The 72089-nt window shown below is 40.0% G+C and overlaps 1 protein-coding gene and 1 pseudogene across 6 annotated transcripts; one reads left to right on the forward strand and one right to left on the reverse strand.

The window, feature by feature from the left end:
• The first annotated feature begins 16370 nt into the window (after positions 1-16370).
• LOC311619677 (sal-like protein 4) lies at positions 16371-20695 on the forward strand (annotated as a pseudogene). The gene is made up of 3 exons: positions 16371-16424; positions 16533-19004; positions 20684-20695. The product of its transcript is annotated as a sal-like protein 4 (transcript).
• Positions 20696-24289: 3594 nt separating this feature from the next.
• Positions 24290-54033, reverse strand: USPL1 (ubiquitin specific peptidase like 1). Of its 5 annotated transcripts, XM_084878550.1 has the most exons (10): positions 53855-54033; positions 51039-51166; positions 50204-50369; positions 49550-49678; positions 42689-43334; positions 41910-42020; positions 37235-37364; positions 32487-32612; positions 28120-28277; positions 24290-26332 (listed from the first exon to the last, which is right to left on the reverse strand). In XM_084878550.1, the coding sequence occupies exons 3-10, from the start codon at positions 50300-50302 to the stop codon at positions 24465-24467; spliced, it is 3267 nt and encodes a 1088-aa protein (XP_084734676.1). In that variant the 5' UTR covers positions 50303-50369; positions 51039-51166; positions 53855-54033; the 3' UTR covers positions 24290-24464. The 5 variants fall into 5 exon arrangements, with proteins under 5 accessions (XP_084734676.1, XP_084734675.1, XP_084734679.1 ...); XM_084878549.1 differs by having other exon boundaries at positions 50204-51166; XM_084878553.1 differs by lacking the exon at positions 50204-50369 and having other exon boundaries at positions 53855-54024.
• Between the last annotated feature and the right edge of the window lie 18056 nt (positions 54034-72089).

Consider the following 72089-nt stretch of genomic DNA (forward strand, 5'->3'; position numbering starts at 1 on the left):
CCCAGGGCGGCCGGAGAGGTGTGGCCGCGGAAATCTGTATGCGCCAGCAGCTGAGCAGGGGTGAGCCGGTCTCTGTGGCGCAATCGGTTAGCGCGTTCGGCTGTTAACCGAAAGGTTGGTGGTTCGAGCCCACCCAGGGACGGAGCCCGTTGGGTTTTCCTGAAATAATCTGGATATGCAACAGTATTTTTAACTCTGCCTCTGGGAGATGGGAGGGTTTTTTTTTTTGTTTGTTTGTTTTTTGTCTTTTTATCCAATCTGAGTACCACGCTGTCAGGTGACTAAGGCAGAGGAAGGGGAGCCAAAGCCACCCTGATCTGCAAGTCGGCCCAAGCCGCGTTACCTCTATTCCTGCAATGCATCCAGGGGAAATCTGCACTCTGGCTCAGAAGTCTGCCCAGGGCTGTTTGCCAACAGCAGTTTCTGTAAAGGAAACAAAACAATTTATCCATGGACAGGTGAGTGATTAAATGCCACTGGTTTCTCTCAGAAAACCTGACACTATGATAGCTATTCAGTATCACCTCATCTGACAAAAGGATTCGGGGAACTGTGCAAGAGGAAGTACCGAGAAGCATGTGGAAATACCGGCACACTTAGAAACTATTTGCTCAATTAAGCTCTGCTTAATTGTGCAACGGACTTGAACCCAGGCAAAAGACTCAACGTTTACTGTAGATCGCGATCAAATTCTACAGGAGACTACACTCCGGCAAAAATAGGTTCCTGTTGAAAAGTGTGCAGAGTTCATTTCAACTCTGGTCTCTCAGAAGACACATTTTTCAAGCAGATGATCACATAGACTTTTGCTATACAGATGGAGAACCTCATGTTACTATGATAATGTGATAATAGAATTCATTTCTGGGGAAACTGCAGTCACGTGGAATGGACTGTCTCTGAAATGGACTCATAATGGGTAGAATTTAGAGGCCTAGGAGAAGGAACAGCTATCTCACTGGGCTTGAGGAAATGCCTTGGCAAAGGCTGGCTGATAATTATCCACCGTTGTCTAGTTAGGAGCCTTGGTCGGTGGGGAGGGGGGAAAGGGTGGGAAGGGGCGGAGGGGGGGGGGGCGGGGGGGAGATACCATTGGCACTTATCGTGGAATTCCAGGCAGAGTAGCAGGTAGCTCCCAAAATGTTCTGAGGTAGGGCCTTTCTGATGCTCCTCAAAATCCCAAATTTTCCACTAACATTTAAGGACTGCTTATAGTGGAAACAAGAAAATGGGAAATCAGGTCATAAAATAATTTACACACTGTTTCAATCAAGTCTAACATTTCAAGATGAAAAAAGTGTAATATTTGCTCCTAAAGAAACTATGGGGACTTGGAAAAGCATGCCCTTTCACTTTGAAGGTGAGTAAATGTACACTGGGTTCTAAGTCCCTTGAGAGAAGAAACCATTTTCAGTTATTAATGAAAATTTTAGGTTCCAAAGGACTTCCTTTAAATACAGTTCAAATTCTTGAGTTTAGCACACAAAGGGTTACCTAATCCTGTTAAAGAGAACAGTTAAGAGGCTATTTTATATATACTAGAGGCCTGGTGCACAAATTCATGCATAAATGGGGTCCCTTGGAATGGCTGGTGATTGAGGCCTATTGAGGGGCAATGGGGGGAAGGACCACAGGAGATTGGCCGGCCAGGCCCCTGATTGGAGGCCTATTGGGAGAGCTGGCCGGCAGAGAGGAGGGGCTGTAGGAGATTGGCAGGCGGTGTGAGGTGCCATGGGGAGGTTGGCTCTGGGAGTGCTCTGACCACCAGGGGGTAGCTCCTGCATTGAGCATCTGACCCCTGGTGGTCAATGCACGTAGTGACCCAGTAGACTAGTCATTCCAGTTGTTCGGTCATCCTGTCACTTAGGTATATATATATATATATATATATATATATATATATATATATATATATATAGAGAGAGAGAGAGAGAGAGAGAGAGAGAGAGAGAGAGAGGAAGAGGGGGGGGCCTTTATATAGAGAGATTTTTTTTATTATTATTGAATTCAGAGAGGAAGGGAGAAGGAGAGAGATGGAAGCATCAATGATGAGAAAGAATCACTGATCAGCTGCCTCCTGCATGCCAGCCCTCACCAGAGATTGAGCTGGCAACCTGATCATGTGCCCCTGACCCTAGTCTGAAGTTCAATGCTCTATCCACAGAGCAAAACCAGCTAGAGCGAGGCCATTATATTTTAAAGGAGCAAAGGAGACTGGGCTATGGTGGGTATAGGAAAGAAGACATGGCTGTAATTGGAGGGAATTGGACAGGACCTGGGACTGAAACGGGATGGACTGTGAGGATGATACCTACATTTAGAGTCTTGGTGACTCATAAACTGGTGGTATCATTGCTTGATATTGGGAATTTGCAGGGGGTCTTTTTAAAAAAATATATTTTATTGATTTTTTTACAGAGAGGAAGGGAATGGAGAGAAACATTGATCAGCTGCCTCATGCACACCTCCCACTAGGGATGTGCCTACAACCAAGGTACATGCCCTTGACTGGAATCAAACCTGGGACCCTTCAGTCTGCAGGCTGACACTCTATCCACTGAGCCAAACCAGGTAGGGCATGCAAGGATCTTAAATAAATCTTGAAAGAGTATCCTACATGTGGCTGATTCTACACCATGGAATTCATGTAGAAATAACCTTTATTTTATTTTTTAAAAAGTTTCTAGTCCCAGAAACAACCTTCATTTAAAAATGAAAGTTTAGCTCCATTTTAAGGTAAACTTCATTTATTTAAGACTAGAGTCCTAGTGCACAGATTTGTGCACAATGAAAGGAAATTAATTAGAAGTTGGCTGGTGGCATGGGATAGGGCTAGACCGACCAGACACACCCTGGAGCTAACCTCTTCCTCCCCAGCAGTCTCTCCCAGGCTGACTGCACCTGGGCTGGCACTGGGACTTGAAGGGCATCTGCAGAGTGACCAGGGTCCCTCCAGCAGGTGGGGCCCCTTGGCCTGGCCTGCGGGGCTTGGGCCAAACTTGCAGTCTGACATCCCCCAAGGGGTCCTGGAGTGTGAGAGGACACTCTGCAAAGTTGCTGTCACTTGGCAGCTCCTGCCTTGAGCATCTGCCCCCTGGTGGTCATTGCATGTCATAGCTACCAGCCAAGTGGCCAGTTGGCAGGTCACTTAGGCATACACACACACACACACACACACACTAGGCCCCAGTGCACAAAATTCATGCACGGGGTAGGCCTCAGCCCAGTTTGCCCCCTCTCACATACTGGGAGCCCTCAGTGGATGTTCTACTGATGGCTTAGGCCCATAGGGAATGGGCCTAAGTCACAGTCTGGCCTCTCTTTGTGGTAGACGACCAGGCTGATCAGGGGAAGGCACCAGCCCCATCACCCCACTGCTGCAGCCACTGCCAGCCACCACAGCCACCAAAGCTTTTTCATCAACACAGACTCCAGTCCCTTCACCATGAAAAAATTACAACTTTCTTTAGGCATTTTCAAGATGGGTCTTTCAAAGGATATCACATTTCTTAATTTTATTTTTTTATCCTCACCTGAGGATATGATTTTTAGAGAATGTGGAAGAGAAAGGGAAAGACAGAGAGAAACATCAAAGTGAGAGAAACACTTTGATTGGTTGCCTCCTGCATGAGCCCTGACCTGGGCCCCAGCCAGGGAGGAGCCTATAACCTTGGTACATGCCCTTGATCAGAATCGAACTCAGACCCTGCGGTCAGCAGGCCAAGGCATTATCCACTGAGCCAAACCAGCTAGGGCAGGATATGACATTCTTAGCATCCAGCAGCAGACCTTCATGTTTTTTTTTTTCTCCAGGAGTGTGGTGGGAAAACCCTAGAGCATCTTTTTGTATTCTTATTACCCAAGTTACTAAGACTATTACCAGTGGCATACAGGGAGTTTAGCCAATGAGCAGTCAGAAAAGGTGTTTCCTCTGTAGTTCACATTAATCGCCCATTGGCTCAGCCCCTGCCTCCTCCAATCGCCGGCTCTGACCCTGCCCAGGCCTAAAGCCTCTGGTTGAGCTTTAGACCTGAGCGGGAACCCCCAACTCCCTCCGATCACTGGGGGTCCGTGGAACCCTATGAAAACCTGAATGGGAAGCTAAGGATCACTTCCCCAGGATGTACAAATTCACAGATGATACTTTCTTTGCAATGTCCGAAGGACTCACAGACCATCCAGAGTAGTGTTCTTGGCCCCCAGATTCTGAAGGCCCAGCTTTGTATTTTACTTATTCAATTTGTATCCTAGTTACTGATAAAGGTTATAAAGTGTGTCAAATTCAAAGTGTTTAGATGTGGAAAAATTACTAAACTATAAATTTTAAGGTAGCACAAACAACTACCATGTTTCCCCGAAAATAAGACATCCTCCGAAAATAAGACCTACTTAAAATAAAGGTTTCCTTCTGAGTGAAATATAAGGCATCCCCTCCGAAAATAAGCCCCCCCCCCCCCCAGGCTAAACATGAGAGATTTGGTCCACTGATTCTGAAAGAAATGGAGTCACAAGAAATTCACCAGGAAATTCAAGAATTGGATTGTTATGATGATGTTCCAGAAGATGATGACATGATTATCATTGAATAAATGAGTAAATTCTTGATACTGTAGGATTCACAGTTTGTCTGGTTTGTGTTGACAACTACTGTACTACCATACCGTATACAGGTAATAAATTTCCTTTATTTTCATTTAACAATAAATGTGTACCGTGTTCTTCTTCATGGAAAAATAAGACACCCCCTGAAAATAAGACCTAGCGCATCTTTGGGAGCAAAAATTAATATAAGACACTGTCTTATTTTCAGGGAAACAGGGTAGAAATGTCTAATACTACTGACAAAGAGAAACAAAACTGATTTATTTTCTCTATTTTCTTTTTTGCTGAGAAATTAAGTAGAAATATAAAATTAATAGTTAAGAACTTGAGACAAAATATCTTCTTGAGATTTTAACTCATAATTCTTGTCACAATCTGGAATGACAGGGTGTAAAGGGCTTTAATACCTTGATCCTTTCAGGGTCACTGCCATAGGATCTGCACCACTGACAGATATCAATTTGTATTTCATTCCTTGTGAGTTATATAATGACACCCAGAAAACTGTCATGTTTCAGTTAGCTCCTTATAGTATTGTAGGCAGTAGGAGCAGCACCAGGTGTCTGACCCTTGGGGTCAGACTAAACCTGGGTTTATTAATCTTGGTACTTGGGTTCTGGCTAGGAAAGAAGTCAAAGCAAGACCCAAACTATAAAAGAACATTTATTGGGTAAATTACAGAGGTAGAAAAAGTAAATTTTAGAAGAAATGGTCTTAGGAAACAAGTTATAGAGGTAAAGGAAAGGCCTTTGTAGTTTGAGAGTGAGGAAGTTGATGGTAACTTGCCTGGGAAAAGGGGAGAAGGGTAGGGAAGGGAAAGGCACAGGCTAGCTCCTGGGAAGGAGGGAGAGAGCACACTGAGTCCTCTTTCCTAAGGGTTTTAAGGGAGGAGATTTTAGGATAGATTTTAGGGAACGATTTTAATGGAATACTTAGTAATTTTCCAGGTCTATCCACTTAGGATTGTGGTCTCCATTGATTGACTGGACTCACCAGGGCACTTGCAGGATGCAACCAATCAATGTGTCTCTCTCACATTGATATTTTCCTCTCGCTCTTCCTTCCACTATCTCTAAAAATCAATGGAAAAATATCTTCAGGTGAAGAATTAAAAAGAAAAAAAAGAGCCAAATTAAGACTAACTTATTTATTGTATTAAGTCTAGTTTTAATTTAGCCTGTTCTTTGCATGACACAATAAGAATGGAAATTGACATGAAGAATGAGGCACCAAGAGAACCAAGATGGCGGCCTAGGTAAGCACCTAAGATGCTGTCTCGCACAACAATTTCAAAAACAAACAACAACTAAAACCAGAATGGACTTCATTCAGAAACACAGGAAAGCTGGTGGAGTGGGAAATCTACAACTAGAAAGAAGGAGAGAGACTCACGGATCTGATTGGGACCCGCAAAGTGCTGAGGTAGGGAGAGCTCACGTGCAGAGAGGAAGTGCGGCTGGCAGGAGGGGAGGAATTCCTGATTGCACTGAACCCTTTCTGACTGTACTGAACCCCAACCCCGGCCAAAACCCTGTGGACCCAGGCTCACACAGGTGGAGTCTGGACTGTAGAAAAAGGCACTCAGAGACTCAGAGACTGGGAGACTGGGGCAACCGGGAGACGCAGCAGGCAGGGTCTACAGTCGCACACGAGTGAGTACGTGCAGAGGTCTGACCACGGAGGTTGCCAAGGCCTCTCCATAGTGGAAGGAGTCAGAAGCTTCAAACTACAGAGACCCAACCCAATTCCAGGCGAGCCCCTGGGGCACCCATGCTCTTGCATGGGGAATCTGGGATGGTCAGGCGGAAACTCAGGGGAGCCATGGAAGTCAGAGGTCAGGCAGAAACTCAGGCAAGCGAACAAGGGCAGGACTGACAGGAAGCCAAGACTGTCAGTTCAGATTCCACCCCATCTAAGCTGAGCACAGAGGCTTTTTGCAAGTCTGATCCTATAAGACTGTCTCAAATACAGATCAGGCTTTTTGCAAGTCTGGTCCTATAAGACTGTCTCCAATACAGAAGGAATCCCAGAGTAGACACAGCTGATACTCACATCCAATGGGCCTGAAGGTCAATTCCTCCCAGGGATACCAACAACAATAAAGACTTAGCTACAAGGCTGTGCACACAATCCACAAAGGGGAGCACCAAGAGTGTCTAGCTCAGGTAACTGAGGAGGCTGACCCACTGGGCCATTTAGGACACCAAACACACAAAGCCATCCTACCAACTCTGGGAAGCAGCAAAAATGCGGAGACAAGGAAATAGATCTCAAACGAAAGAGATGTAGGAGAACAAAAGATTGGATATAGAGTTCAAAACCATGGTTATAAGGTTTTTCAAGAATTTTCTAGAAAAGGCCAATAAATTTATTGAGACCCAACTAGAAATTAAACATAAACTGACTGAAATAAAAAATATTATACACAGACACAACAGCAGACTAGAAGAACACAAGAAACAAGTCAAAGAGCTGGAATACAAAGAGGAAAAGGGCACTCCTCTGCAAAAGCAAGAAGAGAAGAGATCCAGAAAGTTGAAAGTTGATAGTGTAAAGAGCCTCTGGGATAACTTCAAGTATACCAACATCAGAATTATGGGGGTGCCAGAAGAAGAGAGAGTGCAAGATACTGAAAACATATTTGAAGAAATAATATCAGAAAACTTCCCCCACCTGGTGAAAGAAATAGACTTACAAGTACAGGAAGCGTACAGAACCCCAAACAAGAGGAATCCAAAGAGGAACACACGAAGACACATCATAATTAAAATGCCAAAGGCAAAAGACAAAAAGAGGATCTTACAAACAGCAAGAGGAAAGCAGTTGGTTACCTATAAGGGAGCACCCATACGATTCTTCAACAGAAACTATGCAGAAGGGAGTGGCAAGAAATATTCAAAGTGATGAATAGCGAGAACCTACAACCAAGATTACTATATCCAGCAAAGTTATCATTCAGAATTAAAGGACAGATAAAGAGCTTCACAGATAAGAAAATATTAAAGGAGTTTATCACCACCAAACCAGTATTATATGAAATGCTGAAAGGTATTATTTAAGAAGAGGAAGAAGATCAAGTGAATTAAAAATCTGAGGAACAGAATAAACTGGTGAATATAATAGAATCAGGGGCAAAGAAAGAGAGTGGATTGATAATTATTAGGGGGAAAGGGGTGGGGGGGTGCCGAAAGAGACTGGATTAAAATTGTACACCTATGGATGAGGACAATGGCGGGAGGTGGAGAGGGGAGGTAAGAGCAGAGGGTGGGGTGGGAACCGGGTGGAAGGGAGCTATGAGGGGAAAAGAGAGAAATAATTGTAATAATCTGAGCAATAAAGATTTATGAAAAAAAGAATGGTAATTGATTATATAGGCGCCTTAAAATCTGTTTTGTTGGAATCTCATGATTGAGCTTTAATTAGCCTCTCAGGGCAAAGAAACTGAGCTACCTTGTTGCCATCAGATTTTCCTGCAATACCTTTAGACGTGGGTGAATTCCACAAGTTCTTGTGTTGTGGCAGAATGCACAGGAGAATGATTAGCCAGCACTCTGAGGAAGGAAAGTTTAACCGTTATTTCATAGATCTGCTAGCCCAGGAGAATTCCAGATCCAAAGCCTGACCTGAACTCATGGGGAGGCTCTGATCTATATATCTCCCCCTTTGGTGGGCCCCTGAGGGTCCCAGCAGCTCTGCCAGAGTCAGCTGTGGCGGGGCCCTGGGATTAGGCTCTGCAGCTCCACCCTGGTCAGAGTGGGGAAGTAAGACTACAGGTTTTACCACTTAGCTAGGTTGAAAGCCGCCCCCCCTCCCCATTTTCATTTTCATTCCCGCTCTTGTTCCATGAGCTATTCTTAGCCTTGGGAATTACAAAAGACTCAGGAATTGAGGATAAGGTCGACAACCACTCTAGGTACTTCCTGCTGAAGGGGGGCAACGAAAAAGGGGGTTCAGTATCCCTAGTCTTCGCCATCTTCCCCAAGGAGGTCATCAGAGTAGCAAGGGCAAAGAAGTTCTTTTCCTGGAGACACTTGTATAAAGACAGAATAAAACTGTTAGAGGAAAAAAAAAATGGTAATTATCCAGATAGGAGAGGATAAGGAGATTCAGGTCAGTCGGCCGAATCCGCTATCTTCTTGAAGATGATCCACCGGGGATGGCTCATGTCAGAGGTCCCCTTCCACTCTGGTGCTGATTGCCCAGCTGTGGGCTGCTTTTACCTGGGAGTGGTGGATCCAGGTGTTCAGTCCTGCAACTTTGAGAGCTGAGAGGGTAGTTAGTGCAACTGGATAAGGTCTCTTCCAGGTTGGTTTAAGGGTGTGTGTTTTTTTCCAATCTTTTACCAAAACCTGGTCCCCAGGCTTGTGAGAGTGCACAGCTGTTCCTAGAGAGATGGGCAATCAATTAGTAACCCATCTGTGGACTTAAAGGACAGTTTTCCAAAGTCCTTGTAGCTGTTTCTGAATTTCTAAGTTCTCTATTTCCTCCAAATCTCCCTTTGGTGGAATTAAGGGAGGGGAACTGCCATATAGAATTTCAAATGGAGAGAACCCTACCCTAGCTCTCAGGGCACTGTGCACCCACAGGAGCACAAGTAAGTGGTAACATATCTGTCCAGAGTAAGTTCGTTTCCTGGCATACCTTAGCCATAGCCTGTTTGAAAACCAACTTCATGCATTCTACTTTCCCTGAATTCTGGGGCCTGTAAGCTGCATATAAGTTCCACTTAATTCCTAAGCCTTAGCTACCTACTGTACTACTTCAGCTGCAAAGGTTGGCCCATTATCTGACCCTATGGTTAATGGCATCCCATACCACAGAACTATGTCCTTCAGTAATGCCTTAGTGACTAATCTCGCCTTCCTCATTCAGGTAGGATATGCCTCAACCCAGCCTGAAAAGATGCAGACAAAAACTAAAAGATGTTTATTTCCTCTACTAGGACCTATTTCTGTAAAGCTTACTTCTAGGTCCTCAAAGGGAGCCTGCCCACAGTATTGAATTCCTATCAGTCCTACTGAACCCTGCCTTGCATTGTTCTGTGCACTGAGGAGGCAGCACTGAGACAGAGGTGCATAAGAAAGGGAGATGGGAAATTAGAAATTAGACAGTATTTGCTTAAAAAGGCTCCTAGAGCTGTCTTCCCTGAAGGGATAAGTGCATGGTGCTGGAGGAGTACTCTATGAGTTAACTGGTCTGGAGCACAGAACCTAAGGTCTGGGAATATACCAACCTTCCTTCATCCTTTCACCCCTTTCTCGTTGGGCCCCTTCTTTTTCTTGAGGGGTGTATTTCAGAGGTTCAGGTAATCCAGGAGCCGGCATGATCTGTGATGACGCCACCTTAAGAGCTAGCCTTGCCGCTGTGACTGCGGGACAGTTCCCTTCTGACACTGAGTTTTTTCCTTTTAGGTGTTCTCTACAATGGATGACTGCTACTTTCTTGGGCTCCTAGACTGCTTTTAGTAACTTCAAGATCTCATTCTGATTTTTTATTCCTTTTCCTCCGGCCGTGAGGAGCCCCCTTTCCCTGTATACGGCCACATGGAAATGCAGGCATAGCTCGTCAGTGTAGATGTTGGCGCGCTTATCCTTACTGAGATTTAAGGCTTTGACTAGGCCCAAAGTTCTGCTCTCTGTGCTGACCGTCCTTCAGGCAGAGCCTGTGCCTCTATTATCTCAAAATTTGATACCCCTGCATACCCAACTCGTCTTTTTCCTTCATCTAGGAAGCTATTGCTGTTCATGCACAATACTATGTTCGAATTCTATAGAGGCCTATCTGTTAGATTTGGCCGGCTGGAGTAAACTTCCTCTAGGACTTCTCTAGACCAGCAGTCGCTAACTGGTATTCCATAGATCATTGTTGATCCATGAGGTCCGAAAGGTTGGCAACCACTGGTTTAAGGAAATCTTTGGAGCAATGGTTGCCAATCCGTGGTCTGCAGGCCATTGGTGGTCCCTGAGGTCTGAAAGGTTGGCAACTGCCGTTCTACGCAATCATGCTCAGGGGTTCCCTCTGCAATGGTTAGGAAAGTGTCAGGATTAGGGGTTCTTACTGCCTCTAAACTTATTCATGGATTTTCACATAGGAGCCCTCAGTATTGAGTCATCCGAGCATGAGTCAGCCAATGTTGCCTCTTAGCTTTCATTAGGGTGACAACAGCATGAGGCACTTTAACATTTAAGTTCTGTCCCTAAGTGAGCTTGTTTGCCTCTTTGACTAATAAGGCTGTGGCTGCCAGGGCCCTGAGACAAGAGGGCCACCTGGAGGCAACTGGGTCAATCTGTTTGGAGAGTTGGCTACTGGTCTCTGCCAGGGTCTTAATTCCTGGTTGTAGTGATGGCTAGGCACTGGAACGATGGACTTACTCTGCTCAGATAGATCGACTCTACTCTATGAAACCAATCCCAAGAGAGGTGTAACTCCTTGTCTGCCTCTGGACTTAGCCAGCCTTATCTCCATAGCCTTGGAGGGAAAACTCTTCCTACAACTTTAGTTTCTAATTGTTGGGCTAGTGACCTGTAGCCTTGCCTTTCATGTTCCCCAAGGCATTGATCCCTTGGGAGACCTAGGAGAGCAGCCATCCCTCAAAGAGAGTCCCTGTAAAGTTATTCCTGAGGCTCTCATAGAAGTTGGAAATAAATAAATGATGGTTAGAAGAGTATAGAAGAAGTTGAGGGTGGTCACCCTCTCAGTTTCAGGGACCTTAGGGAGCATACAGAAAAGGTGTTTTAAAAGACAGGAGCCCTAAAGAGATCAGAAGATTCCTGGTGACTTACGTCTGGACCAGCCAGACATAGGCAGCACCTTGAGCCCTGAGGGAAAATCTTGTTGGCCTTGTTTAGGAAGATTAGAAACTGCCAGGTATCCCTCATCTTCCAAGCCGCATGAATTTAGGATCTCATTTATCTAGCAAAAGGTCTTGTTCACACCCTCAGAAAGCAATCCTAATAGAAAAGCCAAAGTTAAAAAGCAGTCATTCTTTTTTCCCTGTCCTTGGTTATTTTGATCATTATCTGTAGCCTAGGGTGGTCTCTCAACCCTTAGCTCTACCTGGAGGATAAAAAAAAAAAAAAAAAAAAAAAAAAAAAGCAAGCTCAAAGAAAGTCTTCCTGAACTTAACTCCACACACAGAAAGGAAGATAAAGGAAAGAACATATTTCCAGTCAAAGGACAAGGATCTCTCTCTCCATTTGAACTAGTAACTTGACAGGAAAAAGCCATGCACGGGGAAGGGCCTTGTGTGATTTTACAGTGTTCCTGGGTGGATGGATGTGGTCTTCCATTTGGTGGGGTGCCTAGTACAAACTTCGCCAGTCCATACCTTCCACTTTTCATACACTTTCTCTGACTTGCAGAGGGCATTATTGCAATAATGTTAACTGAAAGAAAAATAAGTTAAAATTTAATAGACTTTCCTCCTCATTCTTTTTTTCCTTCTAGAAAATTGGTATTGACACTGTTTAATTGGTATTCTATAATTGGTCACTAAATTTTTTGTTTATAACCTCAACCTACAATAGGAATTGAACATTTGTTAATAAATTTAACATAAAAAATATGTGAATGGCATATTTTGAATGGTTAATAACAGTGAGGTAGTTCAATAAATGTTTTTAGTACAAATTTACTAATGGGGGGAAAAGAAACCTCAATGCAACACATCTAAACATATTCTAAAAGATTTATGACAAGAGAGAAAGAGAGACAGAGAGAGAAGGGAAAGAAAAGAAATCTAGTTTCATTAGAAGATACAAACACACACACACACACACACACACACACACACACACACACACATTTGGGGGATAAAAATAACCTTGCTAAAACATAATACCAAAGGGAAAAACAAAATAATGTAAAACTTAAGTCAAATCATAAAAATGGTCAACTGGAAACCCAAATTGCCACATGACAAAGAAAGATTTAATACCTTTATACTTAAAGAGCAGATATAAATTGGTAAGACTCCAATTCAACCACTGTAGATCTGAAGGATGGCCCACAGAGCTCCTCATGCTCCCTGTTCAGACACCTTGTTCAGACACCATCCTGAGTGGGAAGCTATAATTAGAACTGGTGAACCTCCAAATCTCCTTTTCCAAGATTCCATTATAATCTGCACTCTTGTCACCCTATGAACTCTAAGCCTCCTGGGATGTTAAACCTTAAATCTAATCTCTCCCATTCCTATTCAACACGTGCCCTATGGAATGTGAAAGGATCTCCAGTGTCCTCGCTTCTGTGAAAACAGTGTCTTCCGTGCCCCTTGAGCTGTGTGAAATCTGAACAGCCCCTGAAGAAACAGCTTCCCATACAGTCCTGTCTTCCTGATTCCCTGTTACTATTTCAATCAGCCCCCCATCTTCCTTATAACATTCCAGAGTCTTTGAAACACAAGCCATTAGACTGAACTGCCCATTTTTGCTGTCATCTGGCATTTTCATGGTATTCTGCCTTTCCTTGAAGACTTTAGCTCCTGAATTACTGTGCATTTCTTTTCACCAGGACTCCTGCCATTTAGAGGGTGTTTCTTTTCCTAAAGTCTATCCATACATCATCCTAGTCTCTTGGTTCTTTGATCTCCTTACTTTTCATAGACTTCTTCCCCAATCTTGGCCATATACTTTCCTTGTCATACTTCATATCTTGTTAACAACAATAACTTCACTGCCTCCAAAAGCCCAATTTCAAATATACCTCTTTCAAACCAACTTGCTTCATCCACTAGGTCCCACTCCAGCAGTCTTTGAACCCACCTCCAATCCACTGAGATCTGCCACCACTTTTTAAATGACCACCACCTGTCCTATGTTCCTACCTTCCTCCTTAGCCATCACTATAATCATCTTGCTTGCAGAATACCTTAATTCCTTTTCTCTTTCTGTCCCATTCATCTGACAATACCTTGAACTTTGGCTGAATCCAACTTCCCTCTTTTTCCATTTGTCCTGCACATGAGCAGCAAACATGATTGGAGAAAAATAAACAGTTATCTTAGTTGGTCTTCACTAAACGTATGACCATAAACCTCTGGTGGTAAGAACTAACTAGCAAGCCTACTGCATGTCCCATAGTTAGCTCTTGAAATTAATACTTCAAACCTCTCTTCCCCAATCTTCAACTCCTCCTCCCCTCACACTCTCAGCTGATAATTTCACTATGTCTCTGAGAAAATAATCACCAGATTATTTTCTTTCTCATACTCTATCATCAAATCTCCTCATACTTGTACCTAGTATTAAAATGAGTAAATTCTTCTAGTTTCTTAAGGTCATACCTCCTCCTCTTTTATAGTGGATCCCATCCCTGAAAAAAATTTGCTCCTGCAACTGTCCCTTCTCTCATTCACAACATCCCTTTGTCTCTGCATGGAACATTCAGTTTTAGACATAAACATATTGTGACATCTCTCATCTTAAAAACAAATAAACAGTGATCCTCATAGCCAATTGGCTTGGAGATCAACGCTTCCCAGTGATACCAACAACAAGCAAGGCTTAACAACAAGACTGCACACATCCCACAAAGGGCTACACCAAGACTGCCCACCTCAGGTAACTGGGAGGCTGACTCACTGAACCATATAGGACACCTTAGCACACAAAGCCACCCTACCAACTCAGGGAAGCTGTGAAAATGCCGAGACAAGGAAATAGATCACAAACAAAAGAAATGGAAGAAAAGAAGAGACTGGATATAGAGTTCAAAACCATGCTTATAAGATTTTTCAAGAATTTCCTAGAAAAGGTTGATAAGACCTATGAGGAGATGAAAGTGGATCAACAAGAACTAATAAGGGATCAACAAGAATTAATAAGGGATCAACAAGAAATAAAGAATACATTGTCTCACCGAAACCAGTTTGGCTCAGTGGTAGAGCGTCAGTCTGCGGACTGAAAGGTCCCAGGTTCGATTCCAGTCAGGGGCATGTACATTGGTTGCGGGCATATCCCTGGTGGGGGGTGTGCAGGAGGCAGCTGGTCAATGTTTCTCTCTCATCAACATTTCTAGCTCTCTAGCTCTCTCCCTTCCTCTCTGTAAAAAAATCAATAATATATATATATTTTTTAAAAAGAATACATTGTCTGAAATAAAAAATATTATAGAGAGTCCTAAAAACAGAATGGAAGATTGCAAGAATCAAGTCAAAGATTTAGAACATAAAGAGCCAGAAGACACTCCTCCGCAGAAGCAAGAAGAGAAGAGAATCCAGAAAGTTGAAGATAATGTAAGAAACCTCTGGGATATCTTCAAGCAAACCAACATCAGAATTATGGGGGTCCCAGAAGATGAGAGAGAGCAAGATATCAAAAACATACTGAAAGAAATAGTGACAGAAAACTTCCCCCACCTGGTGAAAGAATTAGACTTACAAGTTCAGGAAGCGCACAGAACTCCAAACAAAAGGAATCCAAAGAAGACCACACCAAGACACATCATAATTAAAATTCCAAGAGCAAAAAACAAAGAGAGAATATTAAAAGCAGCAAGAGAAAAGCAGGTAGTTACCTATAAAGGAGCAACCATACGATTGTCAGCTGATTTCTCAACAGAAACCGTGAAGGCCAGACAGGAATGGCAAGAAATATTCAAGGTGATGAATAGCAAGAACCTACAGCCAAAAATAATTTACCTAGCAAAGCTATCAGAATCAAAGGCCAGACAAAGAGCTTCACTAATTTAAAAAAAAAAAAAAAAAAAAAAAGCTAAAGGAGTTCATCACCGCCAAACCAGAATTATATGAATTGCTGAAGGGGGTTCTTTCAGAAGAGAAAGTAAATAAAGATAAAAACTATGAACAACAAATATGTAACTATCAACAAGTGAATCTAAAAATCAAGGGAATTAAAAAAAATCTGATGAACAATATTAACTGGTGAATATAATAGAATCAGAAGTATGGAAGGGGAGTGAACTGACAATGCTCGGGGAAAAGGGGAGAGGGGGGTGTGGGAAGAGACTGAACATAAACTGTGCACCTATGGATGAGGACAATGGGAGGTGGGAAAAGGGCAGAGGGTGGGGTGGGAACCTGGTGGAGGGGAGCAGTGGAGGGGGGCGGGAATGAGGAACATTTGTAATAATATGAACAATAAAGATTTATTTAAAAAAAACAAACACCTTGATCTTCCATTCCCTCACCATGCATAAAATAAATGTTTCAAAAGAATGTGTCCACTAATATCTGCACTTTCTCACCATCCCTTTGCTCTTGAACGCACTCACTTATCCTTACAGCATCTCTGAACTGTCCTTGCTAAGACATCGAAGTCTTCCCTGTAACCAAAGCCAATGATCACTTTCCACTCCCCACGTCACTTTACCTCTCAGCAGCATCTGACAGATTAGCATCAGTCCCTCCTTTAAAAAAAAAAACTTCCTGGGCTTGATTTTCAGGACACTCCACTTACCCAGGTTTCTTCCTACTGCCCCTCTTGTTCCCCAGAGTTATCTTAACATTCTAAATGACCCAATCCTATATCATGGCATTAAATGTGACCCATGCATTCCTAATTCCTGAAAGAAGTGTCCACTTTTCTCCTGGGCTCATGTTGCAGCTCCATCTTCCTATGAAATTATCTCCATTTGGAAGACTAATAAGAATCGTACACTTAACATATCCAAAGTCAAATTCTTTTCTTTAAATTTTTCCCTTCCAAAGTCTGTTTTATTTCAATAAATAGGACAACCCATTTGGTCAGGCAGCAAAACCTGAGATTGGAAAATAACGTTGGCTCTCCCGGCGCCCCTATGTTCGCACCATGTTGAGGCACAAACAGGCGAAAACCAACACATCAACTTGGAGGAGGACCAGGGTGAACAGCAGCTGCAGAAGAGGCTCCAGAGTTTGCAGATGCAGCCCCAGCCCACCAGTGGCTGGGGAGCAATGGACCACCTGAGCGGAGTCTGTCCTATACTTAAAGACAGAGACTGCTCTGCCACCCACACCTCAGGACTTAAGCTATTTACCCAAAAGCAAAGTGGTCACTCTTCAAGCACTACCACGCAACAAAGTGGCAGTGAATCAATGAGTGCAGACGTGCTGCTGCCCCCTGCCCGGTGCACAGCATCCTATGGGGCCTGGAATAGAGCCTATGTCTGCAGCAGCAGCAGCAGCAGCTACAGCAGATCCACATCCAGGTGAACATGTGGGCCTAGCCAGAGCTGACACCCTGAAGACCTTAGGCAGCCAAGTGTCCCAGCAGGTTTCTGCGGTCTTGGCTTTGCTCAGCCAGAAAGCTAGAAGCCGAGGTCTCTCTCGGGACACCTTGAAACAAGCCAAGCTACCTCACACAAACATCTCTTCCACCTCAGGGCTGCTGTCCTTTGCCCTGAAGCCGGGTGGGCCGAAGGTGCTCCCAAACCGCATCCCAGGTGCTTTGATACCTCAGCCCCAAACTCTGTGCTCTTCTAGAGCCGTTTCTTCACCGTGGTGTTAGACCCCTCCAAGAAAGGGAAAGGAAAGCCACCAGTGTCTCCAGTGGATGTCAAACTCAAAGACGAGGCCACCCTCTACAGGCACAAGTATAAGTAGCAAGGTTTTGGGGACTGATAGCTCCTTGCAGATCCACCTCTGTTCCCATGCTGGAGAGAGACCATTCATGTGCTCTGTCTGTGGCCACTGGTTCACCACCAAGGGCAACCTCAAGGTACACTTTCATCGACTCCCCCAGGGGAAGGCAAACGCCAGCTTTTTGCCAAGTTCCACGATGTAATGGTGTTCACTATGCACTTTCTGTACCTCTCTCCATAGATGAACCGAGTCTCTCTCTAGACAGCAAACCTGTCCTGGTCACAGGGACACCCAATACAGGTCTTTCTCAGAATCTCTCTTTAGGGACTAACACCAAGGACCTAATGGGTGTCCCACTGGTCACCTACCTGTAGCCTGGGCCTTCTCCAGAAAGTAAGGATGGACCCCTACTCTCCAGGGTGGGCCAAACCATAATTCCCCAAGGGTTGGTGGTTTCTAAGGGAAAGTGGCACCTGAGCTAGAGTGAGAAACCCTTAAGTTGCAGCAGCTGGTAGAGAACATTGGCAAGGCCACCATCAACCCCAACCCCAACAAATGAATCATTTCTCACTGTGTCTTAAGCTGCCAAAACTCCCTCAAAATGCATTACCACACCCACACTGGGAGGCCATTCTGCTGTAAAATCTGTGACCAAGCCTTCTCCACCAAAGGCAATCTGAAGACACATTGAACCAACACCTCCATGAAGACCAGCATTCGTGCACCATCTGCCAGAAGTCATGTTGCAGTAACATATTCAGATGCACATGGATGGTCAGATTCCCAACACACCCTGCTGAAGAGTCCCTGTGACTTTATGGATCCTGAGCTAATGTCAGTTAGAATGGCAGCATTGGTGCCATCTGTCACAATGACATTATTGAACGCATCAATGTAGAAGAAGTTGCCTCCCAGGATGCTCCCAGAAATTCCTCAAAAGCCCCCATGCCTCTTCCCAAAATACAATCCACATCACCCACACCACGGTTCACCATAATGCGCCCCCTCCCACCCCAATGCCTTGGGGAAGGTGGATCTTGCTCCTGTGGTTCTGCAGCGGCAGAGTAGCAGATAAAATGACTCAGTGGAGAGCGATGGCTTGACCAATGACTCTTCCTCCTCAGTGATGGGACACCAGGAGTATCAGAGCCCAAGTCCAGTCATCCTGGACACCAAATGCTTTCAGGCCCTCTCCCCAGCCAATGACTAAGCAGAAAGCATCAAATCCAAGTCTCCTGATGCTGGCGGCAAGCTTGAACAATAGCTGCACTGTGGAAGGTCAGAACAGTCTTCAGTCAACATCTGTCTGAGCCCAGCCAACCGATGTCAAAGTTCCTGGTGCAGTTGGACCTGTGATCATGTTGCCAGGCATGGCATCTTTGCTAGTGGTCCAGTCACATAGACAGGGCAAGTAGCATGCCTGCACGTGGTGTGGGAAGAACTTCTTGTTGGTCAGTGACCTCCAAACTCATGAGCTGACTCACACTGGGGAGAAATCTTTTGTGTGTAACATATGTGGGCAAGCTTTCACCACCAAAGGCAACTTGAAGGTCCACTATATGACACATGGCACCAAAAACAGGAAGAAGCTGGCCATTGAAAACACTGTATCTCTTCTGGGAACAAAGAGGGTCCCAGAGGTGTTCCCCAAGGAAATCATGGCCCCTTCAGTGAACATGAACCCTGTTGTGTGGAAGCAGTACACCATCATGCTCAACTGTGTGATCTGGCCATGAAGACCAACCAGATCTCGGTGATCCCGAGCAGAGGCATTTCTACTCTCCCAGTTTCCCTGGAGACCAGCTCCATAGTCAATACTACCCGCTCCAATGGCTTCACTGGAACTGGATCTGTTGTTGTTTTTAAGAACCCTTCTCCTCATGTTTGTTTTTTTACTTATGTGCAAATGTTTACAATTGTGACCACAACCTCAGACTTAATCACCATGCTGCTATGCTGCTTTGTAAAACAAAAAAATGCCACACATACAAAATATAGACTATTTTTTATTTTAATTTTTGAACGAAGTGTATGTAATAGGCAAATGCCGAAACGTTGCCCTAATGGTTTAAGGAGAAAGAAGGAAAAGACCCTAATTTCTGGGTGGAGGAGTCTTTTCCCCTCAGTGTGTAAATGTAGAACCCTAACTGGTTTGGCTCAGTGGGTAGAATGTTGGCCTGCAAACTGAAGGGTCCCTAGTTTGATCCTGATCAAGGGCACAGACCTCTAGCACATACTGCAGCTACAAGCTCCTCCCTATCCCTGGCCCTGGTCAGAGCTTATGCAGGAGGCAACTAATGGATGTGCTTCTCTCACATCGATATTTTTCTGTCTCTCCCTCTCTCTAAAAATCAGTGAAAAAATATCTTGATTTAAAAAAACAAAACATATCAAAAGTTGGTCTCTGAGTTATTATACCTGACTTTAGGATAAAAAATACGTATTTTCCAAGTTGTGCCTTTCCTTCTGGAATTGTAAGTGAACACAATACTAGTACCTGTTTACATTGTGAAGTAGATATAGTTAGAGGTCACACTGGATACTTTCTCACTGTTATACCTTGTGAATGTATGATCCATGGAGAAAACCTGTTGATGCTGACTGTTGGAAAATACATTTTGGATACCCCCTTCCAAAAAAAAATCCCCCCCAAACCTGATATTGATCTTTTAGCTTTTCCAGTTGTTTTTTGCTTCTTTGTATTTCAAATCTTTGACTTGATTCTTGTGTTCCTCTAGTTTGCTGTTAGGTGTCTGTATAATATTTTTTATTTCAGTCAGTGCACGTTTAATTTCTGGTTGGTCCTTTTCCATATCCTGAGGGTCTCTCTCATATACTCGAGGGTCTCGCTAAATTTATCGGCCTTTTCTAGGAAATTCTTGAAAAACCTTATAACCTTTTGTTTTGAACTCTCTCTCTAGTTGTTTGTTTTCCTCCATTTATTTCATTTGTGACCTGTTTGTCTCTGCATTTTCACTCCTTCCCTGAGTTGGTAAAGTAGCTTTGTGTGGTAGGTGTCTTATATGGGCCAGTGGCTGGGCCTCCCGTTACTCTTGGTGCACCCCTTTGTGGATTGTGTGTATAGCCTTGTTGTAGTTAAGTCTTGATTGTTTTTATTATCACTTGGAGGAGTTGACCTCCAGGCAAATTGGCTGGGAGGATCAGCTGTGTCTATGCTGGGAGACAGCCTTATTCAACTAGACTTGGAAAATTGCAAAAGCCTCTGTACTCAGCTTGGATGGGGCGGAGTTTCAGGGTGGAGCCTACAGCCTTGGCTTCCCGTCAGCCCCGCCCTATTGCTGCAAGCACCTCTAAGAGAAAGGCGCCCTTGAGTTTCGCCTGCTGCCAGATAGTGTAGTCTCTCCCCCAGTGAATCTGAATTCCCAGATTTTCACCTGGAGCTGGGGTTCAAAACTGGGGTTCAGCACAGTCCAGAACTTTTTTCCTTCCCGCTAAAGCAATCCAGCAGCAGTCAACAGTCCGTCCTCTGTGCACATTCACATGCGTATCTCCGGAGATCTGCCTTTCGCCACTCCCCTGAGTTTTCGCCTTACAGCCCAGATTCCCCAGTAGGAGCGTGGGTCCCCAGGGTCTCGCCCAGAACTGGGGTTCAGTGCAGTTGGAGCTGGGGTTCAGTGCAGTCCAGAGCTTTTATCTCCTTCCTGCTAGGGAATGCCAGCCAGGCACTCAGCCGCCCTGTCCTCTCTGGCTCCATCCTTTCCGCATGCGCATGCCCATCTCCGTACCTTAGGCTTTCACAGCTCCTCCCATTTTCCTTGTGGTTTTCTCTTTCCTTCTAGTTGTAGAATTTCCAGTCAGTCAGCTTTCCTGTAGTTCTGGATAATGTCCGTTTTGTCTTTTAGTTGAATTTTTGAAATTTTTGTGCTATGCTGCAGTTTAGGTGTTTACCTATGCCGCCATCTTGGTTCCTCTCTCAGTGACCCTTTTAAAATTCAGACTAGATCATGTTACTCCCTTGCCTGAAACCACCAGTGGCTTCCCATTATTCTCATGTGCAGAGAGGGACCTCAATATAGCCCATAGAGCCATACAAGATCTAGCTTCCATCAACCTCCTTAACTTCATTTTCTAACTTCCTTGCTCACTCTGCTCAACTACACTGGCCTTTTCTCTGTCCTCATTCATGCCAGTATCCTTACTCTCAGGACTTTTGTTCTCTTCATCCCAGTCACAAAGTAACTCCTTAACTTCATTGAAGTCCCTGCTCAAAGTCCCCACCTCCAAGAATCCTTCCAAGTCCACTGGATATAAAATAGTCCTCCCAATTCACCACCCACTTTTCTTCTCATTATTATTCACAGACTTTATATTTGTGAGTTTGCCTTTCTAAAATTTAGAAAAATGTTGAGTTGCCCAACACTTATGTTCCTAGCTGAGGTCTAACAAGTCAACACTGCCTTTTAGTTCTTATACTTTCCTTTTTACAGTATATTTTTCACTTTTTTTGTTGGTGATTCCACTGTTTAAAATGGCTTCCAAGTGTAGTGCTAAAGTGCTGTTCAGTGTTTCTAAGTGCGAGGTATGATGTGCCTGAGAGAAAATACAGAAAAAAGGTTAGACAAGCTTTGTTCACATCAGTTAGTTCTACAGAACACAAATCTTCCCTTTGTCCAGTGTCTCCATGCTGCAGATGTTCCCCATCCAAATGTCACTTAGTAGTCATTCCAGTTATCAGATCAACTGTTTTGGTATCAGTGTTTTGTTAGAGGAAACTTTTAATAGAGGTCCGGTGCACAAATTTCATGAATGGGGTGTGTGTGTGGGGGGGTGTCCCTCAGCCTGGTCTGCACCCCCTCCAATCTAGGACACCCTTCTCATAATTCAGAACCTCTGGCTCCTGTTCACCTGCCTGCCTGATTACCCCTAACAACTCACCTGCCTGCCTGATCACCCCTAACTGCCTCTGCTTGCCAACCTGATAGCACCCCAACTGCCCCTCTCCTCTTCCTCCCACTCCCCCGTCGCCTCCTAACTATCTTGAAGGACATTGGACGTCCAGAAGATTTCTGGTTGAACTGGTCAATTAGCATATTACCCTTTATTAGTATAGATGGCCCCAAAGTGCAAGAGCAATGATGCTGCAATTCAGATGTGCTGGAGAAGCCATAAACTTTATCAAAGATTTGTATGTATAGGGAAAAAGTCCATATAGGAGTTGGTACTATCTGCAGCTTGGGAAGGAACCACAATATTAAATAAGATCTCTTTAAACAGAAACACACAAATAACAAGCTTATTTGTTGACCAATTGACAAAGATGTTGACTAGAGGCTCACAAAAACCTAACCTTCTATTTCCCCTAGGAGCAATGGCTCAGCATTAATGGTGAATTTAACAGAATTACAAAAAAAAAAAAACAACAACAAAAAAAAAAAAAAAAAAAAAAAAAGGAAAAAACCTGACTGTACTCATCTCCTATTACCACCTAATATTATAAAAGTATCTCCTCGTTTAGAAGGTAAAACTCCAAAAGGGCAAAAATTTTTCATTTACTTTTTTTTTCCTTTCCTAATTTATCTCCAAGGTTTACAACAGTACATTAACACTGAGCAGAGGTAAAGGATGGATAGGCAATTCCTCAAAGAAACTCAACTGGCCAATAAAGTTATATAAAATATCCAATCTTGCTAGTAATCATGGAAGTGTAGACAAAAACAGCTAAGAGTTTTCCTCCATCAATGCTACTACCTTGTGTTGGTAAGAGTTCAAGAACATTTTGTTCTTGACAAGGCTAGTGTATTATAAACACTATCTAAAACATAGTAAGTTTTTCTAAGACAAATATAAATATTAAACTAATAAGAGTTAACAAGCATTTAACAACTCTCAAGGAAAACCAAAGGTAAAACCTTCAGTAGCTTAGGTTTTTAAAAAAAAGTTTTAAAGTCAACTGTACAATTATTAAGACTTTTTAAAAGTACATATCCTTTGACCGAGCAATTCCACACCCAGGAAATAAGACCTAAATATGTGCAAAAATTTATCAACAAGGATAATCCTTATAGCACAATTAACAATAAAACATTACAAATGACCTCAATATCTAAAGATTGGTGAAAAAATAAATAAAAAGGTAATATTACATGGCTATCCAAAAATTGTCAAAAACTGTAAGATGGAAAAAAAGGCTCACTAAACATTAATTAAAAATAGATCAAATAGCCGAAACCGGTTTGGCTCAGCGGTCTACCCCAAGAATGCCATCCTTAAACCTTAGTAATTAGTTACCAAGTCAATATGGCAGTGATGCTTGTGGGCATCCCAACTTCCAATGAGGTTCAAAAGAGGGAACTATATTGGCAAGGTTAGCACCTTCAACTGCTGTAGTAACCACACTTCCCAGTTCTAGCTCTACAACTTTCTGTGCTGTGTCCTTACCTGTCAAATGTGATAAAAATATCAAGGTTTAAATGAATTGTTTCATAAATAACAGAACCTGACACATAGCAAGCTTTGTAAGCACTATTTTCTCCCAAAACAAAACTGTTGGATGATGGTGCCCTATTTTGGTTACAGAAAAAATCTCTTTCAAAGACATAAACTTATAACATAAATTCTTTGCCCATCAATGCAAAAATAGATTACTTTTTCCTATTATAGGTTATTATTACCATTACTTAAATTTCTAGTAACAGGTTTCCTGCCACCCTTTGTAAGGAGAGAAAAAAGGAGACTAGTTGTATGGGGGAAGTTTACATTCCACTCTTATACAAGACCATAGAACCATTAGCAAAAAAGTCACACAATCGGCCGAGACCGGTTTGGCTCAATGGATAGAGCGTCAGCTTGGGGACTGAAAGGTCCCGGGTTCGATTCCGGTTAAGGGCATGTACGTTGGTTGCGGGCACATCCCCAGTAGGGAGTGTGCAAGAGGCAGCTGGTCAATGTTTCTCTCTCATCAACGTTTCTAGCTCTCTATCTCTCTCCCTTCCTCTCTGTAAAAAATCAATAAAATATATTAAAAAAAAAAAAAAGTCACACAATCATATACATATACAGTGACTTAAGTTTATATAGTTTTTCCTGAGCAATGTAGAAACTTAATGTACCCAAACTACACAAATTGCCAAAACTAGACACCACTATTCATATTTAACATTTTGAAATCCTCATTGTCTTATAAATACAAAATGAAATTGACGAGAACAGATTTCTGGTCATTTTAATTTGTAAAACAAATTACAAGCTTTATGGGCAGAAATGAAGGCAAAACCTTCAGCTGCTTACATTTTGATCATGACAAGGCCAATGTATAAACACTACTCAAGCACATAGTAAGTTTTTCCAAGACAATAATAAATATTAAAGCGTTAATAAACATTCAACAACTCTCAAACAGATAGTCATCAAAAAAAGGCAAGTCTAATGTGTCATTTGCTAAAGAATTTAATGCTGAAGTGGAAAAAAACTCATCAAAAACATCAGTCTTCAGAGAACTTTCCAAGTTCAATGTTCTATCACACTCATTATTTGTTACTGGGTTTGGCTGAACTTGACAAAGATTTTTCTTGGTAGGGCTGCAATAATTATGGTCCTGTCTCAGGTGTGTGTTTGGGAGAATACCATTTAATTCAGTAGGTACTGGTGCTGGGATATGGTTATTTTCCATTTCTAAATATCTAAAGTCAGCCTCCCTATTTTCTGAGAGTTCTGTACAAACAGTTGGAGACAATAATTCTGCTAAAATTTCTTCATGAGTTTGACCACTATATGAAGAAACAGTAGCAGCAGTGGTTCTTCCATATTTATTATCAGTAATACCAATTTGATATTGCAGTTCTTTTAACACATCTTCTATTGACTGGCCATCATTTGGAGACCCACAATGAGAAACGTGCTCTAAATTTTCACTTGGGAGTTTTCCATTTTGGGGGGAAGACATAAGAGCAGCTAATTTCTTCTTTTTTGCCTTAAGTTTTTTAAGAAGTTTTAGACGAAGTTTATGAATCTGATCCTCACTGGAGTCTTCATGGTTTGCTAAAGAAACACCATTTTCGTTTCCACCAGATCTGTGGTTGAGGTGAACGCCATATGAGGCATTTTCATGTTTCTTCAAAACTTCCAGGTCAGCATTAACATCAGCATGTGAAGCCACGCTACCTGATGATGGAAGACTTGGTGGAGGGTTACTGGCTGGAGAAGGCTTACTTGCACGAGGTTTCCTGGATGCCCGGTGAGCCTTCTGGTTCACACCTTTAGTTTTATAGCCACCAAAATTACTTGCCCCCTTAACTGAATGCTGCAAATCAGTTATAGCATTTCTATTATGAGCTGAAACACAAGGTGGCAAAAAAGAAGCACCCTTGCTTAATAAGCCTTTAACCCAACTTCCCATAAATGGTTTCTTCAGATTTTCTTTCTGAGATGGGTTCTGTGATGACTCAGCAATGGTTTGAGAAAATTTTCTCTTCAAATTAGATATCTGAGATGTAACGTGTTGTTCTGTTTTTAATTTCTCAGTTTTTGGTGAAAGAAAATGATTGACAGGAACATCCTTCTCTAGGGCAACTGTACCTTCAATTTCTACTGACTTTACTCCCTGTATAGGACCAGTAGCATGGACATTAGTCATAGAGTTAGTAATTATAGTATTTTCTGAATTTGGCTGTATTGATTGCATGCTTATACTTATAATCGGAGAAGGAAACCTTAAGTCTACAAATTGGTCTTGGGTAAACTTTTCCTTACATGGAACTGATACTAAAGAAGCCATTAGTGACTCTTGCGGTTGCAAAGTATTTGTTTTGATGACTACTCCATTTTCTGCCACAGGTGTATTTTCTAATAGGAAACCTTCAGAGTTAGCCTGTACTTTTTCAAGTGTTGAAGGCATAATATCATTGCCAATCAAACCTTTTGGAACTGAAAGTAAATGAGGCTGATGAGCTACAGCTTTATCCTGGCAAAGAGTATTAGTAGTAACTGATGTATTTTGGGAGTACGTTCCTGAAGGTTTTTCAGCTGAGGAAGCATCACCCATAAAACGCACTGCTGGAGGTGGCTGTGTCTCATCACTGAAAGCATGCTGATCATTAGTCTTTTGAAGTGAAGGACAGGCAGATTTTTTATCTGTCATTTGGGCTATTTTTCTTTCCCAAATAACAATATGTATCTCTGAAGCAGGACATTCAAATTCCTTATACCTTTTACAACATGGGCCTTTTAGGTCATCACATTCCAGCCAACTTCCTGGGGAATGAGGGAGAAAATGAAAGGTCAGACATTTAAAACCACCACCCTAGATTAACTTTCTTCTGGCCACTAAAACTGCTATATCATTGAACATCTACCAAAGAGCATAATAGAAATCATGACCATATCCTTCTGTCACCATTTTTCCCTGCCAAGTGTCTAAGTCCTTACTGGATAATGAAAGTTATGAACTAACATCGAGAAATTTGAAAAAGAATTTTTACTCTTTCTTGAAATGCAAAATTCAAGACAGACAAATATTTAACTTTTGAGACTTAGAATACAGTATCACCTAATTTATCCAACAAAATCAGAAAACAGATTTTTCCCATATATATGAGTCCTCAAGATAAATGAAGCTGTTTCCTCAAGTACTGACATTTGTTCCAATTCTTATTTTCTTTTATTTTTTTGATTTTTTTTTTAAAAAAAAGCTTAGGAAGGGAGGTGTCTACTTTTTATTTCTGACCCTAAGTTTTCTCATTTGTCAAGAGGGAATGGGATGATGAATACAAGAGAAGAGGTGAACCCCCTCTACACACAAATCCACCCCAAACAAAACCATTCACTAAGTTTATGTGAATACTAGTACACCCTCATAAACTACCTGAACACATTACTTTACAATCTATACCCATAAAAACTTTGAGAATCTTTTGTCTGTCTTAGTAATGTGCACATAAGAAACACCTGATTAATATTTGGGCCCAATCCCCAGAGGTCTAGAGGAGAACCAAGACATTTTTAATAAGCTAACCATGATTTTTATATGCTGTCAAGGCTGGAAACCATTTAACCTCTTTTACCTAAAGAGGATTTTTTTCTCCCCTGGAATATCGATACAATAAAACTTTGAAGTAAATGGTTTTTTTAGTTTTTGTTTGCTATTGAAAACAACTTCCTCCAAATTCCGAAGTAGGGTAAAACTTTAAGGTAATTAATTACATTGATAATGCAAGCCTTAGTTGGCAAAGTACTTTTATAACACATTATAGTGTCACCCATCCAAACCATCCCAGAAGGAAAATACCAAATATAGACAACAGAAAAATAAAAAAATATCAACGGCCCAATAGAATATTTTAAGGGGACTGAGTTGTCTTGTCTAAGACAAAGTGAATATTGTGAAGGAAATATCAGATAAATGAAAGGGGAAAATTAGCAAAATCCATGAGTTGTGTTATTTATCCTTCTATTAAAAAGTTTATTTCAGTGAAGGCTTTACCTTGACTGAAGCTGTTCAGCGAACTATTTCACAGAGAGAGAAGACTAAATAGTTTATAATGTCTAATAGTTTCAGAAATAGATGTTTACTTTTATTTATATAAAAGTAAATTATATACAAATTACAAAGTAAGTAACAATTACAAAGTAAGTAAAACCCGTTCCTTTGGTTCATTCTCAATTAAAAACCTTTAGTTGTACTTTCTTTACAAATACAAGGTTATATATCTAAAAAACCAAATTACCACCATCCATTTTTCTATACTGAACATATATTACTCATATAATAAAAAAAATAATAAAAACAAAGATATTAAGTGGAAAATAGCAAACTGTAAACCATTGGTATTATCTGATCTCATTTTTTGTCTAAAAAAGAAACATGCTTATGCCTATGTGTGCACATAAATATGCTGACTGGCCCCTCCCCTGGCTGGCCCAGTCCCTAATCGGCCCCCAACAACCCAAATGAGGGCGGGGCAGCCCACCAACCACCCATGCACGAATTTGTGCACTGGACCTCTAGTATTATCATAAAAGAAAAAAAAAATAACACTTACCATCAACACATAAAATCCACGTTATAAAATGATTATTTGCATGGTACTGAATTACAGAAGTTATTTGATAAAAACAGCCTTCAAAAAGAAAGGAGTAGTGTTGAAAGTTGGTATGTGGTAAGCCTTGTACGAAGTGCAACATGAATATGGGAGACATTCTGTGGGAGAAAAAGGCAATAGGGATCAAACAATGTACCTGGTAATACAAAAGATGGTCTGGAGATAGTAAGTCACACAGTGCTTTCAAGGCAAACCACACTAATTCTTCTTGAGCCTTTATTAAAAATGGAGAACTCTTAAGACATGGGTAATGTTTAAACCCTTCTCAGAATGGGATCACTGACAGTTGGAAGCTACTACGCAATAAGGCCACAGACCATTAAACAAAAATTGCTCTGTAAACCGTGGCACTGCTTCAGCTTAAAGATCTCTTGGGCCCTGGCCAGTGTGGCTTAGTTGAATGGGTATATATTGTCCTGTGCATCAAAAAGTTGCTGGCTCAATTCCCAGTCAGGGCATATGTTCAGGCTATAGTCTCGATCCTGGTAGAAAACGATGATTCTGGGGGAAGAGGAGGAGGAGTGAAGCCAGGGAGGGAAGAGGAGGAAGAAGAAAAAGAGGGGAAAGAGGAAGAAGAGGAGGCAGAAGAGGAAGAAGAAGGGAGAAGGAGAAGATCTCTTGGTAACTATTTTGTAGAATCAAAGGAAAACTCCAGACCTATTGGAATTTTCTTGGCATCAAGTACCCAAATAACTGCCTTTGTTAGAGGGGCTAGGTAATATGTAAAACAAAGTAACAAGCCCAAGATGTTCAAATAAACATTTAAAAACCCCAACATGCTAACATCTTCATTATCTCAGGAAGTACAGAGGCCCATGAAATTAAAATCTCCATTTAGGAAAAGTTTAATTTGTAACTAAGTAGAAGAAAATACAAGATACTGGTTAATCTACTGTAACCGTCAAGATATGCATATCAAAAATACATCATTACAAAAACATGGCTAGCCAGAAAACAGAACTCAAGATAACACTCAAGTAACTAAATTTAATAAAGCTCTCAGGATTTAAGAAAAATTTAAGGAATATTTAAACGGCTTAGTTTATAAATTTTTTTCAGTTGAAAAGTACTTGAATCAATGTCTAAAATACCAATTATTCAGACTGACAAGGACAATTTGTAAATTATATGTTGTCAATCATGGTTAGAAAATAATGAAATCTCCAAAATTTAAGTACCTACAAGTAAAAAGTGCTGCAAAACTATCCATAACGCTCAACTCCCATTGACCTATTTCATCAATCTAAGATGCCACTAATTGTAAAACTGTACTACTATAAAATAATACTGCAATTAAATAACAATTTAGATGTATTCCATTTCAAGTATGTTAAAATATAAGAGTGTATCTTTGAATCAACCATCCACAGTAAAACTAGAGATATAGTCTCACAGCTGGAAAGACAGGCTATAGGCACCTGCCTGACTCTGTAAGTACTACCCTGTTTCCCCGAAAATAAGATAGTGTCTTATATTAATTTTTGCTCCCAAAGATGCGCTAGGTCTTATTTTCAGGGGATGTCTTATTTTTCCTTGAAGAAGAATACAGTACACATTTATTGTTAAATGAAAATAAAGGAAATTTATTACCTGTATACGGTACAGAAGTACGGTAGTTGTCAACACAAGGCAGACAGACTGGGAATCCTACAGTATCAAGAATTTACTCATTTATTCAATGACAATCATGTCATCATCTTCTGGAACATCATCATAACAATCCAATTCCTGAATTTCCTGGTGAATTTCTTGTGACTCCATTTCTTTCAGAATCAGTGGACCAAATCTCTCATGTTTAGCCTAGGGGGGCCTTATTTTCGGTGGATGCTTTATATTTCACTCAGAAGGAAACTTTTAAGTAGGTCTTATTTTTGGAGGATGTCTTATTTTCGGGGAAACACGGTAATATTTAGTTCTCTCTTGGTCTTATGATACTTGTTCAAGTTATCTTCTAAGGCTAGTTACTATTGTTGATCCTTAGACTTCAAAATCTCAGTAGTGTGAGTTTACACATGGAAAATGTTAACTAGGCAGCATTTCTTTCTTAATGGCATATTTAAAAAACAGTACAACTTATAAATGATGGCATGCTGGAATAAATAAAATAAAGTATATGCCTCCTCCCCTTTTTTCAGTTTATTTTCCTTGTAGTTCCACCAGACTCTAGTGTCCCTACAAGAGTATTTTCCTCCCCATGATTTAAGCTTGTCTCATTTCCAGTCTTTCATGTGAGGGTAAAGTTTACCCGTAGGCAGCAACAGATTTTGTTCTCAGGCTCCTTCCTATCCACATGCTTGGAGTATCAAGATGATGCTCAGAGTTGAAAATAGCAAGTCAGATTCTGAGTCAAGCATAAGAAAATTGGATGGGGAGAGTTAACGGAACTGGAACCAGGAGAATTCAAGCTACTTGCATTCACCTCCCTAAACTCCTCCTAGAATAAGGACCAACCCTCAAAAAGAGAAGAGAAAACAGAAAAAGAGAGAAAGGAAGCACACAGGGAGTGTTCTATCTGCCCTGCTCTGCTACCAAAGACAGCAGAGGACACTGAGTCTCTGATCCACACAGAACAGCCATGGTCTTATGCAAATGTCCTGGAGTACAAGTTTTTAACTTTCACCCCAACTAACATAATAATTCATATTTTAGAAAATGTAAATTTATTACTTCTGAACTATAATAATGTAGATTTTAGGCAGGAAAAAAAGTCTGCAAATGTAATTTTAAAACAACATTACATTTTAGATATATTACATCATTGAATTATTTCAGATTAACAAAAATAAAAAATCTGAATAAAATCAGATGTAATTCAAATATTTAGAATTGGTTCATGTTAATGGTAAACAAGAAAATATATCTTTAGAAAATTTCAACAGTTCAACATGGGTTTTCAAATATGTTCTTTGAGGTAGTTCAAGGGGATCTCATAAAAATAATAAAGCATTTTCTACCAAACAATGAAAAGTTAAATTAAGAAACATAATTTTATCTATTTAATATATCAGTGTTCCATCCAAAGTTTTGTAGGAAAAAAAGAGATTTTCATCTATCTTTTATAAACAGTTAAAAAAAAAATGTTAAAACTGAAACTTAAGTAAATATGCTTTTCAGATGACAATCCAGGATCGTGTATGACCAGACTACTAAAGATCATGGCAGTAATGAAAATGAGATGGTCATTTCAAGAGTTGGTGAAGCTGTGGCCTATTTTCTCCGTGGTTAGAGTGTCAGCCCATGGAACAAAAGTTGCGGGTTTGATTCCTGATCAAGGGTACATACATACCTTGGTTGCTGGTTTGACCCCCAGCCCTAATTGGGGCGCTTGCAGGAGGCAAGCAATTGATGTGTCTTTCTTAAGTCAATGTTTCCTCTCTCCCTCCCCTTCCTTCCTCTCTTTCACCCTTTCTGGAAAAAAATCAATGGAAAAAATATCCTCAAATGAAGATTAAAAAAATTTTTTTAAGAGTTGGTGAAGTAAAAGTAGATCAGATTCTAAATTGGTGTTCTATGTCACCACCATGCTCTAAATGGAATTCCAAAACAAGTTACTTTAAGAAAAGTAGCAGATGTGAACCCACTAAATTATCATTCATTTAATTTCCCAATTCTTTTTCTCATGGGAACATTTTCTGATTGTAGAGTTAGAGATGAGGGCAACAGAAAATGAAGATTAAAGAGGAACTACACCTTTGTGAGCATACTGACAAAAGATAAACTACCTAAAATGGAATTAGCCTGTGAGTTTAAGGGGCTTCTGGTGCCACTGGAAAAGGTAATTCTAACCAGTCCTCCCACTGAGAATAAATAGAAAAGCTGGCAGAACATTATATAAGACAGCTGCGTAAGGGTAGCAGAAAGCTTACAAGAGGATGAGGAATCAGCAGGCCAAGGTCTGGGCGATGGAAATTCAGACTGATGAAACCTGTAGCTCATCTCTGAATCACGAGTTCTTTGAAATTAGATTAAGGAAATGCCAGAATTCTAGTGACTGCAGGCACTTGGCAGAAGAGAAAAAATTTGATGTTTAATATTTGTAAAGGGAGAAAAAGGCAGAAGAACAAAAGACATAGGAGAGTGGGGTCAGATAATCACCGAGTGCGCTGTTCAGTGGCATTTCACCTAGGAGACAGCTTGCTTGTTGGCCAATGTTCCTAACAGAAAAGCATTTTGGTAATTCATAAATATGTGTTAACCCAAACTCCTGAAAAGTAGTTTGCAGTCATCACTTTCAATACTACACATTAAAAAAATATGTAAATACACCTTTGTTTTATTTTAAAATTGGTAAATTAATTTTTACTCACTCTTTCAATACCATTTTTCTTATTTGTGACTTATTGTTGCAATTGCCACAGGGACTAAAATGGGCAGCATTAAGTGGGTGCCACTCAGGAACAAGATCTGTAAAGGTGACCAGATTCTTCGTACAGCTAAAAAAAAAAAAGGGGGGGGGGGGGGCAAAAACTTATTTACATTAAATTCATTCATGTTAATTTAAATCAATGTCTAAAATAGAAGGTACTGCCCTGGCCGAGTGGCTTAGCTGGTTGGAGTGTATTCCCATACACTAAAAGGTTTCAGGTTCAATTCCCTGTCAGGGTGCATATAGGAGGCAACCAATCAATATTTGTTTCTCACATCTCCCTTCCCCCCTCCCCCTCCCTTCCTCCCTCCCCCCTCCCTTCCTCCCTCCCTCCCTCCCTCATACAGGAAGCAACCAATCAATATTTCTTTCTCACATAGATCTCCCTCCCTCCCTCCCTCCCTCCCTCCCTCCCTCCCAGAAATCAGTAAAAACATATCCTTGGGTGAGAATTAAAAAAAGAAAGTTATTAAAATAAATGGTACTTTCCTTCACTTGTTTATTCATATTTAACCTATCCCCCAAAACATATAATAAATAGGCTGGATGTTGCTTCCTAATCCTGGTAAAACACTTTGTGAAGACTCTACATGAATTACCTATCGCCTTTCAGCTATGAGAAAAAGAACATGTTAGAGACAGAAAGGGTTTCTCAAAAGCAGTGCCACTGACAAGAGCCCTGCACACTCCTCTGTTGTGGGGCCTGTCCTGTGCACTATGCCATGCTTGACCTCTGCACACTATACATGCCAGTAACAGCCCCCAGCACCTCCAGACATTGCCGAATGTCCCACCCACTGTCCTAAGCTCTCAAATGTATTATAAGAGCTGTACCCCTTACTCAAAAAATTCACAATCTGGCTATCAGATTGTGACTCCCAAAAACAAAAGTGGCATTTCCAAATAGAGAGTCAGGAATAAAACTCAATTTTCTTCCTCTTTTTCTTAATCCTCACCCAAAGATATTGTTTCTATTGATTTGAGAGAGAAACAATCAGTTGCTTCCTATAACCCACAACTCTCAACCTTCCAATCTACAGGACGACACTCTAAGCAACTGAGCCACCTGTTTAGGGCGATATTGTATTTTTTGGCAGCCAAAAAATAATGTGACAGTAACTTAATTTTCTTGATCCTTAAAAAGTTAGAACATTAGTTATGAAATAATTTTGTTTTCATAGGTTATACAAGTTCTAAATGTACACTTCAGCCTGAATACTTCAGAGCAATAAACATCTAAAACAATGATCTTTAAAGATGTACATTGCACTTTATCTACATTCGATTTAATAAAAATTGTTTTCAAAAGAACAATTATTTACTACCTAAGGGACATCGGTGTCTGTTCTAAACAATAACAAATACTGATAAATCACAAGTGAGATAAAGATAAGCGCAGGCTGTTAACTGCAACAGCGCTCTCAGAGAAGCTAACACTTTAAAAGCAAAGCAGCATAAAGGGATCAACAAATGCATCATATGTAGTTCTGCTAAATTTTTGGTTCTCAAAGATAACTGTTAAGTAAAGGCTCTCATTTCTTAGTTTATAAAACAGAATTTGTTTCAGCAAAGTGTTAATGCTCCATATGACACCCAACATTTCTGCAGGGCATTGTGCCAAGCTCTCCTCTTTCAAACAACTCCCACAGCAGGTGTTATTCTTATCCCCATTGTACAGATAAGGAAAGTAAAATGCCAAATGCACATCACATGGTAAATGACAAACCCGAGATCGGAATCCAGGGAATCTGACTCAGTAGACCATGTGTTTAACACCAGAACATACCTTCTAAATCAAGTTAAAGCTCTTAAACCAGCACTAAAAACAGGATATTCTTCCAGCAGATTAAGTGTAAGTTTTAACCCATAATATTAAAATTTATTTCATGAAATACCATATATATATATATATATATATATATATATATATATATATATATATATATATATATTTTTTTTTTTTTTTTTTTTTTTTTTCAGAGAGGAAGGGAGAGGGAGAGATAGAAACATCAATGATGAGAGAGAATCATTGATTGGCTGCCTCCTGCATGCTCAACACTAGGGTTCAAGCTCGTAATCTGGGCATGTTCCCTGGCCGGAATCAAACCCAGCACCCTTCAATCCTCAGGCCGAGGCTCTATCCACTGAGCCAAACTGGCTAGGGCTCTACTTTTATTTTTAGAACAAAGGAATTTAAAAAAGAAAAGCAAAGTGGCTTCTTTCCCTTGAATTCTCAAGAGTTTTCTCTATATACCTCCAAATGCATTTATCACACCTTCAAAGTAACTTAAAGCAGCCAACAGCTCAAAATATTTATGAAGTCACTGACCCTCTGTTACATGTTTACCTGTAATCTCCCTAACTAATCTGAATTTGGCCAAGCCAAGTTGAGTTCCTGGCACACAGAATATATTCTATGAAAAACTGTCAAACTGAGATATAGATTTTAGAAAAGCTAGAATTGAGTTGATTTTAATCATCAAGCTTGTTTATATTATGTAAAATCCAGGTTGTGATTAGGGAAGTTTACCACAGTGAGCAAGAAAGTCTCAGAGGCCAGAAAACTTAAGCCTGAATTCTACCAATTACTAGTTAATGTGACCCTTTAGACATCTTTTTAAATAACCACTTTCCACATTTGCCATATGGAAAGAAAATGAGATAATTTATATAAATCAATGATAGAAGATCAGGAAATAAATATTTGTTCTCATACTCATTCACTTACACAAAATTATATAAGTTCTAGGTATGAGTGAAATTCTATTCTAGTACTTTCGAGCTAGCTGGTAAAAACAAAAACAAAAAAAGTTTTCTGGTTCTGTTGCTTGCATTCCCTAGATCAGTGGTCGGCAAACTCATTAATCAACAGAGCCAAATATCAACAGTACAACGATTGAAATTTCTTTTGAGAGTCAAATTTTTTAAACTTAAAAATTCTTCTAATGCCACTTCTTCAAAATAGACTTGCTCAGGCCATGGTATTTTGTGGAAGAGACACACTCAAGGGGCCAAAGAGCCGCATGTGGCTTGTGAGCCGTAGTATGCCAACAACGGGCCTAGATTATTCTCTCATAGACTTTACTTTCAACTGATCCTGAAATATATAAAAAAAATGAGGCCCCAGTGCACGAAATTCATGCACTTGGCAGGGGGTCCCTCAGCCTGGCCTGCACCTGCTCACAGTCTGGGAGCCCTCGAGGGATGTCCGGGGGCAGGCCTAAGCCAGCAGTTGGACATCGTTGGTGCTGCCATGGAGGCAGGAGAGGCATCCACCACTGCTGCTGTGCTCACCAGCCGTGAGCCCAGCTTCAGGCTGAGTGGCACTCACCATATGGGAGCTCACTGACCATCAGGGAGTAGCTCCTGTGTTGAGCAGGACTGGGCCAAAACTGGCTGACATCCCCCGAGGCGTCCCAGATTACAAGAGGGTGCAAGCCAGGGCAAGGGACCCCACCGATGCATGATTAGGGTGGGGTGGGACAGGAGGTGGGCCAGCCAGAGAGGGACTGGACTACAGGAAGGCTCCAGGGCATGTCCAGCTCTTCTCACTCAGCCCAGATCAGCCGGACCCCAGCAGCAAGCTAACCAACCAGCCAGAGCATATGCCTCCTGGTGGTCAGTGCATGTTACAGCAAGTGGTTGAGCGGCCTTGGCATATCATTAGCATATTATCCTTTGATTGGTTGAATGGACGACCAGACACTTAGCACATTAGACTTTTATTATATAGGATAACCTCAATTTAGATAATAAACATCTAAATAACATTTTCTTCTCACATTTTAACAAATAATTTTGAAAGACTTCAAATTTTCTAATTTACTAAGTAGGTGAGTTTAAGAAATGAGAAAAGGATTTATCTCTATTAAAAATTTTTGAATAAATGACTAACAGAACCAGTTTGGTAATCTTTTCGACCTTCAGTTAGCAACTTTCTCATATATTGACAAAGTGAGGGTATCCTGTCTGATGGAAACTTTCTCTCCCTATAACACCTCTTCTAAAACCTAATCTCCAGCATTATGTGGTAGGTGTGTGGAAGCAAAAGAATCCTGCAGTTGCTTTCTTCTCCAGCCTGCTCATAAGTACTAATCGCAGGGCCATGTACACCAACCATGACCCCTCCAATAGGTGGCAGGGAAGTGCAAAGTATAGCTGACAGAGTATATGGAGGATTCTGGAAGCTAGATGGTCTTTCAGGGAATAAGGTTAGGTACAGGAAAGCACCTGCTACCTCTGAGAGCTGTTGCCAAACCCTGGGAGACCAAAATAAGTTTCCATATTAAAAACATAAACAAAAACCTGGTCTCTATCAGAATAGTAAATAAAAACACAGTTTCAAGGGGTTCTGAGAGGTAATATTACTCAGCAGGGAATTCACAAAGGATTGGAGAGGATGGTTCTACTTTTCCCATTTGTCCCACTCACCACTGAAAACCTTAAGCAAACTCCCACTGGTAAGCTATCAAAACATGGGTTTTCTTCCAGTTTAAAGAAGCAAGCAAACTGAAGTTTCTGGGGCTCAAATTCTTCCTTTTAACATTAGTGGTGGGGAGTTTTATTTTTAAGGGTAGAAGCAGCCATCGAGAAAGAGGTGTTGTAAGCGGAAACAAGCTTTATTCAAATTTGGTTACTTAAAACCATTTTCAATAGAATGAATCCATTTTTAAAAATAAAAAAACGAACCTGGTTTGATACTTGTGTCCACACTGTGAGCATTCAAAATTCCAAGAAAAAGAGTACGTGAAGAGCTTTTCAATGCGGGCTTCTATTCCTAGGAGCAGGGGAAATGCAATCACAGGGCTTTCCATGTCACCTTCAAAAAGAAAAGGAAAAATGATTGCTCATAATGAAACAAAAATTGTAAACCCAAATTATAAACCTGTTGTCTTTTCTCACTATACCTGGCATACAAGAGTATGCTATTCACAGTTGGGCAAGGGGAATTTCTTTAAAGCATTTTTTAAAAATTTTTAAAAAGTCCATAATAGCCTGGCTGGTATGGCTCTGTGGTTAATGTTAGTCCCAGCACTTAAGGGTCTCAGGTTTGATTCGGGGTCACGGGCGTGCACCTTGGTTGCAGGTTCAATCCCCGGTCAGGGACATGTGCCGGAGACAACCAATCAATGTGTGTCTCTCACACTGATGTTGCTATTTCCTCTTCTCCACCCCCACCTCCCAATCACTCTAAAAAGTCAATGGAAAAAATATAACAAGCCAGAGGAAAATCATTTGGGCAAAAAATGAAAAAGGATCCCAAGTCAAATTTATAGAAAATATTTTTTTTATTAACTTTTGGTAGAGAATGTTTGTATATTTTCAGAAAACAACTCTGAGACCATGTGGATTCTGGCAACAGAGAGGAATTGACAGGACTACTCCAACCATGAAGACAGAAGAGAAGCAATCCAAAGATGGAAGACGCTGACAATGCCTTGCCATAATAGCAGTCAGCAGCTGTGTATCACTGCAGGTTGCCCAGGACCAAACCAGAGAGGGTTGGACCTGCATTACTTTTGTCCACCATCCAGAACTGAAATATCATTGCTGACATGTACACATAAGGAACTGTTTGACATTGACATTGGGTCTCAAAAGAACTGTTGGCCCAGAAAGAAACTCACTACAGACTGATTCATATGCCTCTCAGCATAACCATTATTGCTTGTCTCATTTTTTATTCTTGTAAGTATATTTCCAGTAGGACATGATCTCACTCATGTAGGAGAAATGGTGAACAACATAGACTGATGAACAAGAACAGACCCAGAGATAAGGAGCCATGGGTCAGACTGTTGGACCTCGAAGGGAGGGTGGGGACAAAAGGGAGAGATCAACCAAAGGACTTATGTGCATACATATGAGCCTAACCAGTAGTCAAGGACAATAGGGGGTGGGGGTAGGAGTGGGGAGGGGTGGGGGATTGGAATGGGGGGTTAAGGACAAATATGTGATACCTTAATCAATAAAGAAATAAAAAAAAAAACCCAGAAACTTAAAAAAAATAATATAGGAATAAAAAAAAAATATATCCTCAGGTGAGGATTAACCAAAAAATAAAAACATAAAAAAAGTCCACAATAAAGATTTAATTATCACTTCAGTCTCATTTTTCTTGGTGGACATGTATGAAAACTCCTTAAAGCAAGATACAAAAGATCCACACTATCTTCTCAAATTGCCTTAGCTTTTCTCAGGAAGAAAAATTCCTCAGAGCTATAATTACTCTCAAGTATTATGAAAACAAAATAAACATATGTCAATGGTTTGCTACAGATATTAAAAATAATATAACTGGTAAACCATGGTAGAATAATGCCAGAGTTGGACAAAAGCATTAAGCCATTTCTATTCTGACTCTCCGGTTCTCCATGTGGCAAGAGCATGACAGACATGGGTAAAAGGACCGTCTCAAATCTCCTTACTGACCACTCTTCTGACATTCAACCCCGGAACCAGAGGTTGCCGGTTCAATTCCCAGTCAGAGCATATGCCCAGGATTGCAGGCTCATTCCCCAGTAGGAGTGTACACAGGAGAAAGCTGTTCGATGATGATCTATCATTGATGTTTCTATTCTTCTTTGTGAGGAGATAAGGAAAAACCGGGGAAGAGACAGGGGGGCTAGAGTTGTATTTGTAATGCTATATTCCTTAAACTATGGGGAGGGAGAACAGAAGGTAATTTACAGTGTATTTTTTTTCAAAAACAATAATGAACAGGATAGTGTGGCAGATCTTAAAAATTTAAACAAAATTCAGAGTCAGAACAAATTCTATTCTTTGGTACTTTAAAATAAACATTAATATTCGGAATGAGCACACACACGGTAAGATTTTATAGTGCTCTCTGCAGTAGATTAGATTTTATTAGTAAGATTATAACTCTAATGTAGCACCTAGCACTGATGAATGAGTAGTAGGAACACAACTGAGAGGGGGCTCGCCTAATTGCTATGATTGCACAGATAATCATTTAAAAATCCCTTCTCGGGGGATTGAGGACAAATATGTGATACCTTTATCAATAAAGAAATTAATTAAAAAAATGACAACTGCTGATGAGGATGTGGAGAACAGGGATTGTTTGTGGGAATGCAGACTTGTGCAGCCACTGTGAAAAACAGTATGGAGTTTCCTCAAAAAATTAAATATGGAACTGCCATTTGACTCAGATATCCCACTCTAGGAATATATCCTAAGAAACCCAAAATAGCCCTAGCTGGTTTGGCTCAGTGGATAAAGTGTTGGCCTGCAGACTGAAGGGTCCCAGCTTCAATTCCAGCAAGGGTACATGCTCTGGTTGTGGCCTCAGTCCTTAGTAGGCTGTGTGCAGGAGGCAGCCAATCAATGATTCTCATTCACTGATGTTTCTCTCTCTCTCTCCTTTTCCCTCTGAAATCAATAAAATATATTACATTAAAAAAAAACAAAAAAACACCAATCAGAAAGATTATATGCACCCTATGTTCATAGCAGCACAATTAACCTGGAAACAGCCCAGGTGCTCATTAGTAGGTGAGTGGATATAAAAAGCTGTGTTACATTTACACCATGAAATACTATGCAACAGTAAAAAGGAAAGATCTCTTTCCCTTTGAAGCAGCACGGAAGGACCTGGAGAGTATTATGCTAAGCAAAATAAGTCAGAGAAACACAAGTATCACGATGTCACTCTTATGTGGAATCTAATGACAAAAATAAACTGATGACAAAATAGATCCACAGCATAGAAACGTGGAACAGGCTGTCACATCTCAGAGGGAAGGCTGTGGTAGGTGGGTGGGTGGAAGAGATCAACCAAAGAACTTGTATGCATATACAGACATAGACAATAGTGCAGTGAAGGCCTGGGGGGTAGTGGGGAGAGCTAGAAGGGATCAATGGGGGGGAAAAGAAGACAAATGTAATACCTTCAACAACAAGATTTTTTTAAACCCACAAAACTATCATATGACAAAATAAGTCCAGAAACATGGATGCATGGAACAGACTAACAGAACTCAAAGGGGAGGAAGACTTAGGGGTGGCGGGGGGAGGGGAGGATAGGAAGAGATTAACCAAAGAACTTGCAAACATATATGCATAGCCCTTGGATACAGAAAGTAGTGTGGTGAAGGCCTGGAGCGGGTAGGAGTTGGATGGAGGGGGACCAAGGGGAGAAAAATGGAGGACATCTGTAATACTGTCAACAATAAAAAATTAAAAAAAAACAAAAAGGGTTATACTTTGATAAAAAGAAAAAAGAATATTCATCCCATCTGAGATCCTACCTAATGATAAATTAGAACCCTTTAGATCTAGAGGAGGCAATGCCAAAGACTTAACATATTGAAAATCAGTTTATTGTCAAAACAGAATAAATTCTTATCTGTATGAGTTCATGAGAAACAACATAGTAAAACTAGGGAACAAAACTGTGAAACAAAGAAGTAGGAGATACTATCATGCAAAAAAAAAGCACTGCTTCAGATACAATATCTGCTTCTGATAAAATTAATGTACTTACTGAGAGAAAAACTTGAAAGTCATTGATGTTTTACATAATTTAATAATGGGTAATATACTAATAGGGGTACATTCTGTATTTTCTGCTTCTACAATACAATAAAGGAATTTAACAAGGATAAATAGAAATAAGAGACATCTCCCTCAAACAAAGAAATCATTACAGCTTCTCTTTACAAAAACATTTAGAAAAGCCCAGAGATGTACCAGTAGTGTCCTTGCTCCATACTGCTCCAAGCCAAAAGCCAATAAAGGACAAAGCCAGTCATATTCTTGTACCCACTTTAAAGTTAAGGGAGTGTCCCCAAAAGGTCATCAGCATAGTTCTCATGTCCCATTGGCAAAAAACTGTACCATCTGTCCATTTCTAAACTTATCGCTGGCAGGTGAAGTAGAATTATTCTGATTGGTTTAGACCAGAGAGTCTCAACCTTGATCACCTGTAAGAGTCATGTGGGAGTTCTAAAATTCCTGGTTCCTGAGCTTCATCTTGAGATTCTTATTTAGTTGGCCCTTAGCACTATTGTTAAATTCTTTACGTGCCTTTGAATGCAGACAGTGCTTAATGCTGAACAGTCTACTGGGGGAAAGTATTGAATAAGCAATCAGGATACCCAAGTCTTGACCTGTTTCTGAGACCAGCATCCACTCCATGGAGGAACACAACCTGCATATTTATATGGACCAGTTCTCCCGGATGATTTAAGCAATGGTTAATTCCTAAATGAAACCACACAGATTCTTTCCCCAAGAATCTGGATCATTAAACTACTAAAACAGTATTATATTTCCTTATGATGTAAGTTTTTCTTTATGGTAGATGAGTTATTCAGTTAAACTGCACAAATTTACTTACCTAATGTGCACCCAAGCTGAGGCTGAATCCTGATAAAAATCTTACTTCTGACTTCATTTAGACAGGTCTCTATCTTTTCAAATACTGAAATAAGTTTTGTAAAGTCTCTATCTAAAAATAAAGTGCAGAACATTATCAATTTCTCTTCAATCTATATCTTTTAAAAAAAATTAAGACACTGCCAAGAATGAAAGTTTAGCAGGAAATAAATTTTGTGCAGACAAATAGCAAAACACAACAATTTCTTATTTCTTCCTCCCCTCTTTGTACTATATCATATATCATATATTTCCTCAAATACAATTCAAAGTAATGCAGCTCAAACAAAATAATTACTACCATATTATAAAAACAATTGTTCTGTAAAAGAGTAATACAAGATTAAAATATAAAAACATAATTTAACATTTAAGTCAAAACTTAAACAAGAGTTGTTGCTCTTCTGTAACAATCAATTGAAGAATGGTCAGCGAGTCAGTATCAGGGTTCCTGTAATAACAGAAAACAGGAACAGAGAAAAGACAAAAGAAAAAATGTATGTGAAAAATTGAATTTTAAAAATTGTAAAAAAAAAAAAAAAAAAAAAGGCAATCTCAAAGTCAAAGTATTTCTTACTCAGATGCAACTGGTGTCATCTCAAGCTTCATAAATACTCAGAGGTACATTGCTTCCAGGTCTCAATGTGAAACAGGCTACTGAAGGCATCTTTTCCACAAGCTGTGAGACAAAACTCAACTTGAACCTCTTTACAAATTAAAGGGAAATAAAATATTACCAACCTCTAACTGCATCCAAGTGACTGGCGTGCAGAAGTTTACTAGCTTGATTATACTTTGTGAACAACTGCCAGAACAGAGATTCCTCATTAGAGCACAGGTCTGTCATCACTGTCTTTTTTACCACTTCCAAGTGCACCAATAGTGACAGGAGACAGTCTAACCAACAGAGGGCATCAGAATTTCTCCACTGAACACATGAAGTCTGGCAAAATAGTGAACATCTGTCCTCCTGTGACATTTGCAACTCAGATGTGCCTCCTTCATTATGAGGAACAGTCTCTCCAGTTCCAGAAATATCAACTGCACTAGCATCATCTTTAGCAGCCACGTCAGTAACAACGGTTTCCAAAATCTCATCTGGTCCCAATAAATCAGTGGCCCTAACTGGGCTCTGCTGACCGCTGTGCAGTGAGTCAGTTAAATCTGATGAGGTTTCCTCAAATTCTTCTCCGTTATATTTGCTGTTCAAAACTTGTTCACCATCAATAACACTATAACTTTTAATCTCTTTGGAATCTGTCAAAGGTGAATCTTTACAGCTTATTTCCAAAAGATTTCTTTTGTGAGGCTTATTTGGAGCAAGATGATCTTCCAAATCGGGAGAAATTAAGTTATTATATGATTTAGAGCCCAAAGGATAGATGCACTAGGGAAGAAAAAAATAAAATGATAAAAACTACAAAAATTCAAATGAACTCAAATTTTACTTTACCTTTTCTAAGTCATGAAAAATATGTATAAAAAGTTAGCATTAAATTGACATGAGAGGGTATATTACCAATCTAAATTTAAAGGAAGTAGTGATAAACAACTATTTAATTAAAAACTCAGTTCCCAAAAGAATAATTTTTCTTATTCTTAGGTTAAACTAATAAGGTAAATATACATTATTTTGTCTCAATAAAAAGCTAATGTCAAGTGAATTTAAAAATTTCAAGTCTATTATGAGTGTTAGTCTTTTTGGGACAGGTAAACTGAGTAACACTAAAATTGAGAAAAGTATTTTTAAATATAAGTTGCATGGAATAATTTCTGCTTCTTAATTTTGAGGTGAGTGCGATAACGAAGTTTTGCTGCGAAGGAACCGCTGAGCTAAAGCCAGCCCTGCTTCTTAATTTTGAAACTGAATATTAATCTGAGAGTAATAAGAACATGAATTTTACATCTGTATTGTGTTTAAGGGTCAAACTGGCTGATTTTAATGACTTCATCAAATCTCATGGTACATTTCAGCCAAACAGCAACAGTGTAAACAAATCACTAAAATAATCAATGAATTTCCCCTAATTTTTAAAACCAGCATTTTTTAATTAGACAAATTCATGATATATATATTCTATGTGCCCTCATTTAAAACATGCCACCTAATAGCTAGGTCAGGTGAAAAAGGTGAAGGGACTGAAAAATACAAATTGGTAGGTAGTCACAGAGTCACATTTATTTAATGTAAATAAATTACAGCATAGGGAATATATTCAGTAATATCATAATAATTATGTATGATGACAGGTGGGTACTTGAAATAAGAGGACCACTCTGTAAAGCACATGATTGTCTAACCACTATACTGTACAACTGTAACTAATACAGAATAATACTGAATGTAAACTATAATTGAAATAAAAAAATATAGTGTGGTGAAGGCCTGGGGTGGGGCAGGAACTAGGTGGAAGGGGGGAAATAGAGGGCATCTGTAATAATGTCAACAAGAAAAACTTAATAAAATAAAATGTGCCATCTTCTATACAACTCTGGGCTGGACCACATGACTAGTTTTGATGGGACATTAGCAAGCATGATGGACATGGTGGCTTGGTAAGCACCAGCTTATTGTGCTTGGTAAGCACTGGAGCCCTCCTTCTGGAATACTTCTTCTCAGCCCCAATCATCATACTGTGAGAAGCCCATAAGCCTCACAGGGAGACCTCCATGGGAAAGAACTGAGACCATGGCTAACAGATGACAGCTAGCATCAACTGTCAGCCATGCAGACATTTCAGTTGTCCCAACTAACAGCATCCTATCTAATAAAAGAGTAATATGCAAATTGACCATCACTCCAACACACAAGATGGATGCCCCCATGTGGTCAAAGATAGATGTCCCCATGTTGACACAAAATGGCCAGCAGAAGAGGGAAGTTGGGAGGGATCAGGCCTGCAAGAGAGGGCATTTGGGGGTGATCAAGCCTGCAGGGGAGGGTAGTTAGTGGTGACCAAGCCAGCAGAGGAGGCAAGTTGGGGGCGACAGGGCCTGCAGGGAAGGGCAGTTGTGGGGGACCCAGGCCTGAAGGGGAGGGCAGTTAGGGGCAAACAGGCTGGCAGGGGAGCAGTTAGGCATTAATCAGGCTGGCAGGGGAGTGGTTATGCAAAAGTGGTTAGGTGCAATCAGAAAGGCAAACAGGCAAGCAGTTGGGAACCAGCAGTCCTGAATTGTGAGAGGCATGTCCCAGATTGGAGAGGGTGCAGGCTGGACCGAGGGTCACACATCCACATGCAAGCATTTCATGCACTGGGCCTCTAGTCTGAAGTATAAGGACTCCCTGGCCAACCTACAGGATCATGAGGGATAATAGTGCAACCATTAAGTTATTTCAGGAACTAAATTTTGAGGTGGTCATTTCACAGCAAGATAACTAAAATGCACCAAATCCTCATTAAAAATTCAACTTCTGGCCGAAACCGGTTTGGCTCAATGGATAAAGCGTCGGCTTGGGGACCGAAAGGTCCTGGATTCGATTCTGGTCAAGGGCATGTGCCTTGCTTGCGGGCATATCCCCAGCAGGGGGTGTGCAGGAGGCAGCAGATCGATGACTCTCTCTCATCGATGTTTCTAACTCTCTATCTCTCTCCCTTCCTCTCTGTACAAAATCAATAAAATATATTTAAAAAAAAAAATTCAACTTCTTCAATACAAGTGAACATGATTATCACAATACTGCATTTATTATGAAACTAGAAGCCCAATGCATGAATTTGTGCACAGGTGGGGGATCCAGTGGCCTGCCCAATTAGGGCAAGGGGTGGGGGGCAGTGGGACTGGCACAGGGGAAGGGCTACAGGTTGGCCGGCCAGCCCTGCCCCCTGGTTAAACTCCTGCTTCAGGGGACAATTTGCATATTAGCCTTTTATTATATAGGATTATCTAACAGGACAAAGTTTTGGATCCATCTGTTAGCAACTAGTTGTTTAGTCACCATCAAACAGTAACTTGACCCTGACCTTTGTAACTTTACTTTCCAAAACCTACCATATGTCAATAAGTGGAGAACACTTTAAAATAAATAGGAACAATTTTGTACTCAAAGAGTCATAAAAAGTATATACTCCCCCCCCCCTAAAAAAAATTGAAAGCAGGACCTCAGAGATATATGCACATCCATGTTCCTTGCAGCATTATTCACAGTAGTTAAAGAGGTAGTAAAAGCAACCCAAATGTCCATGGACAAACAGATAAAGGCGGTATATGCACAAAATGGAATATTATTCAAACTTTAAAACATAGAAAATTTGGCGCTCTCTCTCCAGGGAGCATGCCCACGCCTTTCCCTTTTCCTCTCCCCAGCCCCTGGAAATGTTACCATTGACTTCCTCACTCCCAAGCTCCAAAAGCCCTTCCGTTACTCCATAACCTATTTCCTAAGCCCATTTTCTTCTAGGAATTACTTTTTCTACCTCTGTGACTTACCCAATGAGTATTCTCTTACCAAACAAAAGGTAAAAAATCCTGTTACATGATGCAGTATGGATAAACCCTGAGGATGTTGTGTTAAGTGAAACAAGCCCACCACAAAAAAGACAAATACGGAAAGACCTCAATCTAACTGACTAATTCAGGCAAGGAGGTGTCAATTAAAGCCAAAAGTCCATTATATAATAAAGTAGATTTTCCAAATGCATGTTAAAAAATTGACCAGTTTTGTCCTATTTTTTTATGTACACACGTTTGTGTAATTAAAATTATGCATGAAAAGTTTAACTTCACCGAAGTTTTTTATATGTTACTATAATTTTAAAATTATACTGAATAGATCTAGTAAATGGATGCATTCACCTGTCACCATGAATAAACAAATGCACACAGCTGGAACATCTGCTGGCTTGAATTAAAACTGCTATATAAAGTCACACTATGTGATAACAGAACCAATTACCTCAAGTGAAGTCATATGATCATGTGCTAACCATTCATTCAATATTGTTTATGAGTGGTGATTCTTGGATTTAAATATGTAGACTATAGTTGTAGATGTTTCAGACTTGACTGGTCCCTCCCAATCTTCCTCTCCCCAAAGCCTTCTCATTTAAGCCAAAATTCTGGGAATCATCCATAGGATTTCTCCCTCTCCTATCATGTATCCCAACCTTTCAGCAATTCCCTTGGCTCCACTTTTAAACATATACATAATCCAATCATACCTCATCACCTTGGTCATTCATACTTGCTCCCTCTGAAATATTGCACCTGCCTTCTAGCTAGTCAGCCTGCTTTAGGTCTTGCCCATAACCTATTATTTTCAACACAGCAGCCACTGTGATCCTTTTTATAAATCAGATTATCATCCAGAGATGTTAAAATGGCCTATAAAGACCTTGCTTAGTCTAGTCCCCTCCCCATTATTTTTCAGACCCATCTCCTGTACTGAGATCCAGCTCTGGTGTTTCCTTGCAGTGGCACAAACACAGACAGGCAGCCTCCACTCTCTGGGCCTTATTCCTATGATTTCCCCTGCCTACGAGGCTCGTTCCTCTTCATCTCTTTCAGGTCTTTGCTTAAACATTACTTTCTCAAGAAAGAGTTTCCTTTACCATGCTATTTAAAACAGATCTCCCCATTCCCTGGAATTTAGTCCCTGTGGCTTTATTTTTCTCCATAGCACTTTTCTTGTTTTTTAAAAATAATCCTCACCCACGCCCAACTGGCATGGCTCAGTGATGAGCATCACTGTTGGATTCCCAGTCAGGGTACATGCCTGGGTTTGGGGTTGGGGCATGCAGGAGGCAGCCGATCAATGATTCTCTCATCATTGATGTTTTCTCTCTCTCCCTTTCCCTTCCTTTCTAAAATCAATAAAAATAATAAATAAATAATCCTCACCTGAGGATATGTTTATTTATGGATTTTTCGAGAGAAAGGAGGGAAAGAGAGGAAGAAACATCAACAACATAATAGAGAAAACATGGACCAGCTGCCTCCCATACACATCCCAACCGGAAATGAACCCACAACCTAGGTATGTGCCCTGACCGGAACTGACCCTGCAATCTTTTTGGTTTAAGAAATGAGACTCCAACCAACTAAGCCACCCAGCTGGAGCTTCTCTGCAGCACTTTTCATCAGTTCACACAAAAAATATATACTTTGCTTATTTTCTTCCCCACTCTATAAGATAACTTCCTTGAGAGCAAGAAAATTCTGTACTCATTGTATCCTAGCAAATGAAACAGTGCCAACAAAGTGATGCTCAAAAAATATTTATCAAATAAATGCAAAAACAATTTAATCCTAATTGTAATAATGCCTGGGATTTTTTTAAGTTGTATCCAGCAAAGTATCTATCACCAACTGTGTGACTTAATCTAGTATTTTCCAAAGTTGGCAAATAATTAGACTTACCCTCAAAAGAAGTTACAAAACTATAGAATTACAGATCAATTCTATTTTATAAGCATCTTGGGATGAGACCCAGGAATTTCTAAAAAGCACTCCAGGTAATTCTGACTGCTAGCTTACCTGGAATAAAAGAATCTGAAATAGAGGACTGTGTTCCAATCACAGCTCTGCCACTTTACGGAGATCTTGAGTTCCTAAACTCTCTGCCCCTGTTTTCTTATTCACAAAATAGGAATACCTACCTTGCAAAGTTTTGAGAATTAAATGTGTACATAACAGTTTCGTAACTGTCAAATACAACAAAACGTCAAGTATTATGGACTTTAACGAGTTCAAGTTATACCTCAGATATAAATTACAATTAATCCTAAAAGATATTTAGAACCTTAAGTATATGACATATAAAGATTAATAACTTTTTCAATAAGTCCCAAAGTTAATAAACCAAAGTGAAGAGAGACTGACTACTACATAACAACAGCTAACAATACATCTTGAAATGTATTTTTTTCCTCTCACAAGTCTAATGACAATAAAAACAAACATCTTCTTGCAATAATTCAGGAAACCAAATGGTTTTCTGAAATAGAAAATATTTAAGAGTACTAGAAAGATCTAGAAATACTGATTATCTAAGTATTAAAAATGTACAGTAGAAAAAGTATAAAATGAGCACAAATTTAAACACCGAGAAAAAAAAAAATAAAAAAGCAAAATGCCAAAACCTCAATACTATCTAAAATTAATACTTTACCATAGCAGGTTTGGTTCAGTGGATAGAGCAACGGCCTGCGGACTGATGGGTCCCGGATTCAATTACAGTCAAGGGGCATATTCCAGGATTGTGGGCTCAATCCCCAGTGAGGGGGCATGCAGGAGGCAGCTGATTGATGATTCTCTTTCATCATTGATATTTCTTCTCTCCCTCTCCCTTCCTCTTTGAAATCAATAAAAATATATTTTAAAAAATAAAAAATAAATAAAATTAATACTCCAATGTTATACTTTAGCTCCAGCCAGCATGGCTCAGTGGTTGAGCACCAGACCTATGAACCAGGAGGTCACGGTTCAATTCCCGGTCAGGGCACAGGCCCAGGTTTTGGGCTTGATCCCCAGTGTGGGGCATGCAGGAGGCAGCCGATCAATGATTCTTCTCATCACTGATGTTTCTACCTCTCTCTCCCTCTCCCTTCTTCTCTGGAATCAATAAAAATAACTTTTAAAAAATACATAAAATTAATACTTTACCTGTAGTTCCTCACACAAATAGACAGATTCCTGAAAACTAATTCGGTAAGTCTTTAAGGTTTTTAACTTTCCCTTCTCTCTACAAGCAGGGCAATACCCATCTGACAGGATGTTAGCAGAATCATAATTCTAAAAGAGAAATAAAGTAAATTAAAATATAGACATTACTAGATAGTACCAAATTACAAAATGTTAAGTGGAAAAGCAATCAGAAAAGAATTACAACTTTCACCTCTAAGTATCCTGGAATGATATTTTCAACATGGCAAATAAAAAATGCATACAGGCCTTAAATGTAGTTATTAACCCAAAAAGAATATTTTGTTATTTTAAATATTAAGTTTTAAGTGTTAAAAATAATGTCAGTTTTACTTGCAAGAAAAAAGGTAATGTTAATTGTAAGGGAAAATGCATGTTCCATATTTTCAAAGAATAATAAACCATAAGGTCTGTATAATTTCTAGTTTCACATGTTAATAAAACACAGAGAGGTAAATAAATTAAAACAATCTTTCGCCAATACTGTAAGATTTCCGTGGAAGATGATACAATTTATTTATAAGTTAAATGGTCAAATTAAAACCGAATTCAAGTCTCAAAACCAGGAGGAAAAAATACCAACTTTGCACTGAGGCAAAAAATAAATTGACTAACTTTTCCCAAATACCCCACCACGTGAGGTGGAGATACCCCTATATCAGTCCCTGGTCCAATCACTGGCAAACCATTTCCAGTCTTCGGGGAATCCATCATTCCGAGTCACTGCTAATTTATGTCACTCGAAACATGTCAATATCACTAAGGACTTTTTCAATGAATCCTGAAAAATAAAAGTCAACAGACAATTAAACAAAAATCCTATTTATTTAGAAATATTCTATTTTGTAAGATGTACATATATTAAGTAAATTTTGAGAACTATATGTCCTAGGATAGTGGTTGGCAAACTCATTAGTCAACAGAGCCAAATATCAACAGTACAATGATTGAAATTTTTTTTGAGCCAAATTTTTTATACTTAAATTTCTTCTAACGCCACTTCTTCAAAATAGATTCGCCCAGTGATATTTTGTGGAAGAGACACACTCAAGGGGCCAAAGAGCCGCATGTGGTTTGAGAGCCGCAGTTTGCCAACCATGGTCCTAGTACAAACATATTATAAAATTGTAATCTGGGAGAAAAAAAAAATACTTAACTATATAAAACTAGACAATTTGTGGGGAGAGGGCGAAGATTGGCAACAGGACGGGTTTTCATAGACTCGTTTTTAAGCAACTTTATTAAAACTTATAACAGAGGTAACTATTATTTAAAGCCAATTTTTATTGACCAGAATTTGAAAGCCTAAGTTTTTAGAGTCTATGTACAATTAGAAACAAATATGGCAGCAATACATTAAGAAATGTAATGGCTAGTGTGGCTCAGTTGGTTGGAGCACAGTCCCGTTTGCCAAAAGGTTGTGGGCTTGATTCCAGTTCAGGGCACTTACCTAGATTGCAGATTCCGCCTCGTGGTGTGGCGCCTCTCAGAGGCAGCCGTCGGTGTTTCTCTCTCACACTGGCGTTTCTCTCTCACACTGGTGATTCTCTCTCTTTCTCTCTCTCTCCCTTCCTCTCTCTAAAATCAATTAAAACAAAACAAAAAAAAAAACAAATCTTAGATCCATTGTGCCATTACTTGACAGGGACCAAAGAACCCCATACATTCCTAGCACTTTCAACCACCAAGAATACTTCACCCCCTGAGAATAATGCCACTTTTTAAAAGTTGCCAGCAAAATACTATTTCACATTAAAGTAAATGAACACATAAACACTATTACAGTACAAATTATATATATAACAAGCCTGTTCCAAGTGTTAGTCCCATGGCCTAGAATCACACTTAGGAAAGTAAAAATTACGAGACTGAAACTCAGCATAAGAAAAGTGATTATTAAAAGTAGAGTTGATATGGATTTAAAATACAGGGAAACCAGACAAAGGAAACTTATAAGCAAAGTGAATCACCACTTAGTAGGGATGTTGTAAAATGATTTCAAGCAAAAGTCTTTACCAAATCTACGAATCTATGATTCCATAACAATCATCTCCTAAAAAATTGCAGTTCATGGGGTCACCTGAAAAGCTAGTTATGCATCTTAGCTGGGTGGTCAGCTCATGGTGCACCAAAAGATTGCAAGTTGGATTCCTGATCAGGGCACATAACTGGGTTTAGGGTTCAACCTCAGGTTGGGACCAGTGTGTGGGAGTCAACTGATTGATGTTAATTTCTCTCCCCCCTCCTCTCTAAAAATCAATAAAAACATTAGAAAAGAAAAACTAGTTATGCTATTCTGTTCCAGCAGTATATACTTTCAAGCCAAGGAATAATTTTTAAAAATGAAATGTTTTTTAAAAACCAGTGTTAGTGAATCACAATTTCCTTTTCCTGAATATACACAGGGCAAGATTTCTCAACTACAGCTTATAGACATTTTGGGCCAACTCATTCTTTGTTGTGAGGGCTGCCCTGTGCGCTATACATGATGTTTAGCAGCATCTATGACTTCTACCTAGGAAATGCCCAAGGCATTCAAATGCCTCCAGGCATCCCCAAATGTCTCTTGGCAGGCAAAAATGCCTTATCCAGAACCATTGGCAAAAGGGTAAAAATGAGTTTGGTGCTAAATTATTTTCTTTTTAGGCTGCTCACAAACAATACTACTTTATTATCTTCCAATGGTTCTATTATAATCTGCTTATAAAAAGGAACTATATAGGAAAGAGCCAAACTTCTATGGTTTCAGTGTGGCTAAAGGCATGGTTTTATACCTAAAGATTTGGAGTCAGCAATTTCTTTGTATAATTGGTGGTTCTAAGAATTAAATGTACTAATATATGTAAAATGCTTAGCATCTGACACACAGTAAATTTGAACTACTATATATGTGGTGCTAATTTTATACTTGATTCTGTAGATAACAGGCAACCCATCTTGTATTATTCTCAAGAGAAAAACTGGTAATCTGTATCTTGAGTAAACTGTTTTTAATGAAAATTTCCATTTGCTTGAGGGATCAAGAACATTTCCCCACTGATTCTAGTAGGCTCTCTCTCAATTATAAAAGTGAAACAGGAGGAGCCTTCAATTCTGTTCCCCTGATCCTACCACCACCATTTCAAAGAAAAAAGCAGGTAGACTGGTGGTTGAAATCTTATATAATGCAGATCCCCCGAAAGAAAATTCAGTTACTAAAATACCAGAAGTGAGCTACTTCTCAAATACAATTTCTTTTGTCCTCCCTTTAAAACTAACAGCTCCTTTCTCTTATATATCATTTATATTTTGGCATCTCCATCCTTCCAAACACATACACTAGAAAATTTGAGAGGTTCTCTGCTCTTTCACTTCCCTCCTCTTCACTCAATATAAATCACTACGTTCTGTAGACAGTTCTTTAGAAGCCTCTCAAATCCTCACCTCTTTCCTGGCCATCTCCACTTCCTATCACTGCCAAAGTCTGGGTTTGTCCCTGCCCAGCTTAAAATCACCTCTTAACCCCAGGGTGATTGTAGGCAAGTCCACAGCGCAGTGTGACCTGAGTATGAACTGAAATAAAGGTCACTGCACTGTGGCCGCCCAGCCTTGACCCTCCTCTATTCCTCGCCTCCAGCATCTTTCTTTCGACGCCCCCATTTTTATTACTTCCCTGAGCCACTGATACTTCAGTGTGAATGACTAACCCAGTACGGACCTAGGGAATGGTATCAAGTTGGCCCTGGGAATAGCGAAAATGATGCAATTAAGCTTAATTCCCAGCCCCACGTGCAAGACGGGAAAACCCAACGAACAAAGTGTCCCAAGAGGAGCCTTAGACCTATCTGCCCTCCAGGACTAAGCGGGCTCAGCACGGGAACTGTCAACGGGACGCCACAACGGCCTGGAAACCGAGGAACAGGGTCGGCTTTCGGGCCCAACCGGGTCGGGTACCAAGCCCGGCCGATAAGAATCAGAGACGGACAGGAGCCACAGGGGTCAGTGTCAAACCTCAACCTGGGGAACCCGAGGCGGCGCAGGGTTCCATGCACCATCTCCAGCTCCACGTTCCACGGGAAAGGGGAGAACGACTCTGGTTTCTCTTCAGCATTTACCTCTCCGAGCCCAAACGAACCTATACCTCTAACTCTACACCTCACACCCTCCCATCCGAACCTGGTCCCTGCCCCTCCCTCCCCAGAGCAGCGTGCACGCAGATCCGCAGCCAACCCAGCGCTGTCCCTTCCCCCATTGTGGGCACAGAAGAACGCTGCCCCTTTTTCCTACCTGAGGCGGGTGGACTTTCTCGTGCAGGTTGGATCCGAAATCCTGTCCCGAGGCCCCGAGCAACGTCCACCCTAAAACCAAGCTCAGCGAGCTCCTCCCCCACCGACCTCCCCGCTAGGCAAGCAGCTTCCGGTTGTCTCAGTCCGCCGCCAAAGAGTCCCCCGTCGGGTTCCGTGTGCGGCCCGAAAGGATCAGGGCCGTGAGCGCGGCGGAAGGCGGGCGTCGCAGCACTTCCGGCGGCCTGGCGGCGGCTCTGACCAATGCCCGGCCTCCACTGCCGCAGCGTCAGCTGCGACGACGACACGGGGCGGGGCCGGCGGCTGCAGAGACCGCCCTCTGGGAATGGCGGGTTGGGGGAGGCGACGTTTCTGGATCTGGAAGCTGCTGGAAAGTGCTCGAGTGGCGGAGGTGACGCCATCGGAGGCGGGGCGTGACTAAAACTAGTTCGTGGCGGGCAGCGGAGGGATTTCGCTGAGCAGCGGCGGGAGCACGTGCCTAGCTGCGGGCTGGTCCGCGGGACCCCGAGGCGGAAGCCGCTGCGCCCTTGAGTGACCCGGTGGGCGGGCGGGCTGCGGCCCCGGGCTGCGGGCGGGGGCCGTGGAGGCGCTGGGCTGGTGCGTCCAGGCGGCACCGCCATCTCGGCGACTGGGGTCCGCGCGAGGCCTCCTTAGGCCGCTGTCCTACAGCCGCAGCGAGAGTCAAGCTGCCCGAGTGCGTGTTCATAAAGGTCACCACACACGGAGCTGCCCCTCCCGGGCTCCCCAACCCTATCTCCCAGGCCAGGGCTTTTCGGCCTGGGTTCTGGGGTGTTGCTCCTCCCCCCCTCCCTCCCAGAGCTCCTAACGGTGCGAGCAGCGGCCAAAGCTCAGGGACTCCGTCAGGGACCCGCCCCAGCCAGGCCGCTTGGACCTGGCCCAGCGCTGCTCCCCCTCCCGCCCTGTGCTAACCCGGGAGGAGGGAGGGTCCTCTGTGAGGGTTGAGGCTGCTGGCGCAGGGAGGCCCTGTGGTTGCAGGGACAGCGGGACCGCGTGCTGTGTGACAGTCTGCATCCCGAATCTCGGGGCAGCGCAGTCCTTTCGTTCAGGTGGTTCCACTCCCGGAACAACAACGTGCAGCTTCTGACCGAGTCTTCCCAGAGGAACTACCCATCGGCCGTGGGGATGTTGTTTTCTTCAGCTGAACAGTCACAGAATTGTGGGATAACGCTGGTCACTTTGGGAGGGCAGCACAGAGGAAACGAGTCCTGTGTGCTAAGAAGCTCTTCAGTAAAAGCATTTCAGTTTTTGGTGCTTCTCGTTGCAAATAGTCAAGAAATCCAGCAGAAGTTTGTTTGTTTTGCTTTTTCCAGACCGAAACATAGGTTGGTTAGTTTTTGTTTACCTTTTTTGTTGTACAAGATTATCATTGGTGGTATATTTGTTGTTACATTCAGCTAGTTAGGAATTTTTTTAATGAATTACGAAAATATGAGAATGTTGTATATTTCCTCCTGAACTAGTACCATAGCTGAAACTCAGGGTTTTTCCTGTACACCATTGCCATTGCCATTTTTTGGAATAGAGTACACTTTTTTTGTAATTAAACACTTGCTGAGTAACTTCAAAAACTGAACAAAATAGTTGATAAGTGTAGTTAAATTTGTAAGATTGAAAAATCAACATTCCCAAGCTGAATTATATCAGTCAAACATTGTTTTCTGTAAAGTTGATTTTTTTTTTTTACAGGAAAAAATAATTGTAATAAGCAAAATGAAGGTGGAGCTTGGATTGTGAAAAGAATTGAAAGGATTTTTAGTATATGTTCCACAGCTTTCCCCCTTGTAAAAGGTAGAGAAAGTCACATAAGGCTTCATAAAATAAAAGGAAAGATACTAATATAGAACAGTCAATCGGGAGAAGTCAACTGCAAATTCTTTCATTTATATTAGAGGAATGGTATCACGTTAGAAAAAACACACACACACTATATCCATTTCTGCTTGTTTCTTGCCAGTGTGTTTTGAATGCCTCTTTCTATGTATTACACTAGACCCCACAAGAGTCCAGTTACCTTCTTAGGGTTAAAGCTCATTGCCTCTATCTTTTTTCAGCAATGTGGGACAGTTTTATTCACTTATATTTAAAAACTTGCATGATCTAATCAAAAGGAGCTTTTATTAAATTAATAAATTTAATAAAAATTTAAATTTTATTAAACTCCAATAGGAGTTCAGTGTTGTACAATTAGAACTTTCTTTTTTCACTTTTCTCATTATATCAGCTTTTGCTCCCTCTGCTAGGTTGGATTCCTTAATAACAAGCCTTTGGCCAAACCTAGGATGTGAAAACTTCCTGCTTGTTCTAGTCTAATAAAAAAATGATGGTTGAAGCATCTAACCATATTTTCTAGCAACACCTTTGTGAGCATAGTCTATAATCTCTCACCTGATTCCAATATCAGAAGGCTTTAAAAACCAAAACCCTTTTAAGCTTGGGGACAAATTTAATTTGGTAGCAAAATGTGACCTAAACTAAGAAGTTATATATAGTCTTCATGTATCATATATGTTTTCTTGAAGAAATACTATGTTTGATTATGGGGTGTGGCCCTTGGCCAGTGGTATGTTAGATGTTATAATGGTTTGTGTACCTTGTAACATTTTAAAGTTCTAAGAAATTATTTACTTCTAAAACATATCCATCCCCTAGGCTTTGGTTAAGGAATGCAAACCGATATTAATGTTTTGGGCAATACAATTGTGCTAGGCATTTGTGTATTTAAAAAACTAAAACAGCATAATTCAGTTTAATTCTTTACCTCAGTGAATTCACTTGTGTTAGAAGGATGGAAAAAAGTGCATTTAGACGGGCTGGTGTTGCTCAGTGGATGAGAGTTGACCTATGAACCAGGAGATTGCAATTTGATTCCCAGTCAGGGCACATGCCCAGGTTGTCCGCTCGATCCCTAGTGGAGGGCTTACAGGAGGTAGCCGATAATGATTGTCATCATTAATGTTTTATCTCCTTCTCACTCTCCCTTCCTCTCTGAAATCAATAAAAATATCTTAAAGAGAAAATACACTTATACTGTAATATGTTCACTGATAGAGCTATGCACAGTTTATTAATGTAGCAATGTAGAAACTACATAAGAAATTGGTAGTCCAAGGGTTTAAGATTATCTTGTACTTTAAACTCTAAAATTTAGATAGAACATGACAACCTATTTTCTAGCCTAAACTTACCTGGCTCTGTTTTGCTCACATGAAATAAGTATCCTAGATTAGGTATTGGAATATCTGATTTTTATTCCTTACTCTTCTGTTATGTGACCTTATATAAATCACCTAATTTTCAAGGCCTTGGTTTATAGATCTATGAGAAATTTGGGATAGATGGGTCTCTTAAGGAAGGTCCATGATAGTCCAAACATCCTACCTGCAGGCACTTATTTACCTTTAAACTGTACCTTTAAACACATTTGTATCGATTTAAACACATTTGTATTGATTTCAAAAAGGAAGAGGGAGGGAGAGAAGGAGAGATAGATAGAAACATCAGTGATGAGAGAGAATCACTGATTGGCTGCCTCCTGCACACCCTCCACTGGGGATCAAGCCCACAACCTGGGCATGTGCCCTGACTGGGAGTTGAACTGTGACCTCCTGATTCTAGGTTGACACTCAACCACTGAGCCATGCCAGCCAGGCTATACCTACTTTTCATAAATGTTTCCCATTAAAAACATGATCCTATTTCATCTCAAAGTACTTTCTTGCTGATCTAAATTTTGTGTTTCCTTTTGGATTAGGTAATACATTCACATGTTCAAAATTCAAAAAGTAAAAAGGATATGCAGTTAAAACTCTTTCTTCCACTCTGGTTCCTCAACTATCCAGTTCCTTGCCTAGTGAACACCTAATGCCAACAGTTGTTTATATAGTTTTGCCTCCAAAAATTTATGTATATACAAGGGAATAAATACTATATATTTTTTATTTTTCTTCCTTTTTTACAAAATAAATGGTACATATTGTACATAATTTAACTTTTCACTGATTTGTAGAAGTTTTGTCATTATATAAGATGGTTCTTCATTTCTTTTTATGGCTGCAAAATATTTCATTGTATGTGTTTCATTTCATCAGTCTTCTTTTAGACATTTAATTTTTTTCTGGTCCTTATTAAAAGTTTGTGCAATGAGTAGCTTTGTATATCCATCATTTCCCACATATATGTATATACTTGTTGCATAGCTTATTTAATAATAATAAATGTTATTTAATAATAACAAACAGGTTGATAAATCAGGCTCTCAGTGTGTTTCTAGCATTCCATCAACTTTGACTTACATGTTCCCTATCCTATCTAATAAAAGAGTAATATGCAAATTAACCACCACTTTCTATACCCATAAACCACACCCACAAGCCACACTTATCAGCCAATCAGAGTGAGTATGCAAATTAACCCAACCAAGATGCCTGTGGCCAAGGAGAAAGCAGGAGAGAGGCTTGGGTTTCCCAGGCTATGGAAGAAGACAAGCTTTCCACACACCCTGGCCGACCCAAGTCTCTGCTTAAGGCTACAAAGTTTCAATTTAAGAAGGTAAATAAATCTCCTGCCACCATAGAGCCAGCAGAAGGCTTGGCTCTGCTCCAGGCTATAAAGTTTCAATTATAGAAGATAAATAAATTCCAGATACCAGGGCCTCCTCTTGGGTCGCTGGGGTGTGTGATTAGCCTGCAAACCACCACAGGCCCCTCGCCCAGGCTGCCCCACACCTCAAGGGAACCCCCACCCTGATCTGGGACACCTTACAGGGAAAACCAGCTGGCCCCCACTCGCGCACCAGGCCTCTATCCTATCTAATAAAAGAGTAATATGCAGATTGACCATCACTCCAACACACAAGATGGCTGCCCCCATGTGGTCAAAGATGACTGACCCCATGTGGATACAAGAAGGCCGCCAAAAGATGGCCAGCAGGGGAGGGCAGTTGGAAGGGACCAGGCCTGTAAGGGAGGGCAGTTGGGGGCAATCAAGCCTGCAAGGGAGGGCAGTTAGGGGTGACCAGACTGGCAGAGGAGGGAAGTTGGAGGCAAACAGGCTGGCAGGGGAGCAGTTAGACATCAATCAGGCTGGCATGGGAATGGTTAGGGGGTGATCAGGCTGGCAGGCAGAAGCAGTTAGGGGCAATCAGGAAGGCAGGCAGGCAAGCAGTTGGGAGCCAGCAGTCCTGGATTGTGAGAGGGATCCCAGATTGGAGAGGGTGCAGGCTGGGCTGAGGGACACCCCCCAACCCCCGTGCACAAATTTCATGCACTGGACCTCTAGTGGTAGTATAACAGTGGTATAGTGGAGTCAACACCCTATTAGTTTCTAAAATAAACATGAAATAAATCATATCACCTGAATGGCTGTCTCTTCATTTGAGCCTTAGATGAAGCAAGTAAATATATTAATATTTATATATTTACTCAAATCATGTAGCACACACAGCAAGACTTTCATAGAGGGGCATGTAAGAATTGAGACTAATGGATGTAACAATAGGTTTATGCTTACCAGTTCATGCTCACTTCGTGGCATATGCTCATTAAATGCTATTTAAATTGATATTTTTCTTTTAGATTTTTTGCCAAGCACTATCCTGTAGTTGAATTAGTGTAAGATGTAATTTCTTTATAGTCCCCATTTATCAATAAGAAAACTTAGCCTAAAAGAAGTAAACAATTTACTCAGATTTGCATGACAAAGTGGCAGACCTGGTTTCTAATTCAGGACTTTTTCCAATATATCACATGCTCTCATAATTTAACATGTGGCTCTAGCAGTAGATCTGAGAATGCCCAGTGATTAGAAACTACTTTAAATACATTTACTTTGCCTAGGCTATAGAGCAGGGGTGGGGAACTTTTTTCTGCTAGTCACCATTTAGATATAACATCATTCATGAGTCATACAAAATTATCAACTTAAAAATTAGCCTGTTACTGCCTTGATAGGGCTAGACCAAATAAGGCCCATAGGTCGGGCATTCCCCACTCCTGCTTTAGAGCAACCTGGAGTTCAGAAGCAAGCAGTTCTTCTGATGACAAAGTAACATTCTATAAGTAATCATTAAAGTGTTTACACAACATGTTGATTAGCCATGTTGTCTCCAAATCAAAGAAATTAAAGCTGAAATGGAGAAACACTCCTAATCAGGACATAGTTGTCACTTCCAGATGGGTTTATCAGTCATAAGGACTGGAAGGAAATTAGAATTATTTGGAAATGGATAGTCTTACATTACAGAGTTCGTGCCAGCGCTTGATTTAGCCAAGAAAATCTAAACCATCAGAAAAAGACAAGTGGTGATAGATTAGAGACTGCTGTAGTAACTATTCCCTTGAAACTGGTATTAAAGCACCTAAAGCTCCCAACACACTTTTGAGTCCTTAACTCTGCTGACTTGTCAATCTGCCAGTATATATGAGCAACCCTCTGCCCTCCACTCCCACTCCAATTCCTTCTTACCACCTGCTTCATTCTTGAGTGCAAAGACTACATCTATGTTCCCATCAGCAGTTGAGTGGATTAAAAAACTGTGATACATCTACACAGTGGAATGCTCTGCTGTGGTAAAAAAGAAGGAATTCTTACCATTTGCAACAGCATGGATGGAACTGGGAAACATTATGCTAAGTGAAATAAGCCAGTCAGAGAAAGTTAAATATCACATGATTTCACTCACTTTTGGAATATAATGAACAAGATAAACTGATGAACAAAAACAGATCCAGAGACAGAGAAACATTGATCAGACTGTAAAACCTCAGAGGGAAGGTAGGGGAGGGTGGGGGTAAAGAGGTGGGATCAACCAAAGGACTTGTATGCATGCATATAAGCATAACCAATGGACAGAGACAAGAGTGGGGGTGGGTGGGGTGGGAAGGGGACAATGGGGAGATAAGGACACATATGTAATCTACCCAATAAAAGAGCAACATGCAAATTAACCATCACTCCGCTATGCCCACAGCCAAACAGAGTGAGTATGCAAATCAACCCAACAAAGATGGGGGGTTGATTTGCATATGCACACAAAGAGTGGTTTGAAGCCTGCTAAGAGGGGAAGGAGGGCGGCAGAGGGAGCTACTGCAGTGGTGCTCCAGACAGAAGCGAGGACTTGCTGGCTTCGGGAGGCCCTGGAGCAGGATGTACCTGTCCAGGGCAGCCGGCCGGGGAGAGGGGATTTGCTGGCTCCCTAGTGGCCCAAGGAGCGGGGACTTGCTGGCTCCTGGGCAGCTGGGAGTGAAGTCAGAGGTCTATTGCACGAATATCGTGCAACAGGCCTCTAGTACCTTAATAAAGAAAAATAAACACCTAGCATTTTTTTTTCAAAAGCGATCTTTAAAATTTTCAATTGTAAAATTACTCTGACCTTAAACATTACACTTTTAAAATTGAGAGTAACCATAAAATCAACTTGACTGTTTTGAGTAGGTTGGTGTTATCCAACTAGTTGCTAAGTCATTGGCTTAATCTAATAATAGGATTCTAATTGATTGCTAATTTCAATTAGTAATTATTTAGTAAACTAATCAAGACAAACTGTTGAATGATTTTTTTAAAAACTTTTTAAAAAGTGATTTTTAAGTGATTGGTGGTTTTTAACGTCTGTTTCTCAGGCTGTGTCACTATTAAAATGTACACTATTTTTTGAATGGTCCAATTTGGTTTTTTTTTAAGTTTACTTTTTTTTCTACCTTGTGTATTTTCCTAAGCAATATAATCCTTTTCCTTCCCCTCTTATTAAAAAAAAAGAAAAGAAAAGAAGCAGCTTCATATTCACAGACATGATTTCAACTTGGTCACTTATTAGTCATTGTTCTGCCACTTTCCAATTTTGTTACCCCCAACAAATATTTAACCTCTCTGAGGCTTGATTTCATCTATAAAATGAAAATATTTACAAATCTCACCCTGTCATTTAACTAGTTTAACAATTATTTAATTTGTCTGAGCCTCAGTTTTTCCATATATGAAATTATCTTAAATGATGTTATACTAATATGTAGAACAGTATCTGGCAGTTAATAAGCCTTTAACAAATATTGGTTTCCCCTGACCCTCTCCCATCTCATCTAAATCCCTCCTGTCCTTTAAAATTTACTTGAAGTTCTGTCTGCTATCATCTTTCCTTTGCTAGCTCAAAGCAATCTCTTTTTTTCTGAAGTCGCTGCCCTCATCACACATACCTTGGGGTCTTAAATTGATATGGGTATTACATTGTGAACATATTAAAAAAGCAGTTGTTTTGTTCCCATTTCTGGTTCTAAGAGGTTACTATAGGGTCTGGGCATCAGTGTTTTTACCTTTCTCTTTTAGATTTTCTGAGGCTTACTGATAATCATAGTTTATCATCTATTTGTTAATAATTCTATGCTTCTTATAGTTTATACTTGTTAGGTAATTTTTGCAATATTAGTAACCCTTCAAGTATTTTAGTTTGCACCCAAGTATACTTTAAACTCCACAAGGGTGCAAAATACTACATAGTACTTTACTTTGTACTTAGTTTAGAGGTTAAAAGATAAGTAACTTTATTTCCTCTGCTGAAGTTTGGATCCAGTTAAAAATAAGATGCAGAAGTCACATAGGTAAAGATTCAAATGTGAGTTTAATTACTGAGAAAGTTGTTTGGAAAATGTAGCTAAGTTCTGCAGCCACAATGAGCCTCCTTGTGTTGAACTCCAGAATTAGGCAGATGTAAACATTACCTTTCTCTACAAGAATAGAACTTGTCCCACTGTGTGTCAGAGAGCAGACCAGAACAAATGTCTCTCTTCAGTCAGACAAATCCCACATGGAAATGATAATGGAAGTGACTGAACCTCAGAATTTCTTCTCTCAAAATTATCAGACCATTTACTTTCTTCTACTCAAGGGAGGGGTTTGTGAGATCAGTTATAAATATTACTTTAAAGAAGTTTCTTGTGGAGTATGAGTTTTCTTGCTTTGAAAGGTACTGAGTAGTTATTTGTTAATGGATCTTTTAATGCCTTGCCTGCATTACATCAGCATGCTGTGATTTTTAATACCTAAATGAGAAGTTTAAAATATATATATATATATATATATATATATATATATATATATATATATATATATAGTTGATTTTTTTACAGAGAGGAAGGGAGAGGGATAGAGAGTTAGAAACATCAATGAGAGAGAAACATTGATCAGCTGCCTCCTGCACACCCCTTACTGGGGATGTGCCCGCAACCAATGTACATGGCCTTGACCGGAATTGAACCTGGGACCCCTCAGTCTGCAGGCCGATGCTCTATCCACTGAGCCAAACCGGTTTTGGGTAAATGAGAAGTTTTAAAGTTACAGCTTTAACCAGCTATATTAGTGTATATAATTGTTTTATCATTTACTGAGTAAAAAATTACTCCCAAATAGCTTAAAACACAAATATTTATTATTTCACACAGTTTCTGATGGTCAGGAGTCTGGGAGTAGATTCAGCTCTGTAGTTCCAAATGATAACATCTCATGTGGCTGCAGTTATATGAAGGTTGCTTGAGTGGCCTCACAATGTGGCAGCTGGCTTTCCACCAGAGCAAGTGCTCTGAGAGAGGCAAAGACCAAAATGTCTTTTATTATAGCCTCAGAAGTGACATGTATCACTCTGTTGTACAGAACTGCTTTGACTTTAAATGCAAGAAACCTACACAAGGGTTACTGAGAAGCAGGTGTCATTGGAGACCATCATGGAGGCTGCTACCACAATTATATAACAAGTTGGTTTGACTTTTTTAATGTTAATCCTCACCTACCTAATAAAAGAGTAACATGCTAATTGACCATAACTTCAAGATGCCCACCAGCCAATCAGGAGTGAGTATGCAAATTAGCCCAACAAAGATGGTGGGCTAATTTGCATGTGCCAGTATCAAGCAGCAGGGGGTGGGGCAGGGTGGGACACTTGCATCATCGCCAAGGTGATGACACAGGCATTCTACATCACCCCAATTGCTCTGGACCTCTGGGCAATGTGGGGAGGCCGAAAGGCAGCTCCAGGAAGGCAGCTCCAGCCAGAGCAAAGGCAGTGCTGACAGCCAGGGAAAGGAAGGCCCATTTCTGTACGAATCTTTGTGCCTTGGGCTTCTAGTCTGAGAATACTTTTCCATTGATTTTTAGACAGAGTGGAAGGACAAGGGAGAGATAGAGAAACATCAATGACACATTGATTAGTTACCTTTCACACACTCCCAACCAGGGCCTGGGATCAAGCCTGAAACTGAGGTATGTGCCCTTGACCAGAATCAAACCTGGGATCCTTCAGTCTGCAGGCCGATGCTCTATCTACTGAGCCAAACTGGCTAGTGTTGGTTTGATTTTTGTTTCCTTGCATTGCTTCAAATAATTTAATGGTGTTTAGTGTCCTATTAAAATTATTGAAATGTTAGTGGTAGTTTTATGAGATAATTGTATTATTCTGTATATAATGTATAATTTCCTAGCTGGAAAATAAGCTAAGAGGATGATTTTCTACTAATGCTCCCCCTTCCTTGTCTAGCTCTGTGTCTAAATCAGAAATTTACAGTGTGATCAGGAACTGCCCTTAATTTTCACGATCTCCCAGATAGTCTATAAAAGTTCAGGTGATCTACAGGCACTTTATGCTAAAGTGGTGATAGATACAATTTTGATTTTAGTATAAATTAATAATTTACTTCTGGTCTCCTGTGAAGTGCTTTGTAAAGTCTGACTTCCAGTGTCTGGTTTAGTCAAGTGAAGATTTTTGCAGTGATGATCAGAATTAGGTGGATTAGATAGTAGTGAAGGTAATTTACCTCACTACAGTAGTCCATAGGCCTAGAGGAATTGAAAAATCATTCAAATAAGCATCAGTGGTTTGATTAAAATTCTAATGCCAGAGACCTAAAGAACTACAAGTAAGTGAAATAAAACGGTCAAAAATAATTAACCTTTGTTTTTTAGATTCTGCATATACATATAATATTTATCTTTCTCTGTGTGACTTTTTTTCACATAGCATTATACCCACTAATATCCATGTTGTTGCAAATGGCCAGCTTTTATTCTGAGTAATATTCATTGATTTATATACCACATTTTTATCCATTTCATCTATTGATGAACACTGATGATGCTTCCAGCATAGAGAACATCATCAATAATATTGTAGCAACTTTGTACAGTGACAGATGATTACTAGATTTATTATGGTGATCATATTGTAAGGCATAAAAATGTAGAATCACTAGGTTAGACACCTGAAACTAATATAATATATGCCGACTGTACTTAAAACTTTAAACTTTAAAATGTAATCATTTTTATTTTAGTCACTTATTTCATCATATGATTTGATCCCATTTATTTCATTTGAACACATAAAGATGATGAACTCATTTATTTCATTATACTTTAGATTTCATATCATATACTAACTAATTTTAGGCTTTGTAAGAGCAAAAAATGGCAATATAACTTAGAGGGAACTTGAAATGTTCATTAAATACAGAATATAAGATTTATATAAAAAGCATTTATATAAAAAATATATCTTTAATGTTTTCCAATAGTGGAAAAGACAATAATTTGAAGATGATGGCAGAAAATGTTTTAACTGACATTGCCTTGATGTTCTTTGGAATTCTAGCCATAAATTTGTTGGATCAATTTGCATTTTAAGTTGCTAGAGAATGTTCATTAAGTTGTTTAAAGAAGTTATACATGAAAGACCAGTTATAGAAACAATAATAAAGAGCATATAGAGCTTATGACTTAGTACCAGACCAGTGGTCTCATTTGGCTGGTATAATTTTCAATGATGTAGGCATCTCTGATAGCAGCTTTCACCTTTGGGTATTAGGAGGCAGTGTTTTCTTAATCAGGAAATAAATTTCAGAGAATTAATTTTACTTTTCAAATATAATTTGCTATGATTAATTAATAAAATTATGTTTGGTTTGGGTACTGGTTAGCTTTAAGATGAGATCTCCCATGAATTCTTAGAGTAAATAAGAGGTGGTAATATATTTTTTCTTTAAATATATTTTTATTGATTTCAGAGAGGAAGAGAGAGGGAGAGAGAAATAGAAACATCAATGATGAGAACATTTCACCCCAAAGCAACAGAATATACATTCTTCTCAAGTGCACATGGAACATTCTCAAAGACAGACCACATGTTAGGCACAAAACAAGTCTATACAAATTCAAGAAGAGTGATACAATATCAAGCAGCTTCTTGGATCACAATGGCATGAAGTCCAAAATCTACTACAAAAAAAAAAAAAATCAGATAGCCTGTTATTTAACAATAAATGGGTTACCAATGAGATCAAGAAAAATTTAAAACTTCCCTGAAGCAAATTGAAATGGACACACAACCACCCAAAACCTATGGGACAAGGCAAAAACAATCCTGAGAGGGAAATGTATAGCACTATAGGCCTATCTGAAGAAACAAGAAAAATAACTAATAAACTAATCCTAGAAATGAATTAGAAAGACAGTAAAAAAAAAATAGGTAAAAGAAAGAAGAAAATAATAAAGAGTGGAAATAAATGACATAGAGACCCTCCCTCCAAATAAAGAAAGAAAAAAAATACTACAAAAGAGCAATAAATCTAAAAGCTGGTTTTTTGAAAAGGTAAACAAGATTGATAAACCCTTAGCCATACCTATTAAGAAACAAAGAGAGGACCCAACTAAATAAAATTAGAAATGAAAGTGGCAGCATAACAATGGACACCACAGAAATACAAAGGATTACACTAACAATTATATGCTATCAAACTGGACAACCTAGGTGAAATAGACAAATTTGTAGAAAAATATAGTCTTCCAAAATTCAATCAGGAAGAATTAGAAAACCTTAGTGTGTCAATAACAACTGATGAAATTGAAGCAGTAATTTAAAAACTTCCATCAAACTGAAGTCCTGGACTAGATTGATTTACAGGTGAATTTTACCAAATATTGAAAGAAGTAACATCATCCTCAAACTATTCCAAAAAATTAAAGAGGAAGGAACACTCTCAAGCTCTTTTTACAAAGCTAGCATTGTCCTAATTCCAAAACCAGATAAAGGCGCTACAAAAATAGAAAATTACAGGTCAATGTCCTGGATGAACACATATGCTAAAATCCTCAACAAAATATTAACAAATTAGATGAGCAATATATGAAAAAAATCATACAAATTGATCAAGAGTGATTTATCCTGGGGATGCAAGGCTGGTATAATATTTTCAAATCCATAAATATGTTACATCACATAAACAAATTGAAAGATAAAAACCACATGATTATATCAATAGATGAGGAAAAGGCATTTGACAAAATCCAGCACCCTTTTAAAATAAAAACTCAGTGAAGTGGGAATAGAGGGACCATACCTCACCATAATAAAGGCCATATATGACAAACCTACAGCCAACATAATACTTAATGGGCAAAATTTAAAAGCATTTCCTTAAAAACAGGAACAAGACAAGTATGTCCATTTTCACCACTCTTATTCAACATAGTACTGGATGTCCTGTCCACAGCAGTCAGACAAGAAGAAAAAAATCAAAGGCATTCAAATTGGAAAGGAGAAAGAAAAACAGTCATTATTTTCAGATGACATAAAATTGTACATAGAAAACCTGAAATATTCCAAGAGGAAACTACTAGTCTTAATAAATGAATTCAGCAAGGTAGCAGGATACAAAATTAACATCCACAAATCGATATGCAACAATGAACTCTCAGAAAGAGAAATTAAAAAAAAATCTCATTTATCAATGCAACAACAATAAAAAATAAGTTATCTACATCCTTGCTAGTTTGGCTAAGTGTCGGCCTTTGGACCAAAGGGTCCCGGGTTCAATTCTGGTCAGGAACACGGGCCTCAGTTGCAGGTTCTCCTCAGCCTGGGCCTTTGTCAGGGCTTGTTCAGGAAGCAACCAATCAACATGTTTCTCTCACAAAGATGTTTCTCTTTGTCTTTCCCTCTCTCTTCCATTCTCTCTAAAAATTATTGGATAAAATATCCTTGAGTAAGGATTAAAAATAATGATAAATAAAATAAGATACCTAGCTGAAACTGGTTTGGCTCAGTGGATAGAGCATCAGCCTGTGGACTGAAAGGTCCCTGGTTCGATTCCAGTCAAGGGCATGTCCCTTGGTTGCGGGCATATCCCCAGTTGGGGGTGTGCAGGAGGCAGCTGGTCATGTTTCTCTCTCATTGTTGTTTCTAACTATCTCTCTCCCTTCCTCTTTGTAAAAAATCAAATATATATATACATATACATATACATACATATATATATATATATATGTATGTATAAAATACCTAGGAATAAACTTAACCAAGAAGGTAAAAGACCTATGCTTGGGAAACTATAGGGCACTGAAAAAAGAAGTAGAGGGAGATGAAAACGAATGGAAGCATATATCATGTTCATTAATTGATATTAAGTCATTAAAACATCACTAAATCATTTAGCTATACTACCTAAAGCAATGAATAGATTCAGTGCAGTCCCTATTAAAATACAAATGGCATACTTCACAGAGCTAGAACCAATACTCCAAAAATTGATATGGAACTGTAAAAGACCTGGAAAAGCTGTAAAATTCTTGAAAAAGTACAACCTAAGTAGGAGGGAATCACACTACCACATGTCAAACTATATTATAAAACCATTATGACCAAAACAGCCTGGTACTGGCATGAGAACAGGCATATAGACCAATGGATCAGAACAGAGACCCCAGAAATTGACCCACACCATTACAGTCAATTAATATTTGACAAAGGATGCAAAAACATAAAATGGAGTAAAGACAGTCTCTGCAACAAATGGTCCTGTTAATACTGGACAGAAACATGCAAAAATATTAAACTAGACCACCAACTTACACCATACACAAGAATAAACTCAAGATTTGTAAAAGATTTTTAAATATAAGGCACTAAATAATAAAAATCTTACAGGAGAACATAGGCAGTAAAATCCCAGACATCTCATGTTACAAAATCATGTTTATGGATACATCTCCTAGGGTAAAGGAAACTAACGAGAAAAGTAACAAAAGGGACTATATCCAAATACAAAAATTCTACACACCAAAAGGAACCATCAACAAAATGAAAAGGGAACCCACTGTATGGGACAATATAGTTGCCAATGATACATCTGATAAGGATTTAATATCCAAAGTATATAAGGAACTCATTCAACCTAATAAAAGAAAGACAGACAGACCAATTTAAAAATGGGCAAGGGACCTAAATAGACACTTCTTCAAAGTGGACACACAGATGTCCAAGAAACATATGAAAAAATGCTCAAAGTCACTGATCATCAGAAAGAATCAACTTAAAACAACAGTGAGTTATCACCTCACACCTGTCAGAATGGCCACCATCAACAAATGATAGGTGCAGGTGAAGATATGGAGAAACAGGAACCCTAGTACACTACTTGTGGGAATGTAGACTGGTGCAGCCATTATGGAGTTTCCTCAGAAAATTAAATATGGAGCTGCTATTTGACCCAGTTATCCCACTTATAGGAATATATTTTAAGAAATGTGAAACAACAGTCAGGAAGAATGTATGAACCCCTATGTTCATAACAGCACAATTTATAATAGCTAAGATCTAGAAACAGCCCAAGTTCTGGAAACAGCCCATCAGTAGATGAGTGAATAAAAAGAGCTGTGGTACATTTATACCATGGAATACTATCTATACTAATAAAAGTCTAGGTGGTCCTCATGCCCTTGCTCAGTGCCCTCACGTCATCACAAGATGGCCATCACAAGATGACTACCCTCACATTGTCACAATATGGCCACCACAGATGGCTGGCAGGGCAAGGCAGTTAGGAGCAACTGGGCCTGCAGGAGATGGCAACTGGGTGTGACCAGGCTGGTAGGGGAAGACAGTTGGGGCCATCAGGACAGCAAGGGATGGCAGTTAGTTGTGACTAGGTCAGCAGGGGAGTACAATTGGGGGCAATTAGACCAGCAGAGGAAGGCAGTTGGGAGTCATCAGGCTGGCAGTGGAGGGTAGTTGGGGGCCATTGGGCCAGCAGGGGAGAAGTTAGGTGTCAATCAGGCCAGCAAGGGAGCGGTTAGGGGACGATCAGGCTGGCAGGCAGTAGTGGTTAGGGGCAATCAGGCAGGCAGGTAAGCGAGCAATTAGGAGCCAGCAGTCCTGGGTTGTGAGAGAAACGTCCAATTGCTGGTTTAGGCCCAATACTGCAAGGATTGTTGTATTTTTCTAGGAATATGTCCATTTCTTCTAGGTTGACCAGTTTGTTGGAATGAACTTGTTCATAGTATTTTTTTTTTTTTTTTTTTTTTTTTTACAATCTTTTGTATTCTGTTGTTATTTAGCTTCTTTCATTTCTGATTTTATTTGGGTTCTCTCTCTTTGCTTCTTGGTGAGCCTGGCTATAGGTTCATCAATCTTGTTTATTCTTTCAAAGAACTAGCTCTTCATTTTTTTGATCTTTTGTATTTGTGTGTGTGTGTGTGTGTGTGCTTGTTTTGTTTTGTTTTTGTCTGGGTGGCCTAATAGCAATTAACTTTTCCATGGCTCTGGAAGCTCAAAGAACAAGATCAAGGTGCTGTCAGGGTCAAGATTGTGTTTTATGAGGTTGTGTTTTATGTTTTCTGTCTGGCTTGTGGATGGCTGCCTATTCCTAGGCCTTCTCATAGCCTTCCCTGTGTGTGTGCTTGTGGAGAGAGAAAGCAGGTTCTCTGGTGCTTCATAGGGACAATAATCCTAAAATCAGGATCCCACCCTAATTAACCTTAATTACTTCCTTTCCATTGGACACAAACGTTCAATTCACACAGCAACAATTCCAGAAAATATTTAGGAGATAAAATCAGTGATTGATTTGATGTAGAATCCAAGGGAGAAGGAAGAGGTTGGGATGGCTCTGGGGTTTCTCACAGAAGACATAGAGAAATGAGCCACTTTAGGGAGATTGACAGTTCAGTTGGAGCTATAGTAAATTAGAAGGCCCTAGAAAGCATTCAGGAGATAGTTGCTGATGTGAAATGAGAAATCAGTACATAGAAATCAGTACATAGAAGCACCAGAGAACCTGCTTTCTCTCTCCACAAGCACACACACAGGGAAGGCTATGAGAAGGCCTAGGAATAGGCAGCCATCCACAAGCCAGAAATCAGTACATATGTCATAGATGGCAGTTTAAACCACATTTTTGGTCTGATCACCTAGACTGTAGGTCCTAGAGAAAATACGTGGAGGGGAAAAAGAGGTGGCACTGCCAAACATGGAAAATATGAAGTAAATGGAAAAACAGGGACACTTAACAAATAAGAGACCTTCATCCCTGAATCCAAAGAAAGAGAACTTCAAGCAATAGGAATTGTTATCACTCAGATCCTGCAACCTCATGTGTCAGATTTGTGTTCTTAGGTGATACAAGAAAACAGAATTAATAGCATTTTATTGCCTTATGGGACCACAGAGATGCCCTTACAATTCTCCTCATTCTACAAACAAGAAAGCTGAGGCAATACAATGCCCAGTGATTTGTCTTCATCATGGTCCAGGCAGAACCAGAATTTAAGTCTCCAAGCCTCTTGACATCAATCCAGTGCTTTTCACAATATATCAAAGTGAATCTATCATTGTGAGATTTGAAAAGTGGATCCAAGTTGAAAAAAAATTACACTAAAGTGGAGAAAGAAGCATAAGAATTTTATTATATGCATTTGGGGAAAGGAAGCTATATATATATATAAATGTCTAAAACTTGTTTAAGAGGAAAGATAGTAGTGTTGACCTTCAGTAGTTGTAAGAAAAATGACTAGTGCAAGAGGACTTACAGGGCTTCTGACTTTACTATATTTAGAGTGGAAGCGGCACATCACCTGTTACCCTCTGGAACACACTTTTAATTGTGATTCCTTATATTTTTCTATCATTGACTAGCCTCCTAATAGGTGTACAGAAATACTGTATTAGAAAATTAGTTTTAAGGCTTTATCTTATAGGCTTGAAACTGACAGACTTCATTACTTATGGAGAGAAGCAACTCTTTTATAAGATTTCAAAGTTGCCTTCAATCGCATGGATTTCCCAAGTGAGAATTTCTGATAGCAGCAGAGAGACAGTTTATCTTGTAATTCAATTAATGAAGTCCATATTGAGTGTCTACTATAAATAACTATGTAAAGCACTTCAGAAT

Source organism: Pipistrellus hanaki, assembly GCF_964339955.1.
Source record: "Pipistrellus hanaki genome assembly, chromosome: 3".
Lineage (NCBI taxonomy): Eukaryota > Metazoa > Chordata > Mammalia > Chiroptera > Vespertilionidae > Pipistrellus > Pipistrellus hanaki.

Excerpts from the sequence above, each read along its gene's own strand:
- USPL1 (XM_084878550.1), bottom strand. The coding sequence starts at position 50,302 with ATGATGGATTCCCCGAAGACTGGAAATGGTTTGCCAGTGATTGGACCA. Across the intron at positions 43,335-49,549 it reads ATTTGTGTGAGGAACTACAG|TGCATCTATCCTTTGGGCTC; the intron begins GTAAAGTATTAA and ends TTTCTTCCCTAG. Across the intron at positions 42,021-42,688 it reads TCACTTGGATGCAGTTAGAG|ATAGAGACTTTACAAAACTT; the intron begins GTTGGTAATATT and ends CTTTATTTTTAG.